Source organism: Telmatherina bonti, assembly GCF_933228915.1.
Source record: "Telmatherina bonti genome assembly, chromosome: 15".
Lineage (NCBI taxonomy): Eukaryota > Metazoa > Chordata > Actinopteri > Atheriniformes > Telmatherinidae > Telmatherina > Telmatherina bonti.
The window spans coordinates 23695835-23767923 of NC_136613.1; the positions used below are offsets into that span (position 1 = coordinate 23695835).

Consider the following 72089-nt stretch of genomic DNA (forward strand, 5'->3'; position numbering starts at 1 on the left):
TTGATTTGGGGAACTTGAGAAGCCTCCGCAATGCATCGTGTGGTGGTTTATTGCTGCAAGGCCCGTCAATAGCTGCCTTCTAAATTCCTCCACTGATTGGCTGACGTGAGGTCTAACGAGGTCCCGCGTCTGTGCTCGGCGGAGGGATCCCACATTGTCTGCAGTTTCAAGTGTGCGTTTCAGATGGTGACCGAGCTTAAGGGAGGATGGAAATAGACAAGCAGGCTCTCTCGCTGTTCTCTCTGCCAGGTTTCCAAACACAGTCTTGGCCCTGAGATGACAGAAATAATAGATGGGTGGTTTCAAGGATGTATGAAAATGTTTGTACATTGTAGGGTGGGACTGATTCGACCCCCTTTGTGGTTATATCCCCCCCTCTGTTTTATATAATCTTTAAAAAGATTATTTATTGTAGTTAGTGTGTTTTTACTTCTTCATCAGCAAACAGAAAATATCTTAGAAGAGCTAAGATGAGTTAAAACATCTGAGAAATGAAGCAAAGTTTTGATCATGTGGTGTAAATAAACTGATCACTGGGCTTTCATAAGCTCTGGTTATAAGGGGCGTGTGACTTGAGAAGTCTGGGTGGGTCATTAAAGGAGCAGTAGTAGTAGTAGAAGCAGTAGCAGTGGTAGTAGTAGTAGTCAGACAAGTACTTTAGAACCAAACATTTGATCTCTGCTCTAAGCAAGCAAACATAAACGATATGGTGACATTATAGAGTCATACTTCATCTGTTGCCTTCTGATATACTACATATAAATATAAGGTTACAACATTTCATTTTCACATACCTTTGGACAAAATGAACAAAATATTCAACTACTGAACAAAGATAATCAGAACTTGTATTCTTCTTTGAGGGGGTGAGTGCTCATTTAATCTTAAAAATAAGTCGAACATAATGCATGATATTAGTTTTACATTTCTATAATGAACTTATTAGTTCCAATTCCTACCAATAAAACTCCATACTTTGACCTGACCTCTGGATTTATTTCTTCCTCTTTGCGGCACACTCTGGATGTTATGTTAATGTGCTGAGGATCAGTGCCCCGTTATCAGGTCAACACACAGTTTATTTGACCCTTTTTGGGGCTTTCCCCTGAAGACAGATAGTTCTTTAAATCTTGGTGACACCAAATACTTCTGCAACATAAGTGCAGATTACAAATCACAAGACATGGCCCAACTTTTATTTGCAATGCACATTAAATCATTCTGAGCTGTAAGAGATTACATTTAAAGAAACTAAGCATTCAAATAATATGTACACTGTACATTACTGATCTGATTGTTGTCTTTACTTAAAATGTAAAAAAAAGTGCCAACAAAATGTTTATTTTTATGTCATTTGTTTGAGTATATCAGTGACTTTACCAGGTATTGTCTCAACAAGTTATGTGTTGACGTGTTATAAAGCTCCAGCGCCCTTGGTTGTTTTTCAGATTAGTGGACAAAAGTCAATGCAAAATGAAAAGAGAAAAAAAGTAGAAGTAAAGTGATACTGCGTTTTGCACATAAAGCAGGTATAATTAATACGACCCTCTGATGTCTATAAAAGCTGCTACATGAAGAAAGTTTCTGAATCAGTTCTGTCCCCCATGCCTGTAACAGTTGTTTTCTCATATTTCCGGGTTTTGGACTTCGCTCCCATGATTCAGTGTTTCAGTTTGTGGAGTTAAATTAGAAGATTACCCTGACAGCGTCACCATTCTTGTTTTGGTTTTGTGTCATTAGGGGGAGTTTGTCTTTCAGCAACTATACTTAAGTCTCCAGATTGTTTAAAGAGGAACAGGCCATGAGCTGGAGAAAAAGAGGGTGGAGACTGCCCTTTTTGGCTGGTAATGCATGTCCATCCTCTGTAGTGATGTACATAGTGCCCCCAGTAGAAAGGGCATTGAGTAGCTTTGTTTAGCTTGCCCCCAGTTAATCCACTTGTGAGGCGTTTGAGACCACAGGGAGGAAAAGGGAACATGTGGGCCACAGCGGCTCCATCAGCCCCCTTAAGGAGCCATGGCCCCCGCTCTTAGAAATCCCAAGAAACTTCACACCTCTCTGTTGGGACTATAAATAGGCACCATCTGTCCCCCCAGGCTCAGTTACAGCCTCATTCTTTTTGGCATGGATGGAAAGCAGGGAAGGAAGCGCTCAGGGTTTAAAAAGGGGGTGGTGGTGGATGGGACCAGTGTCCAAAGTCCACTCTCTAGTCATTACACATGGCTGGGTAAACCCTGCTGCATGTGTTGTGGCAAAGAAAGTTCAGCAGTTTGCTTTGTCATTTCATTCCCCGCAACCACTCTCTCAACACTCCAGCTTGCCCCTGCGGCAAAATGTCAGCAACCAGGGAGCTTCTGCCATCTTTGGAATCTTTCACCACACTCCACTCATCGCATGAAATTTCTCCCAAGATAAGGTTCTTCACATTTCATTAATCATGCTTAACCCACCAATCCCCCAAGGCCAGGGCAAGTGCCATCTCTAGAAATCAGCACTTCTGCAATCCTTCTTTCATGGACTCCTAATTGCATCTTTCACTCATTTATGGCCGAGATTGTCATCCTTGCAATCAACGACAATGATATCCACGTTTGAAATACTGTAAAATGCAAAAATTTAAATAATTACTTCAAGTCCATTGTGAAGCTTCTCGTCACACACTGCCATTCCTGAGAGGAGACAGTTATAGCGCCTGTCCGGAAGCAAACCTGGGGGTGAAATCACAAAATACCCCACATGGATCCCCTCCCACCACCCATCCAAGGACATATACAGAAGGTTAGAGACTGGCACAGTAAAAACTAGACCAAAGTATGCTAGTTTATAAAAGAGGATCCACTTGGAAGCCTTTCTCGCACTCACTGGAAGCTAACACTATCTCAAATATATTCTGATGAAAAGCTATCAGTGCCTCATTTGATTAACAGGGTCTCATTTCTATGTGTGACATATTGTAAGCTGCAACATCCAAGAAACTTCTGCTGCCAAGAGAGTGTTCGTACAGATACTGTTAAATGATTAAAACACAGTTGTGCATCTCGCCAACACAAGTGTCTTTAAATGTAGGTATGCCGTTTATTTCATTACATTTTGTTTTCCACTTTGGCCATTGGTTGCTATACCAGTTTTCTCATGACTTCTCATCCTAAGTTTCCTCAAATCATCACTAATGTTTCTTCTGAACTTATTTAATTCTGAATCAAGTCCTTATCCACACTGAGAATTCACCATGAAATGAAATGTGAACATTTTAAAGCAACATTTTATTGGTTCATTAAGCATTTTTGTTATATAAGTGTTTAAAAAATTATTTTAGATTGACTGTTGGCAACTAGAAAACCCTTTTGTCTAATAAGGAACATAAACCGTGTAGAAATATCGCCACCTCTGACAGCTCTGTGAAGCGCTTTCATTCATGGCCTTAACTAAGATATTTATAGATCAGAATTGTTTGACAGGCTAACCAGCCAGCATGCATAACAACCTTGCTAATGATGCATTTAGTTTTAAAGATTAACAATCAACTAAAATGGTTCTACTTGTTAAAGAAAAAGAAACCTTTTATTTTGCCCCAGTGCAACACGCAGTGAGAGGGGTTATGACGGCATTTTGGTCATACCAGAAATCTCTCAGCCACTAAATGATGACAGGAAAAGTGCTGTTAAAGTGTTAAACTTCACATCAACGGCTACACAACACGCTATTCATGAAGTTGTTTGTGTGAGATGTATAAACAACATTTTCAAAACAAACATAAACCGGTATATTATCAGGCACAATGACTTGAGTGATCAGCAAAACACCAAACACTATTTTGTGTTTGTACAAATGAAATAAAAGTGAATTTATCTCTTTAATTTTCATCTTAAATCACTCTTACCAATATTATCGTCCATTATCGACATCAAAATCAAATATCAGAAATGTATCACTCTTTACTAACTTTTAATCACATCGCTTCTACAGAACATGCAATTATTATATATCAAACTATTCAGCTAAGTTTCCACTAACTTAAAATTAGAGAATATAAAAAGATTTTGTGATTTTTTTTTTGTTTGTTTGGGACAACTCGCTCCAAAAATACTGGTATCAGGTTATATTGGTATTGGTAATTAAGAGTTGGACAAAATCGGTATATCATATATTGATATGTTTATGTTACCTGAACTGTTAACAATAATCTAGGTTCATGGAAGTGTTGCTGGAAAAAACAGTTTAACAAGTACCCAAATGTAGACTCTGAACATAGGTAGTTTGTATAATCAAAACTGCGTTCAATGACAAATTCATGAGAAGGCTGGGAAAGCAAAAACCAAAATGCAACTGCAGAGTTCAAGCCTAAATCTTACTGAAGCCAAAAAACAAAAAATAATCTATTTTAGAAATAAGAATAATATCAGAAAAAAAAAAAAAAAGCAAATCAAGAAGATGCAAAATACAAAAAACTGACAATGAAAAGCCATGACTTGCAAAAAGAAGCTAGAGGCGTAAAGGCATACAGGCGGGATCAATCAAGCATATCACAAGCGCTACTATAAAAGTAGCTTTACAAATTGAAACAAAAAGACACGGAAAGGTTTCAACAGACATACCGAGTGAGGAGGTGACTGAAAAAACCCAAACATGAGATCAAATAATGCTGCTGTGGCTAAAAAAAAAAATATTTTCATTATTTATGACTTAGTCTTGGACATATTTTATAAAGTATAAAAACACAGCATTTTATATAATTATTTCAGCTGAAAGAAACTACATTAGGCATTGCACCAGTGAGGGAGCGTCAATTTGTTTTTTCCAAATACTATATTTTTCCCTGAAAAGGTTGGAAAGATGAAACACTGCTCATTTTGAAGGAGATATTTCTGACAAAAGCTTGAGAAATTTGAATTCCACTGATTTACATTTTTTCTGTTATACACAAAAACCACATAGCTCTGATGAAAGATAGCCTTTTTAAAGGTAAAAGCATCATGAAATTAAATTGAATCATCCAAAATGAGGAACTGAAGACCTTGGGTTTGAATGATGATGATGGATGAAAAGCTGCATATTTAGTGAATATGAGATTAAAAATGTTCTCTGAAAGATTCAAGTATAAATGCTGCAATCATGCAACATGTATAAATTTGTCTTCTGACTGTTGCAGCATACAAATCAGAACTAGCACTGGTGTGTCAGAAAAAGATTGGTTTTGATTATGTCATTATGGTATTATAAGTTTATGGTATAAGTTTGAATGAATAATAATAAAAAAAAAAAAACTAACAGCAACTAAATACTTTGTTTATATATGTTTATATATAGCCCTACGATGGACTGGCGAGCTGTCTAGGGTGTACCCTGCCTTTCGCCCAAAGACTGCTGGGATAGGCTCCAGCTTCACCGCAACCCTGAATTGGATTAAGTGGTTAAGATAATAAATTAATGAATGAATCTTTAAATACATATACATATATATATATATATATATATATATATATATATATATATATATATATATATATATATATATATGTATATATATATATATATATGTATATATATATATATATATATATATATACATATAGTCTTCTAAAGAAAATTGTAGTCCTTTAAGAAAGAAATTTATAGACAGTCGTTATAAAGATTGAGAGTTGTTATTGGATTGTTCTTGGTTTCCTTTACATAAAGGGCCAATAAGCTACACTCAAATCCTTAAAAAAGAAAAAATCTTGTTTCCTACATTCTGTAATTCACACATCACATGTAATGCTACACAACATTCCCAGATAAACTTGCTTTGCCTTGTCCCCTCCTTTCATAAGCTGACCTGCCATCACATCTTAATAAAGCTCCGCTCCACCATGCTGCTGAATCCATTAGGATTCTATAGAGAAGCTCAGTTTGGACTGCAACACAGGTGCAAGGACTGGGGCAGGGTTTCTATAGGGGGAGGGAGTGAAGGGAAGTCAGACTCAAAGAAGGTGCAGTGGAGTGCCAGGAGTGAGCCTGGATGACAGCTGAGGGACTGGGGCTTTCTCTGGCTTACCCTCATGGAGATGGGGTCAGCGAAAGCAAGTGGGTGGGTGAGTGCAGGGGGTGAGGGATGAAGGAATCTATGCAGTTCCTTCGTCACAAGGCCCTGTCATGGTGGTGGGGGCAGGGCTGCACTGCTGGGCCTAGGAGACGGATATAGACAAGAATTAAGGAGACAGAATTTGCACTCTTAGCCTTGTCCAAGTAACTGGCATCAGCAGCTGAGAGCTGCTCTAGATCTCTGTCTCCCTGAGCTTTTACGTCACATCCTTCATCTGTAGTGACGCCCACACAGCCCCAAATTGAACACAGGTGCTTCTGCCTATCTAACAAACACTATCAGTGACCAGAAATAAACAATGGCTCATTATTAGATCTAAAAGATGCCACTTGCACCACCTGTCCAGCAAAAACCAGGTCTACTGACAATTTCTCAGTTTCTAATTTCCACTTCATCACTTCCTGCTTTCATATCTCCAGTTATACTTTCTAGATACTTTAACCTGGAATTATGTACTTGAGTAGTTGAAAAGATCTAAGATGCTCACAGGGCATATTTTTGTGGTCATCATATTATCAACTACAGTATCAGCCAATGAACAGTTCAGCTTGCTCCTGCTGAACTGGAACGTGTCAGATTATGACTAAGCACAATAGAAATCCAGTGAATCTGTATGGTATACGTCCAGAAACAAATTATTCACTCTTTAAAAACTCTTATCGAACTATTACTGTATCAAATTATTCATTTGTTGTGCCTGTCACCAAACAGAATCGTTTGCTTTTCTAGTTTTTATTTCACCTTTCTCTTTCCGTATTGCATTTGGGTTGAAGGGTTTAAAGATATAAAACGACAATGCACAGAATGATGCGTCATCATCACTCCATGCGTCATACACCATCTCCATCACAGTGTGTTATCCATGGATGTAGCTCGTGCATGATGTAGTTTAACATTGTGTGTAAAGGTGATGCGTGGTGAAGAGAAGATCTCGTGGCCGCAGGTTACCTTTCATGCCTTGCCCAATGTTTTCTTTTTGATTAGAGGTGCATGGAATGAATAAACACTTGCTGGCCTGCAACCTTATATTCCATGTTTAGACAGAAGCCCCCCCACAAACTCATGCAGCACCCACACCCTCCCATCCGCTATCCAATCCTTACACAGGGACCGCATTGACGGGGGGCTAAGAGGAAAATAGCTTCATATATATACGCCCAAACTGGGATTTCTTGCTCTGAGACCCCTCCATTCTGTGCTGCACTCCTTGTGTGTCACCCAAACCGGGAATTGTCTGTGCTTCTGGGCCAAAGTAGTTTTACTATCAGCTGAAATGGCACCCAAAAAGGACCCTAAGGCAGCCCCCGCCAAGAAGGCTGAACCTGCACCTGCACCAGCACCTGCACCAGCACCCGAGCCTGCTCCAGCAGCTCCAGCAGCTCCAGCTGTCGACCTGTCTGCCGTCAAGGTACAATGGTTGTGAGAGGCATACTTTGCTTTTGGGGAGGGAGAAAACGGGGTGCAGGAGGCTTCTCACCAAGCGTTGGGGTCTGACTTTTAACCTAGAGCTGCATGGCAGAGCTACACTGACTACAGTGGTGTTCTGAATGATAGATTGTTGGAGGGAGCACCTGTAAAACTAAGTCATGTTTCAGATTTGTGCTTTTTTTTCTTTTAAGGGGATGCAAGAGGGGGGAATAACGGGAGACTCATCTGACTTCTTTTATAACCAGAGCCACTTTGTTTGCAATAGAAATTATTTTGCCTGTTTATATGAGCACCTTTAAGCAGATGGAGAGCTCATTATGAGATGGCAGGGGGGAACCTTACATATGGAGGACCCGCTGTGCGAAAGGGGCAGGGAGTATGAGCAGAACCATGGATAGCTCACCATGATTTAGACCACACCCAGGTCTTACTGGATTGGACTTTTGGAGTGGTGACTAATGTATGATGGCAATACACAGTGACACCAAATGTGGACATGTTAATGTAGCTAAAGATGGACCCCCGCACATTAGCTGCCATCATATGAAACTAATTCCAGCAAAGAGACCAGTTTAATGGAAGTCTCACTGTGTTTGTTTAGTGAAAGCTAAGTAGAAGGTTTGAGGGCTCTGTTGGTTCTTAAATGAAAAATGTTTCTACTGGTGATGAAATGTAAGATTAAAACCTGTGATGTTCTATGTTTTATACTTACACGGCTCCTTTGTGTTGGTTTGTAGATAGAGTTCAGTGCAGACCAGGTTGAGGGTATGTAATCTTCTCACCATTGCAATCACATGACATTCCACTCACTAACCTGCATACTCTCACCTTTTTCTTACACATCCCATATGATGTTTTCTTTCTTCTTAACCTGCCATTCAAAAGCATGTAAAAATAATTTAGCTAACTTAAGTGCTTTAAAAAAATGAACAATAGCTCACAGCCAACCTTCAGCAGACCCAGCAACAGGTGTTAAAGTGCTCATGACAGGTGGTCACCTCAATCATTTTACTGTTTTGACATTCCATGCGATTATCAAATGGCTTGTGAAATCTGAGAATGGTTAAATGAGGAAACCACTCCAATGGGCTGTCACTTTTAAGTGGGCTTAAAAATGTTACCAAAAAAATTCCTGTAAGGATAAAACCTGAATTCTACATTACAGTGAAGGCATCAGGCAACATGGTTGTCTTTTAAAACCATTCATGTTTTCCTGTCTGATGGAAATGAGCACTTGCAAGTTCTGTCTGTGCAAAAGGAGCATGACATACAGAGAATAAAGCAGATTAGGCTTCCAGTATCAAACATTAAACAAATCAATTAAGGATGCATAAACTAATCTTATTTCTGAATTATGAGGTGATGTTCAAATTACTTATTGGCAGTTCATCAGGGAACTCAAACCACATGCTAAGAAGACAAAAGAAGTAACTCAATGCATAAACTAGAGAAGGAAGAATAATTGAATAACAGCGCGGTGTTTGACAGAAAGAAACACCTGTGTGCTGTTGCTTCCTATTGGCCACCGTATGACTAGACCTGCAGTCTGGTCAGCTGCTTGTTACGCCACTGTCAGCATTCCCTACTTTTACTCAGCTCGCCCACAGAGGGCCCTTGCCTTTAAAAGGAGGGGCTCATATTCTCAGCTATGTTTATCAATTCCAAGGTGGTCTTTTAAAAGAGCCCAAAGGCCTCACTGTGAGAGAAGGAGACAGCTGAGATTGAAATAGTACAGGGGTGACGGAGCTCAGCAGGAGCCCATCCATTCAGCCAATAATACCTCAACCTTTTGGGATGTCTTGCACTTGTTATACGTTTCCCTTGTCAGTTTGTAGAGTAACTGCCTCCACCTGCTGGAAGGCGTGCAACAGCAAGCCAATTCTGTAATAAAGGAAACCGTTAAGAAAAATGCAGTTTGCTCATACTAAAAAACTATACATATATATATATATATATATATATATATATATATATATATATATATATATATATATATATATATATATATATATATATATATATATATATATATATATATATATATGTTCACTGATAAATTATTCATTTAAATAAATACCACTTCGCCTTCAAAAATAACAAAGAATTGCAGTTTACTTACTAGGAACATGAACACTTGTGACACTCACACACACACAACTGTGCAAATTACTTGATACCTGCGACAAAACTAGAGTGTAAATGACCTGACATCTTCTATTCCACAGACTACAGAGAGGCCTTCGGTCTGTTCGACAGGGTAGGTGACAACAAGGTGGCTTACAACCAGATCGCTGACATTATGCGGGCTCTGGGACAGAACCCCACTAACAAGGAGGTGACAAAGCTGCTGGGAAACCCCTCTCATGATGGTAAGTATCACAACAAATTTCTACATCTCTGAATCAGATAAAGATCGGTGTGCCGTTTTAAAAGGTATTTCCTACAAAACGCTTTTAAAGTGCAATGATTCAGTGACATAACAATGATTTGTAATTATAACAGTAGAGTCTGATGCACAGTTTACCAACCATAACAAAAATAAGTCAAATAAATGCTGCCCTGCAGCTCTGTAGTTCAATGGGCTGAGGGAATGTTTAAATTGGGTGCATTTATTAGTAATGTCTAACTTTTTCACTGATCACTAGTTACTGCTATGATTTTGACAGTGTTAACAACAGATTTAGAAAAAGGCATTTCAGAGTGCAATCACATCCCCATTTACACCCAGTTGGGACACTGAAACCTGAAAAGGGTTTCAAAAGTTTTGGCTTGTACAAGGCTATTTGCCAAGGTTGCTCTGATTACTATATATTTTCTTAGCTTTGCAATCATACACACTGCTTGGTGAAGTCATAAAAGTCTCTATATTTGTATTTAAAAAAAAAAACAAAAAAACACCACGGATGTGGTTCATTTAGGTCAACAGCATCAAGTTCTCAAAATCCTAGATGGGATTATATGTATTATGCAAAAAGAAAACCCTGAATCCATCCAAACATCTTGCTGTAAAATCTCCACGGTGCATCATGAGCCTGAATGAGCAGCTCATCATGCACCACAGTGAGATCACACACTATTTTCCACATAGTGATATCACTGATTTTTTTTCTCCACAAGCTAAATTAGTTTATGGAGAAAACAGGTAGTAAGGCAGTTTGTCCATTTTATGTGTTTCCCCTTCATTATTTATCTATTTATTTATTAATTGTTTTGTTTTCATCTTTTAACCACAGTGAGTCACTGTGTAATTCAAAATATTGTTTAAATTTCCAAATAATCTAAATATGGTGTAGCTTTTTATCATGTCTCTCTCCTTTCCCACAGACATGGCCAACAAGAGAGTAGAGTTCGAGGCCTTCCTGCCCATGCTCCAGACCATCATCAACAGCCCGAACAAGGCACAGTTTGAAGACTATGTTGAGGGTCTGCGCGTCTTTGACAAGGAAGGCAATGGTACAGTGATGGGTGCTGAGCTGCGTATTGTCCTGTCAACACTGGGTGAGTCCGGCCAAGGCGCTGCCGTTTTACATCTGTTTCCCTTTTTCTTTGAGTTTGTTTTGTTTGTATGTTTTATCCATTTTTGTGTTGTTAACAGTGGATATTTTCTAATTACTTCTACAGGAGAGAAGATGAATGAGGCTGAGATTGATGCTCTCATGGCAGGGCAGGAGGATGAGAACGGCTGTGTCAACTATGAGGGTGAGCCTCAAATCGTTATTACAATGATTACATGAAATGATTTAACACCTGATTAATTTTATACATCAATGTCTCTTTTCTAAATTCATATGAAAAACAATACATTGTAATGTCTTTTATTACCAAGATTGTTAAATGATATAGATCTCCAGTTTTCCACACAGAGAACTTCATATATATGTTGTAAAAGGGATTAAAATTCTATACTCAACAAGAAATCATTTTCCCAGAATTTGATACAATATTACTTTATTTATGAGGTCAGGAGTCGCCCTCTGCTGGTGATTAGATAGAATACAGGTTTACAGTGCTCCTGGATGACCTCCATGTTTTAAACAAAAGAAAACACTTAAAAGAAAATTCCAGTTTCTGAAAAGTATTTTGTATGGTAGATAAACTAGACAAACAATGTTCATTTGTGTTTTAATATTATTTCTATTTCAATCCTTCAATCATGATTTAGATCATTTATGAGCCTCCCAATTATTAATTCTTCTTCTTTTCTTCTCCATTTCTCTGCTGCCCTGATCTCCACCTTCAGCCTTTGTCAAGCACATCATGTCTGTGTAAGGACCCTGCCACTGCGGTGGTGAACATCGAATAAGTGCAGACCCCATGGTGTCGCGACATCCACTCGCTGTTTCCTGCACCATCTGTGGAAGCAGGGGGAACAAAGGACTATGAGATGTCATTTCCTGAACCCCTCTTTTGTTTTGTCCTGCACATTTTTTTTTCCTCTTTGTCCAAATGGTGCTTTTTCACTCCCCCCCCCCCCCCATTTCTCTTTTCCTCCTCTTGCTTTTCGGGAAGCCGTTGTGATTTCCCATGAGGCGCTCCTTTCTCATCTTCATCCAAGTTCCCTAGTCCTCAGTCTCAATGGGGTTTTTTGCTGTCACAGAGGAACAGTGATGGAGGGGGGAGGTGGATTAATGATGACCATCCCCTCCCACTTACTGTTTGGTTGGCTATCTGCCAGTGAGATAACTGGTTTGGCCTTGGACAGGCCATCTAAATGAATCCACCACTAACCTGACCCATCCCTGAGTCTTAACTTATTGTATCCTCTGCCATCTCACAATAAACTTTTCACACTCCCATTTTATCCCCTATTTTTTGACTCCGTTTTATCCTACCATTTGTGTCATGAATTTTCTCTGATGTATGTTTAAAGGACAGCTTGTCAGTTTGGAAAATGCAGGATTGACCCGAGTCTAACGTCTGTGTGTAAATTTGAAGCTGCAACTAGATGCTAAATAGCTAAACCAAGTACATGACTTGTATCATCACACTGTAACAAAAAGGCATCAAACTTGAGTTTGGAGCTGTTTGAGAACAGATTCTGTTTTCCTTTTCAAGAATCAGGCATTCTAATCTTAAAGGTGAGCTAATCTAATAAATTACTGGATTGAGCTGCATATTTGCTCATAGAAGTATATATACAGCATATCTTTGCAAATCTGCATATACAAAGAGGAGAATTGCTGTTCCTTCTGGGATAGATTAAGTATTTTTCATTCAGTTTTCATTTCATATTTACAGAAAAGCAATTCTTGAAATCTTTCTATAAGCAAATGCATAAATAAGTGCATTCTCGCTTAATTTCATGTCAATCTTTTTTGTCTGGTTAATTTAAAACAAGACAAAAAGAAGTCAAAATACACATTTTTTGTTGTATTTATTGTCATTAATTATTGTATTTGGTGTCATATCAACAAGAGAAAAACTGCATACATCTACTTGACCTTTTTTAAATACATTTACAGTCGCTGTAGGGTGGAGCAGGGAAGGGCACACAAAGATGGGGAATGCGGAAAAAACACAGAAGCAAACAAACAGTTGCAGTTAGGGGCAGTAAGTAGGAGGCAGGTCATACCACAAACGACGTCTGAAAAAGAAACTAGATCACCCAAAACACTTTGTCCTAATAGATACAACAGGAGCAGGCTGATCTCTCCAAGTCAGCTTACGTTTTCTTCATTAGGTGTCCTTTTAGTTTTTTTTTTTTAACCTAATTTTTGTCCCTGACTTCTTCGTCCCAAGCATTGCAACAAAACATCCAGATACGGCAAGGTCCTCTTGTAAAACGGCACAGGATCTGCACCAAATGCACACACACTCACCCACACACACACACACACACATACAGATTTTGGAGAAGCAGCTTCTTCAGCTAAGTATCAGGGTTCAAGTTGTAGTATCTTCTCCTGTGGCTCAGTTCTGATGAATGCAACGTCAGCCTGCATGTGGAGATATGTTTGTACTGTTCATCCATGTTTGTACACACCTGTGAAGACAAGGTACCATCAGATATATCCTCTGAGGATGGAGGTTTGTGGACTGAGCTCCAGTTATTAATATTAATCTGATGTATAAACAGGCTAGAACTGCTGAGCAAGTACTTGTACTGAGTGACGCTCATCAACAGGACAGAGATTCATTCCACAGCAACACCAAATCAGCTTTCTGACATTGTCACCAAGCATTACGCTGTAAACAACTAGTAACTACAAAACATGAACTTGTTTTATTGTTATCCAATAAATGAGGAAATAACTTACTAAAATCCAGTTTTTTCTTAAATACAAAATAGCCTCTTCTGATATTTGAATCCATACATGCTTGTCGTAACATGACCAGGTTCTTGCATAAATGCAATTTTAATTATATTTTATAGCCATATTGTCGCTTCATTTTAAAATGTTTTGAGGACATGAAGATGGGGGAAAAAAACCTTGTATTTTATACATGTTTCTATATATTTGTTAGATATATTATATATTGGATGCCAGTGATGACCTACAGTAAGGATGCTTGTTTTGTTGGGGGATGTGGAGTCCATGCACATTTACTGAGCAAGAACATTACGTGCGGCATGGTTTACTGGTCACATAATTGTTATTTAAAGTAGAAAAAAAGGCTGGAGCTTCTTTAAAACGCTGATCCAAGATCAGTGAAGCCAACGTTAAGCAGTTATCCACTTAATCTTGGACCATTGCTTAATTTACTCTATGCAACATCATTCAAAGGAGGAGATCAACAAAATGAACTAGAAAAAGCATGTGTTTGGGTTTAAAAGATACAGCAAACAGGTTAAAGAGGAACAAAGTACAGCAGCTTCTAACTTGAGTCTCTACTTGGAGTCGAGTGACGTTGAAAGATCTGGAAAGAAAGAAGTTTAGAGGCTGTGGTTTAGCTGAGCAGTAGTGGTTATCACTCTGCCTCGGGGTGGCAGGAGCGGGCGGAAAAGTTTGAAAGGCTGTGGATGAGGGGGTAAAGAGCGGCAATCCAGTGTTCACAAGCCCTGCTTGGCCAGAGCTGCAGTAACATCCTCAGCCAAGGTTGCTAACTGCGGTGACTCCATCATGTTAATGCTGCCAGAGGATGATAGGTGGCTTTCCCGGTGGCGGTGAGGAGACACAGACCCGGACAACCCAGGCGACTGGACAATGATCTCGGCTCCATGGTCCACCCTGGCCTTTGCATGGTCTCGAAATGTCAACCTATGGCTCTCGATCTGTTTAAAGAAAATGGTGCAATGTGAGGCTCAGATGGTGATGGCAAAATCTAATAAAGAAAAAAAAAAATCTGCCAATAGTTTGTAACTGCTCTAACCAGTCTCTTGACTTGTATTGTTACTACATATAATATCCGTTGAAGTTTTCATAACAGTGAAAAACACAAGTTAAGATAACAAAGAACCCTTTGAGATGATGAGTATTTATACCTTTATTGACACGTAGGGCAAAATCTGACGTTCTCCTCTAAAAGATGGATTAGGAGCATGACGCTGACACTCACCATGACATGGCCTCCACCAGGAATGTGATGAGCATTATCCAGGGAACCCACCTTGGCTTGGGCTTTGTCTTTGAAGTCCAACTTCACACTCTCTATACGCACATTACCACCCCCTGCAAAGAAGCAGAAGAGTTGAAAAATTGGGCCACCAAAGTTAGGTTTTCAACATTCAGGACATTCTCAAACAGTACATGTCACCAAATGGCAACCGAAGACTCCCAAAAGCGGTGCCAATCAGTTGGAGAAGAGTTTACGAAGATGGAAAGATTCAATTTTGAAAGCAACAGTAATAAATGAGGCTGCTCCTGCTTCCATCATGATAAATATGGATGTTCAAAAGGTTCTCTGCATACAGTAAATATGAAAAAATGTCACCAGCAGGTGGAGCTGCACCAATGTAAAACAATCACTGAAGTGCCACGAAAGAGGGTTGCCATGGTTACACTGCCACAGCTCAAAGCAAATTATTAAGCAGTCTGGATGACAAACTTTCATTTCAGCAGCCAATCACATTCACATAATACAGTAAAATGTGTGGATTTTATTAGGAATTGCTCATTGTAAGAAAATATATAGATGCTCTAAGGAGGCATTTCCAGGAACAATGTACCCACTCAGTGCAGCCATTACATCCTTGCTCCTTCTGACTGGGGTTTGACTTAGAAAGCAGAGCATTTTAACACAACAAAGTTAATGGATTTACTTGAAACACACAACTTAACACACAATTTTTACCAGGTTTCATCAAACCTGGTTAAACAGCATCATGTTTTACACACACACACACACACACACACACACACACACACACACACACACACTCAAGACAGAAAGAGATAAAATGCTGTAATGTTGCCAACGAGCTAAAACGACCTCCTCCTGCTGACCACCTGCAGACAGATCTATTCAGCTGTCAGCCCAATTGCAGCTCACGGCTCCATTCCACTGTCGTCGTTCTTTCAGCTCCCCAGGACACTGAGCTGCACAGGAGCTGGATGTGATGGATTATGTCAAGCCTTTGCACATAATCTATTATAAATGTGCACTTTAGTAACATCAACACAAAGTTTGTATTTTACTCCTTATCAATAATCTAAAGATTTCAGGAGAAGAGTCTGTTGAGATTTAATTTATGATCTAATATTTTGAAAAATTTGATTCATAAATACATTTTTAACATACACCTTGTCTTGTTTACAGTTTTTTAAGTGGTTTTATCTAGTTTATAGATACCAATACTGGAAATATTTGCAAACTGGAGATTGATTTATTAGGAAATATCCAAGACGCTCTGTCTGGAGTTTCTCACCTCTTCTTAGCTTGCTGATTGGAGCAGATACTTCTACCTAGCAAGATAAATTTGATGCTTGAAATAGCCTTACATGTACTCACACCTTGTGACTGTCCTGTCAACAGCAGTCTGAACTCAGAAACCCATTAAATATAGATAAAGCCTTGCCAATGTGCAGCAGTGCAAAGGAGTCCAGGACATCCCCTGCATGAAGTTATAGTGGAAAGATATTGGTCTGAACCACCAGGACCTTGCTCACATCCATTCTCACTCCTCCACTGCCATCCCAAGGAGAGGTCTCCTTGCAAAGAGCTCCCTACCTGGCCGATGATGGATGTTGTCTAGAGAACCACACTTGGAAGTTACATGGCTCAAGTCAATTTTCTTGTTCTGTATTTGCACCTGAAAAGAAGCAAAGTTTGGAAAGAAAGAGGTCAGAGCTCACAGTTCTGATACAAACCTCTGACTAAAGTAAAAATTCTGCTGTGATATAGCAATTCAAAACTTTTTTTTTTCACTTTAGATCTGACCTGCTACTGTAGACTTTCTTGTCAGAATGAAAGGTTGCAATTTTCCACATAGTTGGACCTAATTGCACGTAATTATCTGAAAACTGGTAGCTGTTACATAGCACACCTCATCTTCTGCTTTGAAAAGAAATACAAGCTGTTCTACATCTGGAAAATGTTTTGGCAAATAAAAAAAAAAAAAAAAAAAACTTGTCTTACACACTACGACAAAATAACTTTGCAAGCCAGTAAAACAGGCATACACAATTAGAGGTGGTCACACAAATATCAAGGACAGCAACACTGAAAAATGGGACACATCCAGTGGCTCTGAAAATAAATTCACAAAAAAGACAGTGTTTAGGAGTGAGTCTATAAGACAGCAGACAGAGTGGAGCAGTAAAGTTTGAGACAGGGCACGATAAACGAGGAGAAACACACACCCCGAGATGAAGCACAGGAACATGCCTAAGGTTAAAGTCTTCTACCATCACATCTTCCTCAACACATTCCTCTCTCTCAGAGCTCCTTTGTGATAAACATGTCAGGAAAAGTGAGACAATGGTGAGCAATGGTAAGGCTGTTGGTGATGGAAAAAGACACTTAACACTCACAAAGACCTACAGCGTAAGTTTTAAAGCAAGAGATGTTCTTTTTTATGTCGGTGTGAATGAACACCAGGCTGCAGATTTACAAATCCCTCCAGCAATCATGTTGTAATAACACTGTTGTTGCCTTTGCTCCTGATCGTTAGGTGAACTTCGAAATGGATACATATCTGTTTGGTTTTGAATGTAACAAAGATTGTGAGAAAAAAGCTGGAATACATATTATAGCAAGAAGTATAGAGATGTATTTTAACCAATTACAAAATGAATCAGTGAACTAATATGATTTAAAGAAAAAAAACTAACAGTTGGTTTGTGTTCAGCTGTATTACACTTGACTCCCCTGCGAGGTCTTGCCCTCCACCTTTACTAAAACCACTCTACACTATCAACTGTTTGTTGTAATGAGTTGCAAAACTGTCAAATGTGCAACTGTAAATTGACCGAACTGCCATTTGTCCCTTGTTGTGTACGTAAGTAAGACATGCAGATTTACATTGTTGTTGAGCCATCATGTTTAAAATCTAAGCTGCTGCACAAAAACCGAGATATTTTTATATGAGTCCATCATATTCTATAAACACCTCTCCTTATTGTAACACTAAGATACACAATACAAAGCAATATCCTTTGCAAATCACTTCATTTACTACTTAACCAGAACTACAGCAGTTTGAAAAATACTTCAAGAGGCAATAAATGGTGTAATTCCAGTGATGTGATACATTGCAGTATTTCCCTATTCTTATTTCCTTGTTAAATGCGGCTGTTGGCCCGGCAACCTGCTATTTTCAGATTCAAAATTCAGAATTTTAGCTTTATCAAATGAAACACAGAGGTCTGGAGTGGAGAGTCTGAAAGAAGTGCTATAAAATCGAGACACAACTTTTAATTGTCTCTTTTTAATTAGGCTTATGTAATGGTGCATTGTTAATGTGCATAACTGGAGTCAAAAACTGCAGATGGAGCCCACACTGTACCTGCTGTCTTTAGATAGCTGCAATTAGACTTAATCAAGTGCTTCATTTAGTGTGCTGGCATTGAGGAGAAATTATGCTGCAAGAGTTTTACCAGAGAAAAAGGGAATTCCATAAAATGGCTGTCTATGCATTTAAATCCTCCTTGACTATTAACTTGAAAGTAAAGAATAACAAAAGAACTACATCTACTACTACAAAAGAAATGTATTTTAAGTGGCTGACCTGCTGAGTTTACTGGGGATATACTGTGCAAAATGTACTTTTATTGATTCTAAAATTAATGTGCACTGTTTGACTACCAGTGACACTTCATGTGCCTCTCCTCCTGCAAGGGAGGGAGTCAAAGGAAGAGTAGCTATTTCTGCATGAGAAGGAATAACACTGCTATAAAAGGACACCATTTTCAAGTGCTGGAGGGGAAAGTCAGCCTTTTGTATAAAAGTTTGATAGACAAACCAGTCCAGGAGAAAGGCATGTTGATGAAGTGTACCTGCAGAAAATGACTGACTTAACAATAAACTAGAAAACTGCAGGGCAAAGAAGAAAAAGGAAAAGAAAAACACTAAACAACACAAAACAGTACATAAACACCACTGACAACAGCAGAGACAATGGGCTTGCGGGACAAGACTCACGTTTCCACCTCTTGCTGAGTAGCCTCGCCTGTCCAAGGAACCACACCTAGACTGAACATGGCTATAGTCCAGTTTAACACTGGGGATGAGAACCTGCAGGGGCGGAGGTGAGCAATGAGGTGGAAAGTTTCCTAAACAGTTTTCATCCACCAGATGTTTAAATATTTAGCTCTGGAAATGAGAGCGATTTTGACAGAATCGATGATACAAGTCCCTGCACATGATGTTTTAGCTTTAAAACTGCATCAGAATAGCTAAATGTAAAGAATCCCACAACTCCTCAGAGGATTGCCTTAACTCTGCTGCCATGAATATATTCGTTTCAAAATTAGACAACAGACATTTCCCACTTAATTCCTTATGCAAATAGCTCATCTATCTGATGAAGATTCCAACCAGCAAGTCGATAAAGACATAAAAGAGTGAGAAACATTACTGCCAAATACTGCCTTTAGTTATTTTGTTCATGTGTATTTTCCATATGTGACACATTTAGAGATTTCTTGTATTCATACATTGTGACAACAGGAGGCAACTCCTCCAGAAAAACCTCAGAAAACAAGCATATGCAAAGAGGCAGTTCAGACTTGAGAGCATAAGTTGAGGGTGTGAGAATGATGAAATATGTGATTGTGCTGAGATGAAAGATGACTTGATAGCTGCAAGGAGAAAAAGCAGGAGTGAGATGCAGACACAGCAGTTGGTACCATACAATAACAGTTAAATCCTATAGATTTTATCTAGCGGCACACTAAAAGCAATGGAAACTACAGCAGAGAGCAAAAAAAAAGATGCATCATAATACAAATATATTCCACAAGAAGACAGAAGAGGACAGGAAGGAGCAACAAGTATGTAAACCTTGACCTGATTGTTGTTGCTGAAAGCAATACTGAGTGTTAAAATAAGGTTTGAAATCAGATATTTAGTTGAAAGAAAGAATCTCTGTCTATGTTGTGCTCGTGTCTGTTATTCACTTCACTTTACTTTCCTACTAGCAAACAGGATTTGTCAAGTTTTTCCATGGTTATAACCAACATATTCAACCCCGCTGCACAACCCTGAAATGCATTTTCTTTACAAATGTGGCCCCTTTTAAACAGCAAATAAACCGACTTTCTAACTAGAATTTTCTTGCAATGACGTGTGGTTAAAAAACATAGAAACAATTAACCAACAAAAATTCCTAATTTACTTGATAAGCTTAGTTCATATGATCAATAAAACCCTTAAAACAAATATAGAATAAACCTTTAAATAAAAGAGTAAAAGTTTTTTAGATGCACTGTGGTGCGAACACAGGCAACTCTCAATCGATTTTTAAAAAAAGCTTTTTTTTAAACAGCTAGCTGATAAAATGTTGAAGAATGTACAAGGTGGAACTCAAAAATGTGGAAATGCTGCAACATGACAGTCTGTGGTATGCCTTTAACAGACATGATGGCCAAACCGTGGAGCACAACTGGAACCCTCTGCAGCCAGCATGTGGAAGTACTTTGGCTTTTATGGCTGCATGCATACCAACCCTTCCTGTTTTAATTCTTATGTATTTGGGGAGTTGTGAATGCGCAACCAAATTCTGATGCAGATCAAAGAAGCAAAATATGATCCATCTACAAATCACTTGAGCGACTTTTCTTTGTCGCTTGTCACAGCACAGAGAAATCATTTTACACATTTCTATTTAAAACGTAAAAAGATAATTGTTATATAATCACACTGCGGCCAGTTGGAATTGAATAAAATCACGAGGTCCCTAAACATTTCCAACCCTACTCAACATGTTTTCAAAAGGTTAAAGCTGATTATGTCACAGACAGCATGGTTTTCCTTAGAATTAAATTGACATGAATAAACTCTCAGCAATGATGGAGCATCGACTCTCCCACCACTGCTCCTTTTGCTGCCAATGAAGTGTATATAAAGATGGACCCTCAGGATGGTTGCTGTGCTCCTTTAGAACCTGCATTGAATGGTTAAAAAAAAGTGAATTTAGGTTAGCAGAAAGAACCAGAGAGACTCATTCCTGCATATCTGAGCAACAGAAGTAAACATGAAGAGGCAGCGTTCAGGTTTTATGTTCCTCACATGTTGATCAAACTGCTGCACGTTTGCTGACACAGCAGTTATAACTCAAGGGGAAAACCTTTCAATACTTGTCGCCTTTTATCAAAAAACTGTTAATTCTTCAAATTGTAACTTTTTTTTCTGATATTTTATCTTATTTTATATGAGCTTTTTCTGTCTTTATCTCTTTTATTTTGTTGGAAGTTTCTTTTTAATGCAATCTTTAAAGCTTTCTCTGCACCCGACTGCAATGCTTTTGTTTTTAAAAAGCACTTTGAACTGTCTTGTACATGAAATATGCAATATAAATAAACTTGCCTTGCAGTCCGACCCAGACTCAGATGAAAAAACTATCAACCAGCAGAGTTTTAAAACAGCTTAGTGTGAACAACTTGCTTTGTTATGTTGGCAATGGGCTTAAGGCTTATTTCTAAGTAATGGACTCTGACTGGCTCTTCAAACTCTGACAAAACAACTCTAACTTGGAAAAAATGCAGATAAAAACTTAATTTAACAAAACAGATACTTCTTCATTCAGACAACAAGTGTGAAGATGTCAATCTATGAACAACTTTTTAGAAGACACTGAATATGAATGAAACATTTGCAAGTATTGAAGCCCTTAAGATTCATTGTTTTTCTTTGTTTCTGTCTTTCTTTACAGAAAATCACAAGTAATGAATAACAGTGGATGAAGGGCACTTCTTCATCAGAACATCAACCTCAAATCATATTTGCTATGTTTAAAACTGTGGGCTGGAAGTGATGGAAACTTACCTCTTGTCTGTAACATGTATAAACAAAAGCAACACAGAAAGACTACCAGGGGGTTTTCGGATATGGGAATAAATTCTTCTATAATAACGCTGCTAAATAGAAGACAAACCTCATTTGTACAACTGAGCTGGTAAGACTGAAGATAACTTACTTTAGTATGGCAGAAAACAATGTAACTAAGGACATCTTAGTTCCCAGAAGCTGAGTTATTTAAGTGTTTATGCTGTTACTGCTCCAGCAACGGCATCTGAGAAGTCAGAAGTTCACACACCAGTTGCCATTGTTGCTATCCTGGAAATACTAGCAACAACAAATCCTAATTTTAAAAGTGACCTGTGCCACTTCAAACTAGAGGTGAAGAGGGTGGTTTTAATAATGAATTAAGTTAGAAAAGGATCAAACTGCAATAAGGGTATAAGAATAAAGTTTAAACTGCTATAACACTTTACCAAAATAAACACGAAGAGTTCTACAGACAGAACGTGACTACGCATCTCCTCAACAGAGGGTTAAAACATGAGGGTACATACAGCGGATCCAGGGGGACAGTGCTTCAGATTGTCCTTGGAGCTGCATTTAGACCATGATAAGTGACCAAAGTCCAACTTCTTGATTAAAATATGAATCTGGGAAAATACAGAGACAGCAGATACTGCTTATGTGGAAATTGAGATTAAGTGCTTGAAATATAATTTAATAATGTGTCTTCTAGTGACTACAGGATATTAATGAACAGTGTAGGATTCTGAAAATGTTTGGTAGTGAAAAAACGTTGCCGTCCCAACTGTTTTTGATGAATGAAGCTTTTGAGAATGAGACGGACTTGGAGATAATGAACACAAGCTCTGTTTATTTTCTACTCTTTTAAAACAACATCAAGTGTATTTACTGTGAAAGTGCACAGTCCTTTCTAACATAATTTTGTATGTTTGTACCTTCTTTATAAACTTTGCAGTACATTATTCCAGTGGTGCTCTCTCTATCAGATGCAATTTATCAAAAACAGTCTGTGCTGTAATCAACAATGAGGTGTAATACCAGTAGGTCTTGGGTCCAGGTCACACTGTGTGCTGCCGACAGACAAAGAGTGACAGAGATGAAGCGGAGCACTGACTTCCAGATCAAAGAGCTCCTGCGTTTGGCCTTGGCGGGTATATTTTGGTCCTCGTGTTTCTAATGAGGACAATCAATGCATCGGTCAGCAGCAAGCTGAAGGTGAGCGATGGGCTGAGGGAGGCTCGCTACAGGAGTTGCTTACAGCAGCACTACCGGGATCTTGGAGTTGCAGGGAACTAATAAAGCTCAGTAGAGGAGTAATTAACATCTTTGTGAAAACTGTTAATTGTTTTTACCTATATCTGATCAGTGTGTCAAAATAGCAGACTAGTAGCTCTTATTAGCACATTGCAGCAGTTTATCATTTCTGTTAACTGGTATTGTAGCATACAAAAAAAAAAACAGCTTTTTGTGTTTTTGTAAAAGACTACACACTATGCTGACACAACAATTTAGAAATCAATGAGAGGTTAAAATGATTATTTGAATATTATTTCAGTTTTTATAGCATTTAAAGAAATTGCTCATCTCGTAGTGATATGATACACACATACTAACACCTACACCAAGACTGTCTCTTCTGACTGAATTTCCTAAAACATGCATTTATGCATCTTAACATCTACATTCCATCATGTGGACGTGAAGTTACTGCTTCGAGAGGCTGATTAAATATTAATAGTGTTTTCAGGCAACCTGCGGCCCAACTTATCAACCCTGACTTAAGACAAAAGTTGTCATTGACACTTTGTGTCAGACAGAAGGCATGTCCAACGTGAAGGACAAGCCCAATGCATGAGCAGGAGGGCTGGAGTGAAATATACTGAAGGTGTTCTAGAAAAAAACCACCACACATATGAAAGACAATGCACCAGCAGAGTGGTAGATGTGAAAGTGAATAAACTGATTCATAAGCAACAAATAGAGATGTTTCACAAGGTTGCTAAAGGAAAATTCCAGGAACAGGAACAGTGCTGTCAGTTTTAAGCAGATTTCTGGAGACATCAAGGAGTAGAAACAACTTGAACGTATTTAACTGAATAAGAGGCTAAATCATTCCCATCTGCATTGCTTTTTAGAAAGATCTGTTTTACAAATGAGCAAAGATGTGTCTTATGAAAAATAATCCATCCACTTCTGCATCAACAGAGCTACAGATAAAAAAAGCTGAAGGAGATTGTATAACTACATGCTAATACTGGCTGAAGAAAAAGAAAAAAAAAAAGGGATTTATAATGATCCATCATGCCGCCTCATGCACACAAACAACAGCAACAACAAAAAGTCCACTCAGCCTATTTCCACAGCAGCTTGACAGGCCAGCATTTGGAGCATGATCTCTCCCTATTTTGTGGCTGACTGCACAGATCAGCTCCAAGACCTGGAAAGTCATAAAGATGCCAGCCAAAAGCTTAGATTCCTAATCAGGTCATCAGGGGAGACTTGTAAAAGCTGATGGCTACAGACATGCTGCTGTTTTCATCACTATATTGTGTTGCAGCACTTTGGGCTTCAGCCAGAGCAAGATATTTGTCAAACTGCAGGGCACGCACACCCAGACATCCTGCTAATGCAGATTTTGTTCAGTGATGGAAAACACGATTGGAAATGTGGATTTACGTTGGCTGAACGGCTGTTCTGACATCGCAAAGACAGGAGGAAAACTTGAGATGCTCAACTCTTGCACTTGTACTTCTTGTACCATAGTGTCACAGTCATGTCACTTTTCTATTTAATAAAGTCTGTGGCGGCTGAACTATGAAATTTAGGGATGTGACAAGCACAGGGATGCTAAAAAAATCTTGCAAAAAGCACGCAATTCTCACTGAAAACAAATCATTGTTAAATGATAAAAGATTGTTTGAGAGTTTTTCTTTATTATCTTTAAATTATATCCAAGTATTACTACAGACTGAATACTAAACACTAACAAAGAATCCTCTGAATTATGAAGCTTCTCTCAGGCTTTTTCACCATTAGGAAGCAGACACTGTATATTAAGTTCGTCTCTTCAGAGCTTTGATGAAAACTACTTGCTGAATGACAGCAGTCATTCAGCAGACACACAGCAGCAGCTATTTAAGGGAATCTGACAAAAGCAAAGTTTGGTTTCCTTTTAGCAGTGGTTTGGTCAACAAAATAGTGAAAATAAACATTTTCCTGTAGCATGCTTTGTTGTGTTCACTTCAGCTGCATTTAATTACAATAACACTTAGGACATATAGTAAGTAAGTTTAGACACACTTTTCCATTAGATTTAATAGGAAACCTTTGAGTGGTAGTGTGATGCAGTTCAGTCGTAATCGTTTTTCTTTGCTTGACAGCATCCATTTGGACAACTGAAGTCTACAAACTTAGTTTAGAGAAGATGTGTCATTTACTAAGTTCCATTCGATCAGTAAGTTATGTCACACAACAAAGTTATGCAACATCTTTTTATCAGAAATCTGTCTTCAGTTTCAGATGATGCACTGTTTGCTGGATCTTTTTAATGGGAAATTGAATCAGATTTGCTTCGGCTTGTTGCTATTAATGTCAAATTTCATCATCATTATCTCACCATCAGTTGACATAAATAAAAGATTTAACAATATTCTGACAGTACTTTGCTTAAAATGTTTCATATCTTTCCAAGGAGCTATGACTTTTCATCGGCACTTTAATTTTTGTTCAGTCTGACATAACAGATTGTAATTTCCTCATTTTTCATTGAATGCACCATCGGTAAGAATCACAGACTGCTGAAACCGAGCCAGCGTGAACACTAAGGAGATACTGGACATGTAAGTTACTGTTCTTCATGGTAGTTGCTAAAATGGGAAATAATGGAGCAACTGACTGGGGAGTTCAGGGTTCATGAACTGCCATGTGAAAGGGAACGCAAGCAAGGGGAGGGGGGGAGAGGTATAGATAATAAACATCAATAAGTGAGAAGTTATTACAGAAAAAACATTACATGTATTACTGTAGCTGTGCTTGAATTACAAAACTGGAGCAACTGGTTTTCTCTTGCTTGTAAAGTTGAAATTTATGCTGTTTTTAGGCCAAAATTCAGAGTATAATTTGGTACTGAGTAATTTTAAAGCCTTGTTGGTGCAGAGTATCTCTGCAGGGGGTGACAGAGGCAGATGTAGTTTCTTTTTTTTGCTGCCAAAAAGAATCTTTGATTTTTTTTATTTATTTATTTTTTTTGTCTGTGAGGTCAAAAAAAGCCAAAGGGAAAGAACAAACATGGTAAAGGGAAGAAACGGAGGAGGGCAGGGGTGAAAGGAATAAGTGAGCAACAAGACAGAAGCTTCATGTTTCAAGAGGAAAGTGTAAAAATAGATTCTCACCTGTCCTCCTTTGGGCTGATACTTGATATTCTCTGTGGAGCCGATCTTAGACTTGACGTTCTTGAAGTCCGGCAGCGGCTGGTTGATGATGCGGAGTTGCTTGGGAGTAGTTGCGGGTGACTTGGGTGGGGTGCGGATGATGGCCACCTTCCTCTCCTGGGAAATCAAACTGAGGGAGCGTGGAGTCCCAGGGGTCCTTGAAGAAGATGAGTAGCTGGGAGGGGTTCCTGGTGTGATGGCTGTGGAGCCAGGGGTGCAGGGCGTAGAGTGACCACTGCGAGCTGAACGGGAGCGCACCGTTTCTGTAACTGATGAGGAGAGATTATATGGATGAAATTTGGGCAAGAGGTGAGGAGATGTAATACAAAATCTGTGAGATAAAAATACACAAAATGGAAAAACTAGCTGTAATCTTTCTAAATATCCCCCCTACCTGTCATACTAGGTGCTCGTCCTATCCTGTGCTCTGCCCTCATTTCTGTCCGAAATGCTGCAGAAGGAAAAGATAAAAGATTTAAGACTTATTGATGGGACAGAAGAAGAAAAATGAGAATACTGGGCTTTGTTGAGGCCACATATGCTACACTCTGTAATTGCTCTACAACAAAGTTGCTTAACAATAAATAAAAAAAATTTAAATGTTACAGAAACCTTAAAGTAGTTAAGTGACAGTCAAACAACAATAAAAAAAAAAAAAAAAAAAAAAAAAAACAGGTTGTCTGATTGGCACAAGAAAAACAAAACAGATCCAGAAAACTATACATACAAATAAAGTAAAACTGATCAATACTGATGAAGTGTGAAACAAGTTGAGCAGCGTACACGTGGGTCTGCGGGGAGCCATGGATCCAGAGCTGGTGATAGACGTAGAACTATCCTCGTGTTCGTGGTACCCACGGCGACTCAAAATGTGGGCATGACGTGACAGAGAGGACCGCTTGTCGGGGCTTCGTGATGCACCATCCTATTGGGAAACACACAAAAGAGTGCAGCAATGGGGCAATGACAGAAATGTGTCCCTGTGATATCTTATGAATATTATATTATAATATTATAAAATAAATACAAATTTGTATTTTTAGAATGTGCGCAGCTATGCTGGCACCCTGCAGTCCACCTACCTTTGCTATAAGTCTCCCCAGTAATTCTGGGGAGCTGTTAGACTCTGCTGCGGATAGGTGAGGTCTATGTAATGAGGCAGCCGCTCTGGATAATAAGGTGGGAATCTTTGTGAGTGGCAAATGATGGGCATGGCACTGAGATGGTACAACGATGTGAGCCAGTGGGTGAAAAGCATGCAGCAGCACCGAAAACAAACAAGACAGTGACAAACGGTGAAAATGACAGCACTTCAACATGGAACATCAGTGGACATGGTCTCATGTGTCCCTACTGAGGTGATTTAGGAAATTTTTAAACCAGGAATTGGACCAAACAGCTAAGACTGATTGTACTATAAACAAATATGGGGGGAAAAAAAAGTCATGAAATGACAAAAACAAACACAATCAACACAGCAAACGATGTTAGTCTTGGACATCACATTCGAGCAACAATAACAAGTTACATTGCAAAGCAGGCTAATAGATATATTAGAAGAGATTTACAGTTTGCTGTAAGTGGCATGACATTTAAGAAACGCAGAAGCTGTGTTATTTTCGACACAATAACTGTCATTACCATGGTGGAGGAGTAAAATGGAGTCACGACCACAGCCGCTGGAGAAATGTCACAGGGTGATTCAACGCCCACTCGGTAAAATAAACACTCCAAATGGATATGTCTTCACAACTTGTGCCAAAAACCCATTAGACATTTTTTTTTATTTAAATAAGCCAATCCATTTTTCTTTAAAAAGAAAAAAAAAAAACTATAAAGGACAGCACAGATAAATATGCATACAAGGAAGCACTGCATGGTTTGCATAGAGAAACGGGTGATGTGAAAACCAGAGAGAGATGGGACGGAGACAGCTCCAATCTTAACTGTGTAAGTTGTGAGTTACGCAGTGAGTTACTGTGTGGCCATACTAAACTCCATCTGGCTTTTTTCTCACCAGTTTTGCTCTGGGTTAGGTAGGCATACTGACCGATGCTCTGTCTCGGGACTTTCTGGCAACACTGAGAGGCTGACGATTGTCTGGTAGGCTCTCTGAAGGACAGGAGCAAAGAAGAATTTCAGGGAAATCAGACTAAACACATGTAGCATTCATACAGTGAAATAGAAAACATAATTTTCTTTACATGTCCTGCTTTGAAGGATTATATCATGACATTCCTGTGAGGATATATGATTCACATGACAGAATTATATATAAACAACAGACATCTAACTTTGTAGTCTCATTTCAGGCATGGTAAGCTAAGTGACAAATCAAATGTTCTGTGGGCGCAGGTTGCTGCCCCTATGAGAGCTCTGTTCTGCAAAGACTTGGCAGGAAATCACACAGAACGAGGGATTTTGCATTATGTAAGTCAACCCAGGAAAATAAACTAATTGGGGCAATGCAGCAGTCGAGCTTTCATCATCGGTGACACAGAATTCAGTCTGTCAGGGGAAAATGAGGTGCAAACTGCCTTTGGGACAGTGTAGCATCACACTCACCATGTCCATAAAAGAGAACAGTACATTTGTGGTTTTGAAGTTAAAAAAAACTAGCAGATTAATACAAGATTTAAAGCATATAAAATAAAATCAAAACATGCTGGACAGTAACATTAAAAATGATTCATTTATTCAATAAATGAACAGACCTACAAACGCACAATGAACATAAATGTATTAGAAGTTACACTGGTAAACTAGATTAAAATCAGCTAAACAGCTTGTTTTTGCTGACCACACTGCACAGATCTAAAACTAACTCCTAAATATGCATTTTGTACCGAACATTTTAAGGATGGAAGGGTCAGTTTAATCTTTATAGACAGACAAAAATGAGACAAGTGGCAAAAATGATGAGAAAGAAAAGCAAAAAAGAAAGAAAAATATCATTTAAAACAAATGAAACATTTCCAACAGGCAATTTTATTGTGATCAAATACAAACAAACCCACAAAACCAAAATACAAAGAATGGAAACAAATAAAACATATTAAGAGCAAAAAACCAAATGTATGTAACACTGCAGGATGGGAGTGGTGGAAACTGGTGATCTGATGATTCCCCTGCAGGATGACCAGTTGTGTGCCACACCAAGGCAATGTGTCACCTGTGGGTCTCCTTCTGGGGCAGGAGTGGTGTTGGATTGGACGGATCTGGCGGACTGCTGGTCTCATCCCACTCCTCTTGGATGGAGATAGAGTCTGAGCCTCTGCTTTTTTAGTGAGCTCAGTCTTCTTTATGACAGCTACATTATCAGAGGAAACAAGGCCAGTGACTAAAACAAGAGACGTGCAAAAATAAGCAGAGCAAGCTGCTGAGGCATGTTAAAATGTTGTGGGATTAAAAACTCCTCAGGAACCCTTTGTAGCCACAATATGTGTTGTTGTATGAAATAAACAATTACTTTAGCAGAGTCAAAGTGACACTTCTATGAAAACTACATGTTTAAATGGCATCACTATACTAACTGGAAAAAGAAATATACCATAATATTCTTTCTTTCTGTTGAATTTACCAACAAACTCTGTATGAAGAATAAACAACTGCTGTTTGACATAGTTTGTAACAAAAATAACCTTTTTTCTTCTTGACCTCCTCCCTGGGGATGTAGACGGGTTCTTTGCGGACAGGCTTGCGTTCAGGTGTGGAGATCCGTCCCTTAGCTCGCCCAGCTTTGGTCTTGGGTTTAACAGGTTTTTCCTGTCTCTCCATTTTCCGCTGTTGCGTTTGCTTGCACTGGACAACAGGCGGCTTTTTGACCGGACTAGGCATCTTGGGCAGAGGCTCAATCTGCTCTGTTACCATACTCTTGTCATCATCTGACAAACAAGGCATGAAAAACAGTGACTGACTGGATGTAGACAAGTTAATAATGGAAGAAGAGGAAACACATCATGACAGAGCCGACAAAGATATCTCACCTTGTGTGTCCACCCAGGAGCTGTCCAGGATGGAGTCGTCTACCGTGGTTTCATCTCTATCATAGCTTTCTGTCGGCCATTCTGTTTCTATGGTCTGAGCCTCTTTTCCTGGGGAGGCAGGGGTTTCAGGAACATCGCCCACTTCTTCAAGACTAGCTGCCTCCATGTCTGCTTCCTGGGCTAGCTCCACAGACTCCTCCTCCTCCTCCTCCTCCTCCTCAACTTCTTCTTTCCGGGCAGCAACGCAAAGGGTTTCAGCCTCAGGTGGAGCAGAGAACCGAATGCTGTGTCCCGGTTCTTCTGCCTCGTCAATTGTCTGGACCACAGTAATAAAATCATCTTCAACCATCACCACTGATTCAATGGCAGCATGGGTCTCCGGGATGTCCTTCATCACCTCCATCCCTGCACCCGCTCTCTTCACCACATCTTCCTCTCTTGTCTCTTTCTGGTTTTCAGCCTCTTCCTCGGCATGATCTATGGCAGCTTTTTCTTCTTGCTGTCTTGCTTCTACTTCCACTGGCAATTCCTCTTCATCCCCCTCTGACATTTTTTTGCTTTCTTCCTTCTCTTTTAGTTCCCTCTCTATCTTTTCCTTCTCTTCCCTTTCCCTCTCCATCTTTTCCTTCTCTTTTAGTTCCCTCTCCATCTTTTCCTTCTCTTCCCTTTCCCTCTCCATCTTTTCCTTCTCTTTTAGTTCCCTCTCCATCTTTTCCTTCTCTTCCCTTTCCCTCTCCATCTTTTCCTTCTCTTTTAGTTCCCTCTCCATCTTTTCCTTCTCTTCCCTTTCCCTCTCTATCTTTTCTTTCTGTTCCTTTTCTCTGACCTCACGCTCCATTCTCTCTTTTTCCTCTTTTTCCAATCTTTCTTTCCTTTCCTTCTCCTCTCTCTCCAATTTCTCCTTCTCTTCTCTTTCCTTCTCTTCTTTCTCTTTCATTTCCCTCTCTACTTTTTCTTTAAGCTCCCTTTCGGCTTTCTCTTTTTCCAGTCTTTCTCTCATTTCCTGTTCTTTCTCCTTCCTTTCTTTCTCTTCCCTCAGTATTCTGTCAGACTCCTCTTTCTCCTTTCTTTCCTGCTCCTCCCTCTCTTTCATTTCCTTTTCTTTCTTGTCTGTTTCCTCCTTGATTTTTCTGTCTTCTTCCTCTTTTTTTTCCCTCTCGATTGCTTCTCTCTCCTGTTCTTCTTTTATTTTTCTTTCTGCCCCATCCCTCTCATCTCGATTTACTCCTAACACAGGTGAAGGTGTTCTCTTGGGAGAACCATATAGTTCTCTTTGTTTGAGTTTGGAGGGTGAGAGCACTGGCGAGAGCAGCTTGTCATCATCAATGTTGCTCTCCACAGATGAAGTAGGTGACGTTTTGACGGGTCTGGCAATCCTGTCCTTGGCCATGCCAGTCAGCTGGTACACATCCTCAGCATCTACCTCCTCATAGGCCTCCTGGTGAACCAGTTTCACCTTCTCCCGAAGTTCCTGCAGTTCTCGCTCCTCCTCCAAACTCAGAGGCCTGTCCTCCATTTCCAGTTTGCGAATCTGCCTCTCGTAGTCTGCAATCTCGGTTTCGGATGCCGAGCCTTCGCCACTACCTTGCCGTTCAGTCTCACTTGCTGACCTCTCACATTCCTCTAGAGTAACGGTGACAGTCGGCGTCACAAAAGTGTCACTTGGCTGAGAAAGTGGGGCCTCACTTACAGGTTGTTTTAGTTTATCGTTTTTTACATCTTTGCCTGTTTCTTCAGCAGAATCTTCCTCCTTCCCTTGCTTCTGGTCTAATCTCTCATCTTCATTGGCTGCTCCTGATTGCTGGTTCTTGTCCTCCACAGACATATCTCTCACGGCTAATTTCCTTGCCTGTTCGGCCACTTTCTCCTCCAGGACAGAGGGGGTGAAGACTTGTGATGAAGTGTCTGTTGGACTGAACACATCTGCAGGAGACGGCATGGGCCCTGAATATTCGCTGAATACACAATAGCCCATCTCTTCCAGTTGGCTATCACTCTTTCTAGCTCCAGGACTCTGCTCCCCTGAAGCAAAGCTGGCCATGAGGTCATCGGCAGAAGCAGGAGCATCTGCTTGAACTGATTGTCTCCTGTTGGATTCTAGGTCAGTGTTTTCTGAAGCCAGTCTAGAGCGGGTTCCAGCAAGGTCCAACATCTCAGGCAAGTCTTGTGCCATTACTGTGCCATTTTTGTAGGTACCCTTAGGGGGCTGAGGTGATTCTGGAGACTCTGGTTGGGGGCTTGATTTTGAAGTTGGTTCGGCGGTCCGTGGAGGAGATGAGGAATCTGAAGTGACAGAAGCAGCTGTCTCCAGGATGAGGGGAGGGAATGATGGAGGCTTATCTACAGCAGGTGTAGAAACTGGTAGATAGTCAGCTGACTCATCTAGACTTCCACTAGTGTATGACATGATGTCTGTGGCTAGTGGGGAAAAGTTCCTAGGTCTTCCTTGTCCACTCTGATCCATTGCTCCAATGGTGATGTTAAGTGAGTAACTCCTCTGCTCTAAAGCGAGTTTACCAGGAGAAAGTCTGCAGTCATTACTCTTTTCAGGAACTGTGAACATGCCAGTTTCTCCTGCTGTACTCTTCTTCATGTCAGACTTATCCTTTGCCTCAGCTAATGTGCTGTAGCTAATTTCCTGAGACCTGGTATCACTAGCAGTCTTCTTTTCGCCAGATCTACTAAGTTCATAATAACCCTCTCCCTTACAATGGGGACCTTCATCAACCTCCATAGCTGAAGTTTCAAAGTAAGCTGACATGCCAGATCTGTCTCTAGCATCTCTTGTTGCTTCTCCTCCTTTGACTCCCATTGAGGAGAAATCAGAAGGAGCACCGATGCTGCTGAACTCCACTACCTCCACGGATGGCTGTTTTTCAGACACTGTGATTGGTTCACCAAATGTGGGCTGGAGTGTCAGAGAGCTGGTTGATTCTTTGGCTTGGCTTTGAACATCTGGAGGTACAAAGGATGGCATGTCCATAGTGGGGCTCTCAGGCACAACTCTTTCACCAGCAAAGAACTCTTGGATCTGAGGCTCAAAAAACTCCTCTGGACGTTTCTCCGATCCAATACTGTCAGGGCTCATTGACCCACTGTCCTGCTTGTCCGAGTCCATCTTCAAAGCTGAAAAGATATCTGTAAGTTGTCTGTCTTTTTCAGCATGGAAAAGTATCACTTTAGCATGCTGTGAATGAGATATTTTCTAAGCCAGGGACTTTGAAAGCTATTACAGAAACGGGCAAAGCTCCTCTTAAACTTACAGCACAATGACACGGCCATCACTGTAGTACGGCGAGATTATGGAGTCCACCAAGTCACACAGATGGAGAAAAATGGGGAATGGCGTGTGACAGAGCCGACATGAGGCAAGTGAGATGCTGATTTTTGTGAAGCAAGCCACGACAGATGGGAGGAATATCCATGCATTTCACATCAATTATAAAAGAAAAAGCATTTCTGTCATTCTTTATAAACACAATGCATTGCCCCTAAGAATTTGTTAAGGCAAAATATATCAAAATGTATATAGTTTTGATAAAATAATGGATATTTACGTCTTCCCTGTCATTATATCATTCAAAAATAACCAGCATCTTGTTTGTGAATGACAGATAAATGCCATTTGTTGTTACCAGCAACAGAAAAACAAAAACAGAAATGCTGTTTAATGGTCAATTTTCGGTAAAACTCACATACTGATGGATATATAGATCTACCGACGGCTTTACCACACTGAACATGGGACAGCCAACATGGGACTTCATATTCTTAATCATGAGAATAATATGGGAAATGAATGTTTAACAACTATGAGTAAGTGTCACATAAAATGCATAGCACCAGCAAACCAACACCAAGCTATCATGTGGAAACATGGTCAGAAACCTGTAATCTTATTGGCTGGTGAAATAAAATAAAAAGCAAATAGCGACATTATCATTCCAACATGAAACGGCCGGCCCCGAAAACCACAGCACGTAAATGAAAACAAAAGCTAAGACAATTCACAGTAACACCAGGAGAAGTTCAACAATGTGGCTCTTTTCACCAACAAGCCTGTGTTGCCTTGCAGCCGCAGCAGAGCGCAGGGGATGGATTATTTGCCATTCCACTTGCATTATAATGCTCATGGTGTTCGCCTCCTTTTTAACACATCTTGCGTTCTAATGCAGTCGCATGCAGGCAGGGAGAGCAGAGGGCAGGACGCACCTGTCTCAAGGCTTTCCTCACCCTCTGCTTCCTCCTCCTCCTCCTCCTCTCTGTCCATAGAGCTTTCTGCAGCAGCACTAGCTGCCTCGGCAGGCTCCAGGTTTACATCCTGGGCCTCGTCTATGGCCCCTCTCTGATCTAAGGGCTCAGCTTGGGGGCTGTCCAGCTCGGGCTCTTCCCCACTCCACTGCTGCTCATCAAGAGCTGCCTCGGACTCTGCTGCCTCTGTACTCTCCTCCTCCTCCTCCTCCTCCTCCTCCTCTTCCACTTCCTCCTCGTATTCAGCTGTAAGAGCCTCCATGGTCTCTTCTTCTCAAAAGCAGGGTGAAAGGGGGGACACATTAAGACTACAGGCAACACAGACTTGGGTTATGTGAAAACACAACTTATGAGGGGATACTTTCAGCTCTATAAAAACATGATTGTTTTTCAGTTTACACATATAAATACCTTACATTTATGGCATAGAGTGTTGTGTGAGTGGTTTTTATTACACAAGCTGTTTTTACACAAATTTCTACTGTGGGTGTGCAAAAGCTACTGTATATGGGCTTATTAAAGAAACAAATAACTTTTGCATATTTTTCAATATTTAGTTTTTATTTCCTTTATCATAAAAATATTTTTAAATGTCATCATTCATTCGTTATCCTAACCGCTTAGCCTGATTAAGGGTCACGGGGAAGCTGGAGCCTATCCCAGCGGTATTTAGGTGAAAGGCAGGGTACACCCTGGACAGCTCGCCAGTCCATTGCAGGGCTACACAGAGACTAATTTTAAATGGTCTATTCTAAAATGTGGAAACTTATATTTTTATCCTAGTTCACTTTTGGTCAGAATACAATCATATCTTTTGTAGAATTGCAAAGCAGAAAAGGGGTCTGTTAGCCTTACTATGCATTCAAACCTGGATTATTTCCTCTCAACATAGTCATTAAATCAATTCATAAACTTAAACAAGCTAATATAGAGTGAATAAGGAAGGTCAATATTTTACATTAAAGTAAAGCAAAACAAGAAAAATACACTTTTTTTTAAAAAAAAGATATCTGGAAAGATCTATTTCCATTTCAATCAGGCTCATCAATATCATTATAGTCTAATTTTTGCAATTGAATGATGGAAGAAGAATAAGATGAGTTGAGCTTTAACATGCTTGAGAATGTTTGTGATTATGTTGCAGGACGTAATAGAAGCCCAGTAAGCACTAACTATGTGTAATGTGTTTTGTAACAGCAACAGAGTGGTTTATAACATGGAAAGGTACACGTTTTTCGTCAAAATATATTGAAATGCAATGATGTTTTAGGTCTGTCACCAAACTAATCCCTGCATACTGGATTTCCAAATTAGAGGTTTCAGTTTGCTTGATGCAGGTCTGATACATTAGAGAAAAATACGAGCAAAAATTGGGTCATATTGTCACATTATCTAGCAGCAATATTTTTTATATATCATTTTAAAGTTTAACAGCACATGCTGGTGCCTCGACACATTGCTTGACATAACACATGCTGTTTATGAACAACTATATGAGCCAGTAAAATCAAACACTTATATCCTAAGGACTTCATATGGACATCATAAAGATAAAACAATGGATATGCTGAAAGAGAGCTTCTGTTAGCATTCCTTGTTTAGTTACATTTGAGTAACAGTTCACATATTTTAGAGGCAGGTCTATTAAAACCACCTTCTTATTTTACTGCTGTTTTCACATTAAGTTTACAAAGTCAGTACTAAAACTCACATTTCTATCTGTTATTATAAAATAGATGCATTCAACGGCAAGAAAACTAGTCATTTTATAGCAGTATTTTCCAAAATTACATAATTTTATAATTCTGAAGTTTGACAACACATTTTGGGTGATGATTTGAGCACAACTCGTTTATGAGTTTGATTAGAGGATGTTTCACTTCTTTCTTGTGCTCAAGAAGAACAAAAACATGTAAATTGTTTAAATACTTTTCCGCATTAATAAATGTATTGAAATGTGCAAGATTATGTTAACCGGCACCGACAATGGTAAAATGTAATATGGTACACTGAGACTGCAAAAAATATAAATAAATAAATACAATTTGTCAGTTTAATTGATATTTTTTAACTAGCCATTGATGGCTGTGTGTGGAGCTGAAAGTCTTCCATGTTGCCACTGTGAAAGTGTTAGAGTAGCTATTAGATGTGTGAAGAGGAACTGACACACTACATCATGGTTAAAGAAATGAGAGATAATGTTGAGGAATTTGCCAAAACACAAATCTGGGAGATTTTATTGTGCATGAAGATCATGCACAGTGTCTCTGAGACCTTTATGAAAGTGATGGATCTTAGGTCATGTCCCAAAAGTCTTACTTGTGGGTCATGTTGTGTCACTGATGTAGATGCCTACCAAGTGACTCACAATAGAAATAAAATAAAATAAAAAACATTGTCATATTTCAGAGACATCACTCCTATGTTCTGGAGTTAACGGCATGGCAACCACAGGTAGCAATGGCTTTTGGTAAAAATGAATCAAAAATAAAAAGTATGTTTGTTAAATAAACATGTCCGATTTTGAGTGGACGTACATCACAAGGACAAACCTCACACAAAGACAGACAGATAGACGATCTGACGGAGAGACGGAGGGACAAAAGGAAGGAGGAATGGGAGTGAAGGAAGGAAGTCAAATCACAGAAGGAGAGGAAAGAAAGAGAAGAGATGAGGGGAGAAATGGCAAAGAGGAACCATGCGTGGTTCACCTTCAATCTGTCTAAAGGCCACGGCGTGCCCTGTGGGGCGAGCGCCCGAGTGCGTCCACTCAGGGCTGAACAATGGGTGCTCATAGTACTCCTCGTCGGAGTGGTAGGGGTCGTCCTCGGGCACGGAAACTGAGATGGAGGGGGCGAGGAACTTGCACCTCTCCCGAGAATTTTGGAAGCGGCGGAGAGGGCCCGCCTCCTCCTCATCCCCTACATCTACAAACAAGACAGACACAAGGAGAAGAACTGCAGGGAAATCTGACAACACAGACTAAAAGAGAGACAGTGAGAGGGAGGGAGATGAGAAAAAACAAAACAAAAACATGGAAAACAGGCAAAAGAACAACCATCTTAAAGGAGAATTTTCATATCATTTAATCTAGATTTGCTTTGCCAAATAGGTTAGCTAGTGTAATGCTTTTCTTATCTATCTATCTATCTATCTATCTATCTATCTATCTATCTATCTATCTATCTATCTATCTATCTATCTATCTATCTATCTATCTATCTATTCATCCATCCATCCATCCATCCATCTATTTATCTATCTATCTGTCTATATTGACATTTTATTTTGAAATAACTATAACTTTAAAAGTTTGAACATACTACACAAAAATAAAAGTAGAGGTTGTAGTAGTAGAGGTAAGGGAGGCATATTATTCTTAATGTTTTAGAAAGGTGTTTAATGAATTAAAACAGTTTTTGAAGTTTGCTTAATTCCTCAGTAAGTAACAGTATAAACTAGTTTAAATGGCAGGTTACTGTGAATCATGTCTGAATTGTCCACCTTTGGATCTTTACAGTTTTAAGGCAAAAATACTCATGTGAATTTTTTAAGATGGAAATTTCTTTTACAAAGAAAAGGGACATAAAGATTGAGAGGAAAAATAAAATAAATTAAAAAACTTTACACCAGCAGCAACAACAAAGAGTGTACGAAAAAAAGAATTTAAGAAAAGACTTGAGAACAACTTGGACATGACACACACAGGACAACAAGAAGACAATGACAAGCAACTCAAACGTAACAAAGCTTTGGGGGCCAGCCTTCATCTGAGACAAACAAGGTGAGGATATTGTATTATTTTAAAAAAAAAAAAAAAATCAGATTTAAAAACACAAAAAAGTTTAAAGGAAAAAAATTATCCTACTACTACATAGACAAACCTGGCTATTCATATAAATCTGAATACCCTAAGCAGTATTTATGAACCCAAAAATACACAACTTCCCAAACAACTGAATGTTTTCACTGATCTGTGAAGAACAGCAAACAAATTCACCAGGGAAAGTAAGATGCAAACTAACCTCACATAAGGTGTACATGTCAAAGACAAGAAAAAAAATCCAATGGCCTGATTGGCAAATTACAGATATCTTTTCCTTGGTTTTTAGATTACAAAACCAAACAAAAAGTCAAGCATCTTAAGCTTTTGTTATACAGTAATCTAAGTCAAACTGAAACTAATAAACAACAATCATAAATTTCATGTTTTTAATCTAAAGTTTTTATTTTGTCCTATCAACTGTTTTTTCTTTATGTCTTGCTTTGGTTTCATAATATTTATGCAGCTTAACTTCTGACCTATGCCACAGCCAAACACATACAAAAATTAATTAAAGAAAAAGGCAGACAAACGACAATGACCATAAAACGCCACACCATGATTGTAGACATGCTAAACTTGAAAAACTAAAGAACAAACAACAAAGACTTGGAGGATTACCTAAACCGGCCGTCTTATTAGTGTGTGGGTAGACAACAAGGTAAGAAGGTTAGAAAGAGGAGAGGATGAAGAGGATAACAAGAGCACAATGTGTTCATGCATGAGAGTGCTTCTTCATTCTGGAGAAATGGTGATGATGATGAAGATACTGAGTGTATCACTTCCAGGTGTATGATGAAGAGGAGAAAGCAGGATCTCAGAGTAAATGGATGACAGAAGAAAGGAGAAGATGTTCCAGCTTTTAGCAGCCTTTTTAAGGTTTCTTGAATGGATATCAGTGTGTCATTTGTTCCCTGGAAGCGGCGAGTGTCTTGACACCCCCTGGGTATTCCCAGTGCTTTAAACACACCAGCACATTTATGTGTCGTCGATCGCAAAACTCCAAAGGCTACAGTATAGGGAAAGAAAAAAAAACAAAAACACACACTTACTTAATAGAGACGTTCTTTTGATTCTTGACCTACCTTGTTCCAGTGGACCAAAGTGCTCAGCAGCAGGTGAGGGGGGAGGGGAGGGAGGCAAGTTGGTGGTATCTTCAACTAAAGGAGTACAGAAGAAAGAGCAGACTTGATTATAGTCCTGGAAGTCACATAAAAGAAACATTAAAGCTACACAAATAGTGAAAAGTTGAAGACTCTTTACATGTGATCAATGCTCTATAATGCTGCTGAATGGCTTAGCTGGACATCAATCTGATCACTGATTCATTCCACTTGAACTCCAGCATCAGATTATTTGTTTTCAGTCAATAAGAATGAGGATGATTATTGTCTCTGGGAAGTCTCTGCTGTGCAGGGCTCACTGTTTACCAGGACTGATTGTATAATTTTGTAAATATACAGTTTTTCATTTTGTGAGTGATTCAACAAAGCCATGTGGTGTTGCCAACCTCTGGTCTTCAGACACGTAATATTTAGATAGCAGAATGAATGGATGCTGGGTGTGAATTGCTGACACTTAGTTGCTTTTGGAACCCTGGAGACCTGCCCGAGGTGTGCCTTGACCCTTATCCAGTGCCAGCTGCTGTGCTGGACAGGCTCCAGCCTCCAGCCCCCATGTAACATTTGAACAGAAGATCATTTTCCCATAGCTAATACTTGGCAACCCTCGTTTTGATGTGCATCTCACCTGACGGCAGCCGTTGAGTCTCCTGTTCTCCTTTTAAGACTGCCACTGCCTCTGCCGTCACTTCCTGCACAATCCGTGCAGACACTTGTTCTGGAAATAGACACACAAGCAAACGGGATAAACAAAAATGCTACTGTACGTCACTCAAAACCTTGTAAAGCAGGCTGAAATTATTTCCAAAACTGTTGCAATAGATCTATTGCTGCTAAAGGCTTTAAGTGTTACTATGGAAACTCACCATCGTCATAAGCAGGGTAAAAAATGTTGGATTCAAAAGTCTGGATCTGATGCAAACAATGCAACAGCTTTTGATACAGGAATAAATAAGCTTGCTGTGTGTACAAGGTTTTTTTTGGTTGTTGTTTTTTTTCCCAATAAAACTGCTTGATATTTACCAACAACCATTTTAGTTTGTACATATCATTTAAATTACCACTACATTTGAGTTCAAACCAGTTCTTTTGGTTTATGTTGGAAGATTTTATTTGATTTTATTTTATGAAATTATTAAAGAGAACACTTTAGCATTTGTACTCAGTTGAAAAATGGATTCCTGACACTGGGTATGGTTACATGATGTTTTTTTTAGTTCTGAATTAATATTTCTGTATTAAATAATACATGAGAATAATAATTTTGAATGAAGGTTTACATGAAACATGTCCTCACTTAATTCCTCTTTAAAGCAGCGGATTGGGAAGGGTTCAGATTGGACAGACGGTGCACCTTAATATGACATATACTGGAAATAAAGTTCACTCTGTGCTTCTCGTCTTTTCAGTCGTAACTTGTAAAAACTAGATATTACATCAGAATTAAGTTTAATTCCAAATAAAAATTTGCATTGGGAATTAAGTCTTCACATCAGTTTTCATCAGTTTAAGCTGACTTAACTTTTATTCAGAGTTAAACAGGAATTAAAACTCCCATGTAAATGTAGCAAATCATATGGATGCTTATACATATCACCCACACACACATTGCTTATCGGATATCCCCCACAGCAACTTTCTGTGTAGCAGAAAAAAGACTGAAATACATCAAATAAAAACACTGCTTTAATACACAAAAAAAGGGAGGTGCAGAATGTTTCCAAAAAGGTGCCTATACCTTGTTGCTCCAGCTGAATACTACGGAGAAGCAGGCTATCCTGAAAATTAAAACATGTATGTTTTGCCACCAAACATCACACCACCCTGTAATCCACATATTTAGCACATCCATTTGCCTAATCTGAGGGTTTATAAACCACAATTACATACTTAGTTTAAAGTGATACATGTGTACCTTAAAATGAAATAAAATGCAGTTTTATCACATTTACAGTACAGCAACCAAACCTTTGTTTTTCTGTGTGCAAGGATGACTTTGGGAAACAACAAAACATTAAAGGTCCCAATTGGATCATCCCTGGTATGAAGGCTCCACCCAACAAGGAACTGGACCTGATAGACTTGCTGGAGCAGACATTACAGGACAGCCTCCAGAAGTCATGTCACCATTGTGTCAGAGTTTTGTTGGTGCAACTATGAAAATCTCCACAATATCAGTTACTCTGTTGATTTTAACGAAACCTGGAGTCCTACCTGGTGTGGTCTCCATCAGGTACTGAGGAACCAGAGTAATATGGTGGATACTGGACAAATACTACACTGGTAAACCTGGTAAACTGGGCTACATGAAGGCATGAAGATAATGCATATATAAAACTAAGTAGGTAGACAGATAGATAGATAGATAGATAGATAGATAGATAGATAGATAGATAGGTAGATAGATAGATAGATAGATAGATAGATAGATAGATAGATAGATAGATAGATAGATAGATAGATAGATAGATAGATAGATAGATAGATAGATAGATAGATAGATAGATAGATAGATGTTTGTTTTTTCTTATCTCCCTCCCTCTCACTGTCTCTCTTTCCCTGCAGTTCTTCTCCTTGTGTCTGTCTTGTTTGTAGATGTAGGGAATGAGGAGGAGGCGGGCCCTCTCCGCCACTTCCAAAATAGATAGATAGATAGAAAAATGGATAGATTGTATATATCAGTTGATGTTTTCTTTTGTTTTTACTCTGTTAAAAAAAATGTGTCGATATGTGTCTAATCATTTATGTGTGAAAAGTTAGCTGAAGCTAACCAGAGCTATAATAATGATAATTTTCAAAGGAAAGAGTAAAAATGTAACAATAAGATATATAATAACGCATGTATGTGTTCATATTTAATGATGGGGATTTTTTTTTTTTTTAAATATATATTAGTCTAACAGTCTGCCTTTCATAGCATTTAAATTTTCCATGAAATGCTGCAGATCCGAATCAAAGCACTGATTTACACTGGAACAGCACTTATAGGATTGGATGACAATATATTTATTTTAAATGCTGCTGTTTCAAGACCTTTCTCTATCCAACATCACCCACACATCAATCCAAACAATCTGGCAGGCATACACACACACGTCTACATTTACACACATACACACACTTCTTCCGGGGGCACTTCACACTGCCCACTCACCGACTCAAAGCAGCCATTTTCCATTTTCAATAGCAAAAGCAACAAATGTGTAGCACCTATTCAATGTTTCCAGGCAAAAGCCCATTTTTAAGCACAGAAAATAGAAGTAATTTGCCCAGTCCACACAACAGTTTTAGCAAACAGCCCCTAAGCTTAAAACTAGGATAAAATGCCAATTCATATCATTTTGGGGGCAAGATGAAAAGTATGTGCTTAATAAATAAATAAAATAAATAAATAAAGATTTCCAATCTGACATCAGCTTTATAGAGTCTGAAGCTCAGTTTTAGTGTTTGAATTGTTTATATCCTTTCTATCAGAGAAAAATGTCTTTGTTTGTTTGACAATACAAAGAACTGTCAAGGTATGGTTACTTATGTCCACTGCAAACTCAAGTTCCACAAAGAAGATTTGAACAGGACGTCATCTGTATCCATCACCTTTACAGTAAGGGCACATTTACGCAGCAGGACCAATGAATCACAACATACCTGAAGAGCTGATAATGAGTTAATGACATTAAAAGTGTTCCAAAAGTTCAGCTTTGCAAGGAGAGCAGAACAAAGCGGTCCTCAATATCAAGCATCAGTACAAGGCTCAGCCATATGCTATCACACCTTCTGTTTCACTACGGCGGATTCAGATTACTGTTTCCTGACAAAAAAAGACAGTTGCATGTCTTAATGGAGGAGTAGTTGGACAGATTTGGGGCGCCCCTTTCCCTAAACAAATATGCCAGTGGATTAGCTTTCTAAGAACTGTATTTCTGTTCGATATGGCATTAAAAGATTTGTGGAACTGCTCATTAAAGGAACACTGCATCGATGTGCAACCTTAAGACTGTGTTCCTCTGTCTCTGTTTTGATGACATACTGACATTCATTATGCACATTCTTGGAGCCATCACTACCTTGCAGCACCGCCAGGCTAAGGAACCACACTTCACAATTTTGCGTTCTGGCCTAGAGGATCACATTACAGCTGCTTTTTGCTTTACAGCATCATGTTACATGCCAGCAAAAATCTGGAAAATAAAGTGATAAAGTGACAGAACAAGAGAAAAAAAAAACAACATAAGAGTGGCTCATTTGCTGGAGAGAGGTCAGAGTGGGTTCAAAACAAACTTTTGCAAAAATCTGCAAAAGTTCAGCAGTGCCACATCAAAATCTCCCTGGAGGGACTTGAGGAAATTCAAGCTTTCCATCAGTTTATTTTGAGTGATACTACATGTTTGTCATTTCACTCTGCCTTTGTGGAAGAAACACAGTTTATCAAGAGCAGATCCTGAATCATTCAAATTCTAAAGGGAAATTTTTGCATTCATTCTTTTGAATCCAGGAAAGATAAAAGAAATTCACTAAATCAGTATTTTTCTTCATTCAATGGGATGAATTTAGGGTTTGCACAGTGCCTCCTAGCTTAAATGAAATTTAACAGGGCATTACTCTATCCACAACACACACCATAAAGGAGCAGTGTTACAGAAGAAGTGTTTACTTCTTCACTGATTTCATTGTTGGAGGCTGCATAGTGGCGTAGTGGTTAGCAATGAGGCCTTACAGCAAGAAGGTTGCTGGTTTGAACCTCAGCAGGGGGAAGTTAAAACAGTGGCCTTTCTCTGTGGAGTTTACATGTTCTCCCTGTGTATGAGGTGGTTCTCTCTGGGTACTCCAGCTTCCTCCCATTGTCCAGTCACTTGCATGTTAGGTTAATTGGTTACTCTATATTGTCCCGAGACGTGAGTGGTTGTTTGTCTCTCTGTGTTGGCCCTGCGAAGGACTAGTGGTGTCATGCCTTTTGGCCAAGGACAGTAGTAATTTCATATTGTTAATCATTCATTCATTCATTTTCTTAACCGCTTAATCCAAGTCAGGGTTGCGGGGAAGCTGGAGCCTTTCCCAGCTGTCTTAGGGCGAAAGGCAGGGTACACCCTGGACAACTCGCCAGTCCATCGCAGTCGTATTGTTAATGATTTGCATAAATAAGGTAAAACCAAAAGTTCATAGTTAATAGGTTCTAAGAATAAGTTGATGCTTAAAAGGGTTAAATATATTGAGATCAAAAACTAATCAGCGTAAGACATCTATATCGCAACAATCTTTGTGATTTTTTTAATTACTGGGATAGGCTCCAGCTTCCCCCCTTAAGTGGACAAAGTGATTAAGAAAATGAATGATTTCATTTTACTTTTAGGTTTTAGTGATTGCTTTAGTGAGTTGCTGTACAAGGAGGCTTTGGTTGCTTGAAAAATAATTGTTAAGCATTACAATTTGCCAACCACAAGTCAAATGGAAAGAAAGGCCTGGACCTAAATCCTTCTACTCACACACAGATTCACAAAGCAAAAAAGGAAAATAAAAGCATGTCGCATCCATAGAGCAGTCTGCCAGTGATGAAAGCAAGACTGGTTCGACTGTGTCAGCACATTTTGGAGTGATGTCAAATGACAGAGCAGCTTGGCTGTCATCGCTGTGACAGCAGAATAAAGCATGCACTAATATCTCCTTCCATTTACAGAACGTTAGCTTTGGACATTTTCCTCTAAAACAATAATCGAAACCAACAATACAACAGCACAAAGATACACGCGCATCCATTCTCAATAAAATATATTTATTACCTGTATAACAGGCAGGCTGAAGATGAGAGCGCTTCCTCTCCGAGCAGAAAAATGGAAGCCCTGAGTCAACACACAGCACATCAAGATCCCGACACAAACACACACACACACACACACACAAACATGCAGACACACAGCAGGACGGCTAGGGCACAGAGAGAGCAGGAGTGATGTTTGGTATGACACCAGCAGGCGCCAAAATGTGTAAAGCAAGTGGTTGTCATAGCAACAGACTGGCGGGCCACTGACTTAGGACTTAGGACCATATGTAATTGGAATGCGAGACACATGTTCTGTGTACTGTGTCTACAGCCACTAACAGGAAATGGTATCTGTAATAAGGTTTCAAGGAAACATATAATTTTTTTTTCCTTGTGGAAAGAAAAAGAAATATAAAATCTTTGTCTGGAATTGTATTTTAGATCAACGGTCAAATCAAGGGGACATGCAGTGGGGTCTTTATTTTTTTTAAATTTTTTTTATTTTATTTTTTTTATTCTTTGTCATCTAACAAAATTGTGAACAATTCTGCACCTGTTGTCATAGACACAGTAAACATCTGCAGATCCACCATTTGTGATTTTTCACTTTTAAACCTGAAAAGGAAGCTTTGGTCGTGCTTCAATAATCCATCGACATTATATAGCATTAAGAAAAGGAAAAAAAAGACAGAGATTTGGTGGGCGGCTGTAGCTCAGGAGGAAGAGCACTCGCCCTTCAACTGGAAAGCTGGGAGGTCGATTTCAGGCAGTGTCTTGCCGAAGTGTCCTGGGGCAAGACACTGAACCCCAAGCTGCCCTTGGATGTGCCCATTGGGGTATGAGTGTGCTTGTGAATGTGACAAGTAGTGTAAAGCGCTTTGAGTGGTCTGTATGACTGGAAAAGCGCTATATAAGTACAAGTCCATTTAACATGATTTATTGGTGTAAATACACAGAAAAAAGCCTGATTTGACAGGAAGATTTTGTGGTGCTGCAGCCATCGGAGAGCAATGGCATTTCAATCCCTGAAAAGACACTGAAAAAAGTTGTGTTGGTTCAGAAAAAGTTTAGAAGAAGTTCAGAGAAAGCTGAAATGACCAATTAACAATATTGAAAAAAATGCCAATAATGTACATCATTAGAGCTGATATTATAATGGTCTTAGCATCCTTGAAAGGTTTTACTACATCATTAGAGCTGATATTATAATGGTCTTAGCATCCTTGAAAGGTTTTACTGTAAAGTAGAACAAGATATAAATATTTCAAAGCCTACCCAGTCACCAGGGTTGTCAGCATCACAAGAGCAAACCCTGATTGAGATAAAACCCTGCTCTAATCAGGGTGATAGTACTGCACAGCAGCTTAATACATACAGAGGGGGTCCTGAAAGTTTAATAAGAAGTTTTGTAAATGTTTCAAGCTGCTGACCAAATTTCAGAGGCCCAGTTAACTAATTAAAGTCAGTAAAAATTGAGGCTAAAGATGTGAAATGTTAAATAATTCCACCAGCTGTCTGCTAATTTATTCCCTTTCCAAAACCCTGATGCAAACATAAACCTCAGACTGAACTTTTTTAGGTTTTAGTTGTTTTGTGAGGATTGAAGTCAAAATGCTTTTAAATACAAAAGGAAAGATTGCAATACACTATAAAACAAATATAAAAAATGGAATGCTGAATAAGTTCAGTCCATGTGTAAACGTTTCATTATATTGTTTGATGTTCTTTGATATAAACACAGAAAAGAAAAAGTATGAAGCTCTTTTGTTTTCATCCTTCCCAGCAAAGCTTCATTTGGACAAATCTCATCTCTGCAGACAAAATGATTTCAGGTGATGAGAAGAAGTGATAAATAAGAGCAGAAACTCATGTTTGGGACTCATCAAACAATGTCCTGACTTGTGTCAGATAAATTCATGACACAAGATTTTCCAAATAGTTTACAATTTATGCAAGTCTATGTCCTAACTTTTTGTTTTTTTTCACTCATGCCTTCTCTCTTTCTCTCTCTCTCTCTCTCTGTCTCTTGACCACTTCTAACATGGCTGAATGACTTTTCAACTTTCTTTCAAAGGAAAGTCAAGAGGACAATTTTGTGCTTCAGTAGTTCTTGTAGTGGCTTTTCACAGGAAGAGAGGGTTCATGAAAAGCCAGCATCAGGCCTTCTGACACCCATCCTGCCCCACTTATCCCTGACACCACCCTGCTTTGGAGCAATGCTAACGTAAGATGACAAGAAGCACAGCAGACAAACACTGCTTTTTAGCTGCTCAGACATCATCTTGGCTTAATGGTGCTGAGTACAATGCCCTGAATATATTGAGGAACAAAATATTATCATTATTATAGATAAATACAATATAGAGAGAGGAAGATGCAGGTTTTAGTGAAACTATGTGACAAGCTCTTCGTTATCTACACATGAACCTGTTTAAAAGTATTATGAACTTTTAACTTAAAGGTGGAGTAGGAGATCCTGAAAAAATAGTTTGAGCAAGCCACATTTTGAAAATATACAACTAAAAAGTTCAAACTGTTTTTTTCAGATATCCCCTGATGCCACGCCTCTAAGATACAGAAACATATCAGTGTAGCAACCTACCAAGGCCGAGTTAACCCCCGAATCAGATAAGAACTCAGGAAGTTCTTATCTGAGGAGGTCCATCCACACATCTCCAAAACAGAGCTCAATGAAAGCCCTAAAAATCAGATCCATCTTAATCCAGGTAGACAGACCTCCACTTTAAACTAGGAACCCTGCTGGTTTTATCTTGTTCCTGGTAGGAAATGTCTACACAGACAGACTGTGGCACCCTTTTGAAGTTGGACCCTGGTAAGAGCCTGTTGTCCATCACCCCAGGAGGTCCCTTTGTATCCACAGCACACAAACACCAAATTCCAGAGCAGAACCTTTAAGCTCTGAATTCTAAACTGTATAAAATACTGGATGTATCCTCAGCACACCTGGATAAATGGACTCATATTCCTTTCTAGGGTTGCACGGTGGCACAGTGGTTAGCACTGTGGCCTCACAGCAAGAAGGTCACTGGTTTGAACCTTGGCTGGTTTGGTCAGTGGCCTTTCTGTGTGGAGTTTGCATGTTCTCCCCGTGTATGCGTGGGTTCTCTCCGGGTACTCCAGCTTCCTCCCACCGTCCAAACACATGCATGATAGGTTAATTGGTCACTCTAAATTGCCCCTAGGAGTGAGTGTGAGCGTGAGTGGTTGTTCGTCTCTCTGTGTGTGGCCCTGCGATGGACTGGCGAGCTGTCCAGGGTGTACCCTGCCTGTCGCCCAAAGCCGGCTGGGATAGGCTCCAGCTTCCCCGCGACCCTGAATTGGAATAAACGGTTCGGAAAATGAATGAATGAATATTCCTTTCTAAATTAATCCAAGACTTTAACCGTTTTTCAGATGTGAAATCCACAGAAGTTAGCAAGTTAGTTAATTTCTGTGATTCTTTGGATGGAGCAATGCCGCCATCTAGCAGACACCCTCGAACAGGGTGGGACAGGCATTTCAGGCTGATTAAATACTCCGTGATTAACATTATATGCTGTTGTTATTAACGACTCTGACTCAAAGTAAGAACTTGTTGTGTGGAAATGATTTCTTGACCCACCAGGTCCATGGAAAGTGAAAATCATTGATGAAGTATATTGAAATGTCTTGAAATGTCTTGATGAAATGTCTGGTACCTGTTAACAAACCTTTTCCCCTTTTGACAGCAGCAAAACTGTTTTAAGGTTCATGTTTATAAGGATCATTCATACTTCTACAAATGGATTTTATAGACATGTTTTGAGGTTGGAAAAATTTTACGTTTAATTCCCCAAGAACTTAGTATTTTGACCAAACCTTCAGACCCCATGTCCTGACCCCTGCGCTCTGATTGGATAATCTAAAGTCCACCCCAGAGCGCCGGCAAATTTAACTGTGGGTCTTCCCGGAACTTACCCTCTTTTGTCTTCTTCTTTGACTCTTTTGTCTCTTTTGTCCTCTTATCTTCCTTTTTATCTTTTTTTTTCTGCTCTTGTTTTTTCCTCTCTCATTTTCTTTTGTTTCTCTCTTGTTTTTTCTTTTCGTTTTCGTTTGATGTTTGCTTTAGTCGTGTTTTGTCCGTCTGGCGTCATGTTCGTTTTTATTAGGTAAGTAAGCTCGCTCCTGCTTAACACCAGAAAACTCATCCAGTTCTGGCTGAACAATTTTTGCTTCTGACCCGCCGTCGAAGCTGCTCTCCCGGCCCAAAAAGACTGTGACCAGTAACACACGGACGACCCGAACGTTACTGCGCCAGCTGATCCCAGGACTCTGCCGGCACCCGTGACCCGTGGATTCTAATCGGAGTTGGGTGCAGCTTCAGACGTCAAACCAGGCGGTTCCAGGCAAGCTCCTGACTTCTGTGGAGGTCCCCTTTGGACAAGTATCAGGACGACCGCTGAATCCTTGCCCACTGGACCCAAGGTTCGGGTTCTCAACCACCAAGGCGCTGAAGTAAGGCCAACCCATTATTCCACTGTCTCCGATCCAGCTGGTGTCTTAGTAGAAGCTGCCCTTATTAAATCCATTCCCCCGGTATCCGCCTGATAGTCTATCCTAACATAGTTAGTTAACTTCATTAGACTTGCCATCTTTCCAACCTTCCTAGTTGTGTAAGTTATGTAAGCTGCTTACATAACTTTACCTTTAATAATTTTATTTTATTTTACATTTTTGTGGTTGGCTCGGCTCGAGCTTCCATACTCTCTCTGTCGCTCGCTCTCTCACTCTCCCTCTCTCTCATCTTGGCTAATTCAGTATTTGATGTTTGCTGATGCTATTTCTGGTTTACATTATCAGTTTCATTTGTGCCTGATGATTTTAACCGGTGTGGTTTTTAATAAAGTGTGTTATATTTTAAGAAGTCGTGGTAGCGTGATCGATCTTTAAGTGATTTGTTCCCTCTGACGAGAACTTACAGTAAGCGTACTTTGAGACTGATGGTTATCTGTTATTAGACAAACATCATTGTCATATTACGGTATTCCCTGCCTGACCGTATAACAAATTTAGGGCTGGGTGGTGCCCTGAGATCGTCCGCTTGTCTAAGGACACAGCGAATTAATAATTAAAACACCCACTGTCGCTCCTACATTGGATCACAGGTTAACATTGATGATAATACGCTACATCAGCATTCAATCAATGATTGAATGGTGTCTTTCCAGTCTTTCCACTGTTGACTAAATATTTTCATTGTTGGGTTAGAGCATTTAATTAATTGGCTACAGTATGAAAAAGCAATTGTGTGTGAAAAAAATGCAGAGCTTCATTTCAAGTCATATTTCTGATTTACTCACAAACATATCATTATTATGAAACTAAGTAAATCAGTTGGATAACAGGAAAATAGTATCTGCAACAGCTTTTCTGCAGGTCTCAGTCCTCTTAAACCACAAACTCGTTCTCTTAGATATTTCATATACAGTATAGGCAGAATAATTGTTTAAATGACAATTAAACAACAAGATATTATTAATAGTTTCACACTTATTCAGGGATAAACTCTGCACATGTGGCTAAGATATCAGGTGACCAAAACATTTTTTTTTTTTAAAAAAGGTGCTGTGTGGTCATTTGCAGTTTAGAAAAGACTTTTCTAAATTTTAATTTCTGATTAAAAAGTCACAAATGAAAAAACCCCAAGAAAATCACAAGTCGAAAAATGCTCCTGAAAGCTGATTTAATCATCCTACTTTCATCTGCACTGATTTAGCAATTTAATAAAGGTTAATAACCTCTAAGCTAAATCGATAAATATAAAAATGGCAACTTAAAAGTACTTTTACTGATAGAAACAGTTTGAAATTAGTATGTGTTAAGTCTCAATAATGGAGATGGGAGGTTAACTAGGCTTCATTCATTGGACGCTAAATTGCTCTGTCTGAGGCAAGATAAAGCCAAAAAGAACAAAGGGATTGGCAATGTAAATTGTAAGGGAACTGTTTCCATGGATACACCACTGGTAGCACTGGTTAGTGCTCTGGTCCTCAGGGTGTGAGCGAGGGAAGGGGTTGTGCAGGAGAGAGACATGCTTTATGTGTTAATTACAGCATGGTTAATAACAGTATGTGATTCTAGTGAGTGATGCAAACCCACACAAGGAAAGAAACTGCAGAAACAATCTCATATAGAAGCTCAACAACAGCCAGAAAAAAACACACACTGCTTAATAACACACAAACATGCTCATGTACACGACTCTTAGAAAAACATCAGAGGGAGCTCAACACACTCATACACATCTGGCATCATAAGATAACAGCTACTTACCTAAATACTAAAATTATATCATTACTCAGTCATTACTCAGTCAAAATAACTGGACATAAAATCATAAAAAAAAGAGGTGATAAATTATCTAAAGGAACATAATTGGCTACATTTTTTCTCTGTCTTACACACCTCTGATTGAGAGGAGCCCTTTCCAGAAGTGTTTCAGACATGTAGCTTCATCAGCGTGCGGATGCAATATATACCATGATTCAGACATACTGGGACAGTTTTGAATTAATATTTCCCCAAAGCTTCAGTCAGTCATGTTTTCTTCTTTTTAAAACCAGAGGAAAACTTCATTGAGACTAAAAATCTCTTTTTCAAGAGTGACCTGGCCAAGAAGGCAGCACGACCAAAAGTTCATAACATGGCACAAAATAAACAGACATTCACTATTAAAGCACAACAAGCAAAATAAGAGCATGAGCCAACAATCGGCAAATCATCTAAAGAACTGATACAATATTTAAAAGTAAAGAAAGAGAAAGAGACATGTGGTATGAGGCTGTATGTGAATCCTCAACCTACAACTTAGAGACCAGTGTAAAAAAATTGTAAGTATCCTATGTATCTAGCGTGTCATGTTGTTATAACCATGGGAGGTTCAGTTAGCATTAGACTTGTTCTTTAAAAATGCAAGTTCTTAAACTGTCCTGTATCAATGCATCGTAATCTGCTGCATATGTTTTTGTGACTGGATAAATGTCAGACTTGAGCCAGATGGGACCTTTACATGCAAGTTTCTACAAAAGCTAAATAAAAGAAATACTTTTTAAAAAAAATTCTTACAATTTTCACTGTCAGACGGGTGTTTTTTTCTATATTAATTTTTTTACTTATTTTATTTATAACTCTGTGTCTGTAGCATATCATATCCAGATGGCTACAGTTACTATAAGTGTGATTTACTGTTGTTATAATGAATATTTTTTTGTTTTAATAATAAGCTGTTTTAACTTTACATATCCATAAGAATAATGACTAAATAAAGAGAAAAAAAGCTGAAATGTTTCAAGTGAAAAATACTGTTAATCTATGGAAATTCTTTCATTTTTAAGATTTTTTTTTCTTTTTTTCATATCAGAATTAGTCATAACCAAACTATGACTTAGACAATTCTAACCTGTTACATCACTGTTCAAATTGTTCCACTTCTTTATTTTATTTTGTTCAAAATTCAGTTTAAGACAAGTAGATATTGAAAAAATGATGGACAAATTACCTGCAGTTATAGCATGTGCTCCAGTTAGCTCCCCATTAAAGCCGTTCTCTCTTCCAGTATAAGGGGCTGTTGCCACATGGGCTCCACCCGACTGGCAGGTTCTGTAGGTTGAGGAAGAGTACCCATTGGCTCCATGGGTGCCCCCAGGCTCCTGACCACCTGATGGGTCCCACTGGGGGGCACTGTCTTCTGGCTTTCGATTGTCTGCCATGCTGGTGCAAGCTAGCAGCCTGGGGAAGATGGGCAAAGGGATGCAATCTCGACTTCTGTGCGAGAGACAGGAGAAGACAGAGAGGGAGGCGACAAGGCGAGGCATGATCAGAACTCAGCATGTCTCAGTTATTAGCAGCACTGTTAGTGGTGTTACATAAAGGCAAACTAACAACACAGACCAGATGAGGCTCTGAGAGACGCCGCAACGGCGACATTCACAAATCTCTTTTTGTCAGAATTAATCCCTGCTGCAGCTTCACTGCCAACAATTCTCAAAGTGTAGTTGTACTGGTGTGAGTTTACATGTAGGTGGTGAATCAGTGTCCTTGGATGCTGGCAGGCAGATGACAACCACTGTATAAAACACCATTGAACTGTGTGTGTATGCCTGTGTAATGAATCATACAGCCAGTGGGTCAGGTGGAAATCATAACTAGTTGAAAAGGAACGGAGCAGACCTTGGATTTTTTGTGACTCACGTAAGGTTGTGGGGATTAGAAGTGGGCTCTGATCAATCACGAAGGATCTGATTTATCTTGACACAAATTGAATTACGTCACAATATTCGCAATGTTATCTGAAAATCCAAAAGCAAACATTCCAGATACAAAGGGGACATATTGCACAAGGATAATATGAGCTGTACAACAGCTGTACTATCTACTGGGCAACATGGTACATCAACCGAAGGCCTTGTGTTTATGTGCAATCCCATGCTAAATGCAGGCTATTGATTGACAGAGCAGGGAGTGGAGGAAGGACAGGTGAAAAAAAGTGAAAATACAGATGAGCCATACAACTCCCTGTGGCACGGACAGGCAGTAATATTTACCAATCTCTTGGACAATTTGAAGCACAAGATGACCATAAAGAATAGGTAAAGATAAATGATTAAAGATATGAAAGTGAGGAGCTTAATTTATGTTGAATTCCTTTGTGGGAATAATTAATGTTGATTATTTTAACATCATAATTTATAATTATTGTAATTTTGTTTCGATCTAATGATATATTTGAGGCAGCCTCCCTCTCATATTAACACCACAAGCATCCTTGTTTGGAAAAAGCCAGAAGCAGCGATGAACAAGAGCTCAGGTGGTTTTTCAGAGAGGCTGTGGATGGCAGTACTTCAAGCGTTTGCTTTGCAGTGAAGCTTATGGCATGCGCAAGACTGTGTGAAGGAGCAATTTGTCATTTAGCAATGCGGTCCACAGAGATCTGGAGACTGAGGGAAAGCCTAATGGAGAAAACAGGAGTCAATAACTGCAGTCTGAGTCCAATGTACTGCTACAGTGAGCACTATCCACAGTATACACCGTGCACCAAATACTATTGATCTCTATTTATCCTTCATGACAACAAAACTGAATTTAGCAGAATTCACTTAGACAGAAAACAGCAGGATGATGTTACCCACTCAGGGGAACTCTTATACATAAAAATATGGAGGGGACCTTTTTTTCACATTTTTGTGGTCCTGAGTGACATGAATAGAAATAAAAGAAACTATACAAAAGTGTGTAAAGGGAAAGTACCTTCAGTCTCATGATGATAACATTGATTTTGAATTATTTTTAACAAAGTGAAATTTTGTGAATGATCGAGAGACATTTTGCTTCACATTCCAAACTACTATGTCATAACATGGTGAGATAACACAGACTCAAGACATGTTCTCATAGACCAGTGGTTCCCAAACTGGGGGGCCAGAGTTATCACTGGTGGGGTGCGGCAAGTCTAAATAAAACTTGGGACTTTTGGCACTGGACAAATTTGTAAAAGTACACACAGGAAATGATGATAAATTAAGAAAGACAAACTTCAAGTTAAAAAAAAAAAGAGAGAGAGAGAGAGAAGAAAATATGATGGAGAATATCTGTTCCTGCTTGACCAGTAATAATAAGAACTGATGGTGGGTGATAAAGAGACCACAGTATCAAATAATATAATCTGATATTATAAAGCATGAAGCCACACAAGTTACAACACCACTTGGGGACTGTTTTTTTTTGTTTTTTTATCCTGAATACTAAGAAAAACCTGTTGGCTACTTTAGATATAAACCAGCCAACTGTCATATAGCAGAGTTGTTTTACCAAAGCAGCATCCGTCTCACTGAAAACTCGGCTCGCCTGAAGAAGTTTGCAGAAGCAAACAGAAGCAGAAGAATGGATGACAATATTGACACTGGCACAGTTTTAACCACTTTAGTTAACAATACAGCCACTAAACTAATTACATTTCTTAGTATCCTTCTTTGGCTCATGTGACGGGAGGGGGGTCTTGACATTATTGTTGTCAATGAAAAGGGGGCCCTGTAGAAAAAGTGTGAGAACCACTGTGATAGACGATGAGGTTAGTGTTTGCTTGAATTCCTTCAAAATGATTAAATCATGTTGCAGTCTTCATTTCAGATGCTAGCTTCCCATGCCATCCCTACTGTATTCCCAAAACCCATACCCACACAGCATCAGATTAAACTCTACTTTATCCTCATCATCATTTAACCTGATCTCTGTGCTGTAGCTGTTATTGAATGTACAGTCAAGGCTGTGTCTGAGGCATCTAATGCTTTCATCCTGCTCATCTCTCTTTTTAACCATTCAGAAGTAGTAGGCTTTCCACTTTCCAAGCTCCAGTAAGTTGACTGACGCAGACCTCCAATACATCCCAAACTTATGCATTACCATCTTCCTGAATGAGTTAAAATCCCAGTTTGAATCCCAGTTCTCTTTGAAAGGGCTCTCTATGTTGGAGTCATCTGACAGCAGGTTCACAGAGGTTCTTGTGATCTCTGAGATATCACAAGAGCAGCATCCATGCCTTATAGAGACATACTGATGATCTGGGCTGTTTAGTCTGGGCTGTGTATAAGTGCACAACCAAAAAAGCTGAGTATTATGCAAAGAATTGCCATAACATTTGAGCACGGAGGGGGGAGTACAGCAATGTACAGTAAAATTAAAGAAAAGAAAACTCAATAGTGTGTGTGATGGTTGTGAGCCTCTGCAGTCTAATTGGTTCAAAGTTTTGAATCGGCAGAGCCTTGCATGACTCAACTCTGAACTGAGCGTCAGCGTGAATGTAACTTCACACAACACTGCACCTCACTGACAGCTTCACAAATATGTCCTCTGTTTCTCTCAGAAAGCATATATATTTTAGGTTGTCCCTTCTCCGTCACTGTCTCTTCCACTGCTCGTAAAACTACCACGTCTTTGCTCAAGCCTCCTTTTGAAGAGCACTTTCAATATGAGAAGGGCCATAAAACACAGAGCTGAGGCTGGCGTCCTGATAGTGTGTCTGCGTGCTGTCCGTCTGGTGAGGAAGGTCACTTTGAGCTCTTTGGCTGATATCCAGACCTCATAAGATCCCTGTGGCTGGTGTCCAGGCTCAATGAGTGAACAGTGGCACATGAAGGGGGCAAACGGAAGTAGGGTCTGACTCTCTGCTGGTTATTTGAGAGGTAAATAACAAGAACTGTGCATAGTCCAAGCAGTTGGAAACATTGTTGTATAAATAAACAGCAACACTTTTGGGGTTAAACTTTGACACAAAACAAGTGGGACAATTAAAGTATATTTATGTAATACAGGAATACAATGAGAAACCATCCTTTAACTAGTGTAAAAGACAAATTAGGCTGGAAAAAAAATTGCTGTAAATGACAAGAAACTGAAAAATACACATTCAAGTTGTCCAGTAAGGGTTTAAAATACCTGAGAATGAGATATAAAAGATTTGGATGGAAGGTTTCTTTGTTGTAATTGGCAACAGTTTGTGCTACTTAGCCAGATGGAGGTGTTGGTTGATGCTCAGTGTGGCAGGAAGAAATGGGTTTGATTTAGAGCAGTGACCTGCAATCCTTCTGACATGTAACGGCTTGGATGCATTGGAAAGACTTCAAGAACCAGCTATGACGAGTAAACCTGATGCTGAGTCTTCTTAGATTAACAGCATTAGAAGAAAATAAAAGTAGCAACACACAGCAAAGATCATTAATCAACATCTACATTTCTGCCATTGTTGTTTCATGTTAGTATTATATTATAGTATATTATATTATAGTATATATCATATTAGTAATATAAAAAATGTAAAATCTTAATATATCAAACATGTATTTCTACAAAAGATAAACTTTTATAAGCTTCAGACAGTGAAAACAGACAGGTATTTGAAGACCCACCCTGTGATGCTGATGATCATTTTCTTCATTATAACAAATTTTAAAAGGAAATCTAATGCCAACTTTTGCCTTCTGGGGTCTAAGAGCATAGAGGTAAATGCAAAAAGCTGATGCAATAGATTTAGTAGTGCTTTTTGCTTTGATTATTTTCAATGCACCACTTCTGTTTTTGACAAGTGATTAACAGTTACATACAGCGTGAAAATGTAGACCGTCGGCTGCAAGTGCAAAAGAACAAACTATACTGTCTGAACTTTGGGGTTTATAACGTTGAAAGAAAGAACATTTAGGTTTGAATTATATATAATTCAACAGAGTTTACTTATCCATTCTTGTAAAGCCTTTAAATTAACCTTTTCGCCAATAAAAGCAGTAGACTCAAAATATGCAAAAAGTCCTCTCCAAAGCAAATTCCTGAACTATAGGGGTCAAGAGTTCATTTAACAAGACATCTTTACCTTTGAAAAAAACCTGCATAACATTTTATAAGGTTTTTTTCAATGACAGCCATTTTTTTTATTTAATAAAAGAGTATATTTTATACAATGCAATAAAAGACTGAGTATGTACATGTAAATTAAAGGCAGCATGCCTTTAGAGTATCAAAACAGCACCCCTGAGGAGGCTGACATATTTATATAATGGATATATAATTCATTTCAAAGCCATATTACAATGAATCAAAGTAGTTGCTAAGCAACACTTACATGCAGAATGTAAACTGCTATTACTGCTCTTTTGTCTGAAAGAAAATTTAAAAGGCTTTCTATAGCTGCTGATGTGTGTGGGAGGGTTTGAAGCATTTAGAGACATTTTCCACTCCCAACTATTACTGGGACTAAAATCTGGTGGTCACTCCAAAGGTTTTTACGGAAAGTAAAGACCGTCTTTTTTCTATATTTGTTTTCATTTGATTAATAATTTGCTGTAGTTTCTTCTGTTTTATTTATGCTTTTGTGTTTCTGTGTTAAAATCTTAATTTATAATTTGAAAAAGGATCATTAATGCAAGTGTCTCGACAGCTCATGTTTTACATAAGGCCATAAACCTTACTATGCTGTTGGTTGCCTAAAAATAGCCCAAATGTGAATTGTTTGCACATTTCTGGCCCATAGCAGACTTTTCCTGCACAAATTCGATATCTTTCAAATCAGACACAGGCCACTTTTACATGAGGTGCCAAATATACATCATATGTTTGTCAAACAATCACTGGCTAAAAGGTCGCATTTATCCAACTTTTATGTAATTAAAGGGAATTTTGACACTTGTCAGGGACATGCAGAGATCTTTACAGGTCATTTTTAGAAAGTCCAAGTCAAGTTTCAAGTCATTTGTAAAGAGTACTTTGCAATGCATCATCTCCCATCAAGACTGCTTAGAACACTAATTGTAATGTAAAAGGAATATAAAATCTATACTCACACTAGGGCTGCTCGATTATGGCAAAAATTATAATCACGATTATTTTGACTGAAATTGAGATCTCAGTTATTTAACACGATTATCCTTTTATCTTTAACAACATACATTTTTTTAACATTAAACTGTGACTTTTAAAAAATGTCTTTTGGATTCCACGAATTTTAGAAAACAAACAAATAACATGAAGCTTTGTCTTGGCAAAGTGCAAATACTGATGTAAACTGAATAGATAAATATAAGTAAGGATTAAACAACGCTGCGCGTCGTGGTGTTCTCGACTCCTCGTCGGGCATTATAACCGTCTAACACACGGTTACGAGTTGTTTAATCCGCTTATACCATGGTCCCAAACAGGAAATATTTTATAACAAATTTGTATTTCTTTTCTACAACATTTGCTGAAGTATAGGAACTATTTTATGTTGGTCTGGATGTGGTTTTTATGCCAAACAACCGCTGTCAGGCTACAGCGCGTTTCTCTCTTTCACATGTTAAAAGACAGCTGATCTGAACCAGCTGATTAACACGTCGCTATGGTAACGCCCCGTGAGGGAGGGATTATACAGAATTTAACTCGCCGAACTACGTGTGCGTTTATACGAAAATAATGCAGTCGTTTCTCACTGACAATGGTATGAACTATGTTGTAGTGAACTTCCACAACCTACTGCAGTTATTCTACATCGACCTGCAGCCGGAGCCGACTGAGACTGGCCGCCTGGGAGTGCTTTAGGATGGGGAGAGACTCCCGCTGCTCGTAGTACTGCCCGTTACAGTAACCGCAGAACAATATGTGCTTTCAAGTCAGTCGGCAAAACGCCAGAAAACTCTCTAATAACTCCAGTAAAAGTTGCTAGATTTGTCGCTAGTCGCTTTTAACAAAAAAAAAAAAAAAAAAAAAAAAACTCGCCAAGTTGGCAACAGTGTCTGAATGAAACCAAAGCGGCTGTGGGAGGAGTTTACAGCACAGCGCTGCAATGCCAGAGACGCTCAATCGGCAGCTGAAAACAGCAGGGGAGGAAACTGCAAAGAAAAGGAAATAATCGCACCCTTTTATTTTCATGATCGTTGAAAACTCAGATCATAATTGAGATAAAAATTCAATTAATCGCCCAGCCCTAACTCACACTTTATCTAGCAGCATTTTATAACCAACACTGGTCTTTAAACTGACTTGTACTTAAACTGAGAAATGATCTGTTCCTTTTTACTGGCCATGCTACCACATACCCTTTCATAAAAAATAACTGAGAATTTCTAATGCAAACCAAAATCCATCTGGACCCACAGACTTGTAAGAAAACTTCTAAACTAATGATACAATTTTTAGTTTATTAAATTTTTTGTTTATTTTATCTTGAAAATGTTTTTCATACAAGTTTTCATAAACCTCAAGGGTGTACTGTTCACACTGTGATGAAGGAAACATTACAATATAGCGGCTCTTTGTCCAGCCATTTTTCTTAATAAGACAATCCATCTAAAATAAAAAGGCTGCTTTTAAAGCAACACAATATCAGTTTCTAACCTCAAAAACCTGTGTCTCTGACTTGTTTTAAAGACACACTGACATTTATTATGCACATTTTTGGAGCTGTCTTTGTCTAGTTGACAACCCACATTTCACAACTTTTTTCTTTTTTTTTCCCAGTCTGGGACATTACATGACAGCTGTGTTTCGCTTAACAGCTCCACATCACTGGATATTAATACAATGGCTGCTTTGAAAATGAATCATGAATAAGTCCGAAAGAAATACAAGAGGAATAAAAGAATAAAAGAAAGAGAAAAGGGACAAAGCAAGAGAAAGGACAAGCGTCAACAGTGGACTGACTTTTACTAGCCTAAAAGAGCTCAGAGAAGAGACAATATGCTCAAAAGATACTGAAGGAGCCAAAAATAGGATGCAACAAAGTGTCAAAATCCACAGTTCAGCAGTATACCTTTAGCAGAAGACACACCACAAAGACACACTACCAAAAGTTAGCTTTAGGCAGCACACACACTGCTTCATCACTAACTCTTCTGAGGAATGCTGATTGCCTAAAATAGCAAGTGTGCTGTCCTTTTAGAGGAACACTGAAAAGTTTTAAATTTTGATCTGGTTTGAACTTGTCATTCCTCACATAGCAAGAAAAGCTTGGTAAAGTGGAATTGTATGTTTTTCTGCTGGCTGAAAGCCTGAAAGGAGCAGCTTTTCTGCATGGTTTAAAAAGAAAACTCTTCATGATCTTTGACCAGTTGTCAACCTTTTAACCTGAACTATAAAGATTGAAAGTTGTCATATTGTTTTCTTGCTTGTAGATTCCATCTGAAATATGCTAAACATGGGGTAAGTTACATAGTGAAGTGCTGGTTTGTTTGAAAGTGTTTTTTTCATCAACATAAATAATCTTTGCTCAAGTAATGCTAAGTAGACTGTTAATTACAAGCTGTTCTTGCATTACATCTCTTTAATATAATTACAGTTTTTAGTGATGGTGACAACCTGCAGCAACGCCTTTCCCCAAAGAAAAAGAGATGAAGAGGCTAATAAACTATATGAACACATCAGCCATAAAAAAATGTCACCACTGAGCTGAGCCCATTTGGCATTTCTACGGCTCTTTTCCTCTTTCTCCTGTTCTTTGATTTGATTTCTTAGCACTTTGAAATCTTCCTCCCACCTGTTATTTCTTCCTCCTATTCGCCTCCCTCCACCTCCTACCGCCACCACTGTTCCTCCTCCTACTCACTCCTCCACCTTTCATCAGGCCTCAGCCCTCTCCTCACTGCTCTCCATCGCCTCATCTCCCTCCTACGTTCTGAGCACTTTACATGCCGCCATCTCACTGTGTATGTGTGCTTGTGTGTGTGTGTGTGTGTGCGTGTGTGTGTGTGTGTGTGTGTGTGTGTGTGTGTGTGTGTGTGTGTGTGTGTGTGTGTGTGTGTGTGTGTGTGTGTGAGTCACACAGATGCTGCATTGCAGGGTTCTCCTCTGAGGGCCATATCGCTGCAGGAGGCAGAGAGCCAAAGAGGCCAGAGATGGAAGTTCTTGTATCTCCAAGTGTGACACAGTGTGCTCATACACACACATACATGGGTATTATTATGACATTTTAGAGAATCTACTTAAGTTGTAACACTATTTCTTTCCGTTTTTATTCTTAATAATGAAACAAGTTTGAGGCAGATAATTATATTCTCAATGAAACAGAGCTTATTAATATAAAATAGTATATTGTGTTTTCAAAATAATTCACAGTAACACATAAGAAATGTTAAGACTTGCAATCCACTGCATGTCAGCTTGAAAGTTCTTTGAAAGATTACCTTTTTACAGCAGCTTTCAGTCCAGACTTGTAGTTTTGCTTGCAAATGCTGCTTCAAAGACTTCAACAAAGCATTATTTAAATTATGAGCTGTATTCATAATGCCTCTGAGCAACATCAATCCAGAGATTTATTTTTAGTTCTAAATAAGCCAAAAGTACAGTAAGAAACCCAAAAGTGTCACCTAATGTTTCATTGTCCAATCGCTGACTTACTATCACACCAAATGCACTTAACTTACTTTAATTGTGTAGAATTAATGTTAATAATTGTTAAATTTTTTTCCTAACCCTCATTGTGGTCATGCGGATCCAAAACTTCTACTGCCTGAAATGAGCACTGACTGAGAAAAAAAAAAGAAAACTGAACTAAGTATCCAAGAACAGTTCAAGCTGACCAGACTTCTCCTCTATGGTCTGCCCCAGAAAATGTGAATGTGTGTTCACGGTGTTCCAAACGAATTGTACTATCTGTAGAAACTGAACAGAGTTCATTTTAAATGGACCAATATTGCTAGTGTGCTTGTTATCTTAAGCTCAACATTTATTGTGCATATGAATGCAGACAGAGCCTCCTGTCCAATCCTTGTATTTATTTGCAGTTCAGAGAGCTTAGAACTGCAGAGTCAAATGCAGCAAACGGAGCAGCGTCAAATCATGGAGGCAGTGTTACATAGTATAGCTCACGTGCAACCAGCAAAATACCAAAGAAGAAAAAGTCTAAAGAAAAGAAAAGAAGTTGGATTACAAACACATCTATGAGATTACCTGGCCTGTGCGTAACGATGGGGAATAGCTGCCATGTTTACTGTTGTTTAAAACTGAACTTGAAACTTACAAGGGAAATTAACTCTACACAGCTTTTTATTGGATGTACTGTCCAACAACAACGCCATAGTAAAGCACACACAGAGAGCATGTCAACAATGATGTTTGACAAATTTTGAAACAAACACACCCCTTTATGTAGTAAAGTAAGCGCAAATTTAACTCATTTACAATCTGGTTCTTGTCTGAAGAACAACAAACATTTGTTGAAATTCGGACATTGTCTTAGTACACCTAAACATGTATAACTTCTATGTTGCAATATTAAAGTAATTGTCCCTATAACTTCTCTTATTTACTTATTGTCCAGTTTGCTTTTGCCTTCTACTTTTACTTTATTACAGCTTAATATTTTCATTTTCAGTGTTCCAGATGGCGTAGCACCTAAAATAAATATAGTATTATAAATAAAGCAAAACCGGAGCCACTCTTTTAATTCATACATAGTTTGGATATAATTTCAGCATGTCACACAACCTAAAAGAGCTAATTGCATGTATGCTTTTAGACTCATTACAAATATGATCTTTTCACATCGTAAATCTGTTTCAATTTTCTATTCTAATCACATAGTTTGCACAGAACGATGAACATCATTTTCTGCTGTTGCACATATTTTTTTTTTTTTTATATTTTGACCATGTTGTTTTGGTCCAGCTTATAAACCTTTTTGATATGTTTCAATGTAGTCTTAGTCAATAAATTCATCGTTTGATTTAATGAGATGGTTTGTAAATAGAACATCTACTGACCTTCACACAGACACTCACCTCTTGAAGCCATAACCAACCACAGTACCTGTGAATGTCTTTTCTACAATCACAGAAAGCAGACAAGTCACAAAAGCGTGACTGCCTTTCAGTGGGTCTTGGTGCTGATTGTCTTGCTAAAGCAGCTCTTCTCTTCCCACTCAGTACCCACTTCCCACTCACAGCTCCGAGCAGCCTGCACTCACATGTACATCCACCCACACAGCCATTTCATCTGTGGAGGCAGCAGCCATTCTTTCTGTCTGTCTCTTTCTCTCTCTGACATATTCATTGCATCGCAAAGGTTTAGGAAACATATATGAGTCTAAACAGGATTAGCTTGATGCTATATAAGGTTTTGGCTTCATTCATTCAAGTATTACTGCGTAGCTGCTGCAAAACATCCTGATGCTGTGTGCAAATTTAATGCAGAGTATGTACAGTGTTTTTCAGTCTGATAAGAATTAAATATATTTCTCACATGGACATTTTGTCAGCAAGCAAATTTAAGTAGCAAGGTGTTTTATTCTGTGGTTCGCACCTACAAAAATGCAACCACCTGATCTAAAAACAGGTATGCATGGATGAAAGTTGTGTTTTTACCTCTTTTTGTGGTGTGGGAATCTGGATGAGTCAAGCTAGATGCACAGAATATGTCCTCTCCCCAGATCTCACTGGGCAGTTGTCAAGCTTCCCAGGAAAGGTAGAAACTAAGGGAGATTGCGTCTTAGGTGAACCTGTTGATTAAGAAAAAAGAATATTCAATACTTTTATGAATTGTTACATAACCTGTCTGAAAAGCTGTGATTTGTTTCTCTGAGCAAAAGCAGTACATCAAACAATGAGATGATTTTAGGTTTCTCTGGGGGAAAAAAAAAAAAAAAAAACAAGAACAGAAGAGTAAGAAATTGGTTAATTTTGTCATTCTTTCTGTTGAGTTTCTCCACATCAAGATCTCCCTTCACATCTCCTTGAAAGCTTGAGGGGCCATAAAATAACAAGGTCATAATTTATTGATGGGCATGTAGTTGGCAGTGTAATCGGTAGTTAAAACTGATGTTAACACCTGCAAAGTAAATTTGAACATGTACAGGATACACGGCTCATTTTAACCAGTTTCAGGGTTTTTTTTCCCATTCATTAACACATGCAAAAATCTTAATCAAGACCTTTCTCAAACAGTTTAAACAAAAGACTAAACACTCAACTGAGTAAAGTGTGCAGAGCTTTTGTCATAACTCTAGTTGGACACATACATAAGAGTTTGAGAGAAACACATTAAAACAGGAAAATATAAATCAGTGTAATGACTGATCATCAATCATAGAAATCCCAAAAAATTAAATTCCTAAAATTTGACGCAACTATTTGCTACCTCTGTCTGCCACATGTATAAAAAACACTAACAAGTACTAACTGTAATTATGAGAAGATTTCCCAGCTCATCTACTGGCCAGGACCAGAAACAGCTCGTTTACAGGTATATAATGAAACAACAATACATTTATGTTGTTTTCAGGTTTCTGTTTTCACGCTGATGTTGAAATCCAATGTGGCTTCACAAAAATCCATCCAGATTGAACAGGAAGAGAGAAAGGAAACTTTCCAACATGTTCCACTACAACACCTCCAAACAAACTCCACTATCCATGGAAGCAGACCAGGGTTCCTTTAAAGCACCACCAGATAGCTATAACACAAACTGAGATGTAAAGGTACATGACATATTGCATCTGAGCTGAACAATTGTCTGCACCACGGCCCTTCCAGCAAAAAGAACAAGGGTTCGACCCTCAATTGTGTGGAGTTTGCATGTTCTTCCCATTAAGTGTGGGTTCTTTCTCTGTACTCCAACAGCTTCCCACCATCCAAACATATGCATAGTAAGTTAGATAAACAGGTCTCTCTTGTAAATGAGCTGGGACTAGTCTTAATTAGACTACCTGTTTAAGAAAAGGTTTTATAAAAGAAATGTCAGTTTAAATGTGCCCTATAAAGATCTTTTACCAATACTGATTTGGAACATCAATAAAAAATTTGGTTGCAAATTAATTGTAAAAAAAAAAAAAAACTCATACCTGGTATTAAAACAATGGTATTCTTCAGGATTGAAGTCTTTTCCTAAAGCTGTGATTTTGTGTTTGTAGATTAGGTTCTGTCATTTTCTGGTGAGCTTGTTGGACATTGGCCACTAAACTTTGATTGAGTTCAACATCCAGTAATTGTTGGTGTATTTTTTAGTGGCTGCAAGACAAACTGAACAAATCCCTGAAGGTTTGTGACTCTTATTTGCTGTTAAAAAAAATGACCAACTGTATTTAGCATTTAAAGAACTGTATATTTTCCTTAAAGGGTCAAGGTCACCTTAAGTGGAGTAAAATATTATTTCTAGCTTGAAATCATATGAAGAATAAGAAACATTGAGAAGGTACATTATGTACATGGAAACATGATGTCAGACATCTCAGTTTGTCTCATCTCTATCTTATATCCCAGTTCTAAAACCCTCATATACAAATAAGTTTTGTTTTGTTCTTTTTATTCAGTGTTTCCTCCGGTCTGCAGATTTTAATCCTATGTGGGCGAGCTGTCCATCTCCACCTCATCTGGCAAGTAGTCATGATAGTCTTATCACTAATAAACATCACTGATGTATCATTACAAAATATTACTTGGCATGATAATATTTGAAGATTTTAGGAGCACAATGTACTGTTGTTCTGAAACAGATGTCACAGATTGTGTTTCCATTTTGTTCTCTTTATTTTTCAATGGTTGCGTAAGTGTATAGCACCTGCTAGATGTTTCTACTTCTTTTCTGCAGAAAAAAAAAATCCCATTTGCCTTAGACACATCTGCTGATATGCCAAAAGACATCAGAAAACTGTGACATTATATGTTGTAATGTATGGCTGCCTTATTTCCCAAGTTAGATTGTTTTGTATAGAATTATTCCTTCATGTCAGCGAGTCTCTGTGAGAGGATGCTCTCCTTTTCTCCCTTTATTTTAAAAGTTTGTATAATTGCTTTATTAAGTTTACTGTACCTAATTTCTACATTATCACACTCATGTCTTAAATACACATAAGTAAATTTAAACCAGTAATAAGTGATTGAATGAAAACTAGAGTATACAATGACCCTAATTCACTAATAACTTCACAGATATTTGTTACATTTCTTAAAGAAATGCCACGTAGGATTTACTCAGCTTTTTGTAAACCACTAAATTGTTTATATTTGTTTCTTCTTAGATAGATAAATAACAAGCTCCTACTAAGTTGAAAGGATGTGCAAGTTATCCATAATTTTCAGGCAAGTGCCTGAAAATGTCATTAAAAGGTCATGAGACTGAAAGACGTGTGCAGCCACAGACAAGTGAGACCAAAGATAAGGAAATTAACCGAATGCCAAAAGAAATTAATAAACATTATGAACATATTAATAAATATGTGCATGGAAACCTGTTTCTTCTTACTTTTAAAGGTAATACACTGAGATAAAAACTAATTTTATAGCAGATTTATTTTCAAATAGGCAATGAATGACTCCTGAACTTGGACGCAAGCTGGCAGCCTGGTCCCATGAGCACATCATGGTTCACATCCTCATGATGTAATGGCTACACTCAATAACTTGTGAATGTTTATGTTAAAAGATATGAACCAATTAGCCAGCAGAGGCACATGCCCATTAAGGCCAATCTGTAAAATGGAGTCGCACACCTCAAGGAAGACCATTCGTCACTCTGGCAGTGATAATGCTTAGAGTTGACATTCGGGAATTTAGCTCATGTGTGTGCTTTAATGTGCTTGTGTGTGGAGTCTATTGCAGCAATGATAAAGTTACACTACTGTCACCTAATTAAATCCTGTGTTGCTGAGAAGGGGACTCGAGTCTGGGACTTGGACTTGAGTTGTACTTAAGTCGCATTTCCAGTGATCTCAGACGAGACCTGGATTTCAGACTCCTGGACAATCTTTTATTTCTAATGTTTTTTTAATCCTCTCTCTGTCTGCTGTCTGTTTTGGGTGCTGTCATTTTCCCTGATGTAACCCTGATGTAACACTGATGTAACGTCGCACAAATACAGACGCATCTGCGCTCGGCATCAGTCAAAACAACTGTAGAACCAGTGAACACATCTGTTGCAGCAGCGTCATTGTAATTAGACTTAATAAAAAGGGACGCATAAAACAGCACGGATGTAAAAGTCAAAGACTCATATTGGCTTCACTCAATGTGTTCAGAAAAAGAATGAGATGTTTTCTGAACAGCTTTCATAAACTTTTAACTTTCCTATGATGATGTTAAAATGGGACCAAACTGTGATCATACCCACTATATGAAATGCAAATATTTACTGGACCTGCAAGTTTTGGATCTAGATTAATTAAAATGTTGAGGTTTTTTTTTTTGTTTGGTTGTTTGTTTGTTTTTTTATTAAGATTCTCTGTAATTATCTCACAGTTAAAATCAAATGGCTCGGTTCCTTCATACGTCATTCAGTTCTACAAAGGCCTGGAAACTAAATATTAATTTGATGAAAGTGTGTTGGGGAAGAGATGCATCTAAAAGTTGCTCTTTAGGGCTAGGCTTAGGCACTCCAAGTGTAGCATATATTCTCCTCCATATTCAGTGGAAAAAATGCTATTAACTGCAGTATATCTCTTGAAAATTCCTCTGTGGGTCCAGATGGATTTCTGCACTCACTGAAAACTCATGGACAAGTTATGGTAACAGCATATTTACTATAAATTTCCATGTTCATTCACATGTTTTCCAAATACAGTAAAGCAAAGATAATGTCCAGAGGAGGCGGCAGATCATTTATGAGTTAACACTGATGATCAGTGCCATTACAAAATGCTGGTAGATAAATGGTAAGTCGGGATTTTAAATTCCTTAAATATTATAATGCAGTATATTATAATATAATTACATGAGGGTTATTCTTTCAGGTCTTAAGAGCTGCAATCCAGTCGGTTTTCCATATATTCCTGCTCCAACACACCTGACTCAAATTAAGGAATACTTTGAAAATCTTGTAAAAGCAGAATGAATAATCCTGATTGATAGAGGCAAAAATCACACATAATAAATGAAAACATGAAAAAATGTTGCACTCCAAGAGATCATTATATGTAAATATTGTCTTTACTATGACATGACCTCTTTGATTAGTCATCTTAGTTTATTGCTCTCTCCAAATATATACTTTTTTCTTTTTTTTTTTACAATGTCAATTAGCAATCTGCTAATGCAAAAGGAAATGAGGTCTGGCTGTAGCTACATACTTAATGAAAAAAGTATAAAAAACAAAACTTTTTAAGTGACACATTTTCTTTCCAGAAAATAATATAAATGAAAAATGTAACATTATGAAGCAGCAGCACAGTGATGTTATACCATAGTCAGACAGTTTACTTGTCCATCAGCGGTGATGGGTCATGTCATGGTCCAATGACTCCATTTATTTTTAGACTTCTAAACAACGGTTTTTTGAAGAAAAAAAAAAAAAGAAGTATTATGTTTATAGCGGATGGCAGAGTCTAAAAACCCTAAAAGTTTAACAAAGAGCATTAAAAATCCAGAAATCTGCATTTTCCTAGTCAAAACATATTCATACAGTAAAGTCACAGGCTTCTTAATCTTCTTATTTTAGAGCTTAACTTCACCAAATTTACCCTCTCCCTGACAGTAACTTTATCTTTCTCTGTTTATCTTGCCTCCCAGATTCTTTCTGCATAAAGGATTTATTGCTTTTATTTTTAAATATGTACTTCCTATAGCATTTTCTCACCAATTATAATGTTACAAGGATGGAAAAAAAAAAGCAGCACACTCTCACCTTTACCAATGTCCAACGCTATCCACACCTCAGTAATAATATCATAAAATATGCTGTATGATATATCTTTATTAGCATATAGCTCACATGCTGATGAGGGCTGCTGGGTGAGTCAGCAACACCAAGAGCCTTTCCTTCACCATATAACAAGACATTCTGCATATCACACTGAATAAAAAGGGGAATGTAGAGTTCTAGGGACGGAGGAAGGTTGACACATCGGATGCTAAAAGAGTTCATTTGAAAAGGCATGACAAAAGTCTGATACTGGGGGGCCAGGATGCTAAAACTTTTAAAAGATAAAAAAAAAAAAAGAACTGACCTTCCGTGCTAATCATTTATTTGATCAACCTGTGTTGTTTAAAGTTGCTAAATGTAACTTTTAAACCTTAAAACTCTGTGTTCCAGTCACATTAGATATTAGTGCAGTGACATTTAGCATGTACGTTTCTGGAGCCGCCACTTTCCATCAGCGTTCCAACGCTGGGAAAATGCACTTCCCAACCTTTTGCTTTTGAGTGACATTTCAGCCAAGTTTTGCCTAATCATTTTGCTAATGACATTAGGGGGTACATCAATGAGAAAATCTGCCAAAGTCTGTTCTTATTTCAATATAAACTGCAAAATGTTTAACCTTTAATAACTTTTTTGTGCAAGGTTGATGAAATTTCAAGATGTCAGAATAATATTAAGCTCTGTCTTCACTCATCTTATTCTGTTGATGCACCTCTAAGGTGCATCAAGGAGCAGAGTGACTTCTTTCCAACCTGGAGAGCTGGATCTTCACAGCAAGGGAAATATTTTTTATCTTTACTTGTGCTGTACAGCAGCTGAGGGTCACATGCGAGTCATACATTAGTCAAAAGCCTTGGACAAGCCTGTATGTTCTTTGAAATGCCAGTTCCTATACATCACATCTTATACCAGGAGATAAAATCCCAAATCATGCGGAAAGGCTGCTTTAAGAAATATCAAATAAACTTTTTTTTTCATTTCCAAGAAAACTAGTAGTTGCTGAACACTATGAATCAAATACTGTGATTACTACTGTCTATAGCCAGACAAAAAAAAAACCACTGAGGCTCATTATAAGATTATTGTGCTGCCCTCCATGATCAACCCAACTTTAATTATGTCTGGCCAAGACTTTCCAATAAAAATGCAAATGAAATGCCTTGGACATAAATGTCTTATAATTAATCATGAGCAAAAACTAGAAAAAAAGAAAAAGAACAAGGAAAAAACAGCAAATGTGAATAAAATTGGAATAGTTGTGACTGACAGACTTGAACACCCCATTGGTGAGGGCCTTCAGCCACAGCCATGAGGTCAGTTATTAGATTGACTTTAAGATGGCTTTATGGTATTTTTACTTAATTTTAAGTGTGAGTGCATAAGGAGCTGAGGGGACAGTACAGTACTGAATCAAATTTTCCTCAGTATCTGTATGAAACAAATTTTTGTGGAGATAACTGTCATTTGACGTGAATGAATAAAGGACATTTAGGCTACCCACAGTAATCTGATAATTATCTGGTTTCTGGATTTATCAGCTTATTTATGTCAGGGATCCCCAATCCTGGTCCTTGACGACCGGTGTCTTGCAGGTTTTCAAGTGTCCCTGCTGCACCACTCCTGATTCAACACAATGGGTTTTTAATAGACGTGTGCAGAGTTTGTTTGAGTCTGAGTCAGGTGTATTCCAGCAGGAACACTTGGAAAACCTGCAGGGCACCGGTCATCGAGGACCAGGGTTGGAGGTCCCTGATTTATGTGATTATTTAGACGGCATAATCTGGTAGGCTTTAATCAGATAATGGCAGCTATCCGATTATGCAAAATTGTTTTAACACACTACAATTTTTTCCCAATACTCAGATTCTCAAATGCTCAAAAACATAACAAACATGGTTTACTTTCTTTATTTAAACAAACTAACACGTGGTGTTGTCAAAGTCACATAATGTACTGAACTAATGAAGAAATGCGGTACAGCTACAGTGTGTGAAAACATAAACACAAACACACCACACACAAAGAGTTTCAGGTATATCATTTAAGGCTACCTGCTCTTCTTCTTTGTAAAGTATGCAACCTTACACACCAACAACATGGTGTGATCAGTAATATGCTGACTGATCACACCATCTGATCACGTAATCACACACATACCGATTAGCCATACACGCACAGCGAAAGTGCTTTGTTCTGTCTCTTGAGACTGCGCATCCAGAAGTCACCTGTCAACTCACATTTAATGCAGTTCGAGGCAGTGGTGCATTTCTGCATGCATGTGGGTGAGAGAGAGAGTTTGTATGAGAATGTGCTTTAAGTAACCAGACCGCCACCTCCTTTTAAAATGCAAAGACCTTGTGCATTGTAAATGGCCTTATGCAAGTAGTTCAAATATGTGCTGAGTCTTTTAGAACTTTTAAACAGTAAAAAATGTCCTAGCTCTGGATTATTCTGTAATTCTGTGATTTTAACTCATAGAAAGTTTAATTTGAAATCATATTGTTACATAATGCTTTCTTTTTTTTTTTTTTCTTTTTTTTTTTTTTTTTAATGGCAGCGCAATCTGCAAGCCAAAGCATTCAGCCACCGCTTGTATGATGCTCCCGGACAGCAAAACAAATATTAAGGATATTACAGGGCTGATGGATTTGGTAAGATGTTAATCACACAAAAATGGATGAATCATAGTTTGGTGATTTTATTCACTGTTCTTAATGAGGCTGACATTTTAT

General features: G+C 38.6%; 2 protein-coding genes across 2 annotated transcripts; one reads left to right on the forward strand and one right to left on the reverse strand.

The window, feature by feature from the left end:
• The first annotated feature begins 7248 nt into the window (after positions 1 to 7248).
• myl1 (myosin, light chain 1, alkali; skeletal, fast) lies at positions 7249 to 12306 on the forward strand. The gene is made up of 6 exons (XM_079253975.1): positions 7249 to 7490; positions 8248 to 8275; positions 9736 to 9879; positions 10835 to 11008; positions 11132 to 11209; positions 11751 to 12306. The coding sequence occupies exons 1-6, from the start codon at positions 7356 to 7358 to the stop codon at positions 11777 to 11779; spliced, it is 588 nt and encodes a 195-aa protein (XP_079110101.1). The 5' UTR covers positions 7249 to 7355; the 3' UTR covers positions 11780 to 12306.
• Positions 12307 to 14501: 2195 nt separating this feature from the next.
• Positions 14502 to 52988, reverse strand: map2 (microtubule-associated protein 2; the record flags this gene model as incomplete). The annotated part of the gene is made up of 16 exons (XM_079253896.1): positions 14502 to 14723; positions 15008 to 15120; positions 16619 to 16700; positions 26266 to 26567; positions 26699 to 26755; positions 27088 to 27229; positions 28355 to 28416; positions 29477 to 29614; positions 29946 to 30188; positions 30291 to 30909; positions 31117 to 33416; positions 34503 to 34811; positions 37253 to 37468; positions 39450 to 39524; positions 40114 to 40203; positions 52778 to 52988. 16 exons carry the CDS (start codon positions 52986 to 52988, stop codon positions 14502 to 14504), a joined length of 5181 nt encoding a protein of 1726 aa, XP_079110022.1.
• Between the last annotated feature and the right edge of the window lie 19101 nt (positions 52989 to 72089).

What these genes read in the sequence shown, in the direction of transcription:
- myl1 (XM_079253975.1), top strand. Translation starts at nt 7,356, where the DNA reads ATGGCACCCAAAAAGGACCCTAAGGCAGCCCCCGCCAAGAAGGCTGAA. An exon ending in GGGAAACCCCTCTCATGATG is followed by an intron (nt 9,880 to 10,834) that starts GTAAGTATCACA and finishes CCTTTCCCACAG; the next exon opens with ACATGGCCAACAAGAGAGTA. An exon ending in TATTGTCCTGTCAACACTGG is followed by an intron (nt 11,009 to 11,131) that starts GTGAGTCCGGCC and finishes TTACTTCTACAG; the next exon opens with GAGAGAAGATGAATGAGGCT.